This window comes from Ylistrum balloti, unplaced genomic scaffold (assembly GCF_031769215.1).
Source record: "Ylistrum balloti isolate Yb309-2 unplaced genomic scaffold, AGI_CSIRO_Ybal_v1 Utg370138, whole genome shotgun sequence".
Lineage (NCBI taxonomy): Eukaryota > Metazoa > Mollusca > Bivalvia > Pectinida > Pectinidae > Ylistrum > Ylistrum balloti.
This window is the reverse complement of record NW_026782146.1, coordinates 860,341-918,671: the sequence shown is the minus strand read 5'-3', so window position 1 is coordinate 918,671 and position 58,331 is coordinate 860,341. Positions and strand designations below refer to the sequence as shown.

General features: G+C 35.1%; 3 protein-coding genes across 3 annotated transcripts; all 3 read left to right on the top strand.

The window, feature by feature from the left end:
• The first annotated feature begins 1,052 nt into the window (after positions 1–1,052).
• LOC132550677 (uncharacterized) lies at positions 1,053–32,851 on the top strand. The gene is made up of 11 exons (XM_060214767.1): positions 1,053–1,182; positions 11,082–11,169; positions 20,060–20,086; positions 22,852–23,120; positions 25,063–25,190; positions 25,302–25,483; positions 25,857–25,967; positions 26,374–27,889; positions 28,921–28,944; positions 29,984–30,127; positions 32,789–32,851. The coding sequence occupies exons 1-11, from the start codon at positions 1,053–1,055 to the stop codon at positions 32,849–32,851; spliced, it is 2,682 nt and encodes an 893-aa protein (XP_060070750.1).
• A 7,086-nt stretch (positions 32,852–39,937) lies between these two features.
• On the top strand, positions 39,938–48,805 carry LOC132550669 (uncharacterized). The gene is made up of 6 exons (XM_060214761.1): positions 39,938–40,107; positions 45,319–45,424; positions 45,668–45,795; positions 46,831–46,915; positions 47,154–47,350; positions 48,610–48,805. Exons 1-6 carry the CDS (start codon positions 39,938–39,940, stop codon positions 48,803–48,805), a joined length of 882 nt encoding a protein of 293 aa, XP_060070744.1.
• Positions 48,806–51,102: 2,297 nt separating this feature from the next.
• Positions 51,103–56,685, top strand: LOC132550640 (uncharacterized). Its single transcript, XM_060214731.1, has 6 exons — positions 51,103–51,257; positions 52,083–52,197; positions 52,870–52,991; positions 53,264–53,348; positions 55,569–55,774; positions 56,535–56,685. The coding sequence occupies exons 1-6, from the start codon at positions 51,103–51,105 to the stop codon at positions 56,683–56,685; spliced, it is 834 nt and encodes a 277-aa protein (XP_060070714.1).
• Positions 56,686–58,331: the final 1,646 nt, after the last annotated feature.

Below are 58,331 nucleotides of genomic sequence, written 5' to 3'. Positions count from 1 at the left end.
ACAGGAATTCAAGTCCCTTCCATGTGTTTCCATGGATACCGCTATTTCTGGTGTTTGTTTATTAAAAAATGACCACAACATTGTATGAATTTGTAAATCAGCTGATGAAATGTAAGTGAGACTGGAATTTATCACTGTAGGACGCTCTAGATCTGAAGTCTATTGCAATATACTCATCATCATTGTCTTGTAATTTTTGCCAATAAGAAACAGAAACATAAGACATAGACTGAAGGATGAATACTTTAATTGGTGTTCGAGTATAACTCAGGTAGGTGTGACAATTGTAAGTGAATAACCATAACGTAGAGCTTTAAAACTTGTTTATAAAATTGAATGTTACCGCATGTGTATTGTATTTTGTCATAACATCGTAGATGCAATGCGATTTACAATATTTCCCGTTCGCTGGTTTTCTGTAAGAAAATTACACTGATATACCCCTTTCATAGTTTTGTATATTATACATTTGTAACATAGCTTATTGTGACGTCACTTTAGATAATGAAATGACGTTACACTTCACAGGTGACATTATGACGTAACAATGTAGACAACAGATACAGAGCGGAAATGACATCACGCATGATGGAGAAATATCCATGTTTTACCATAATTGTCTTAAAAATCGTCACGTGACGGATTCGTTTCCATGTGATATGTTATTTAAGAAACTCGTCACATATTTAACAGTTGAGCTCGCTGAAATGAAAAATTCTCAAGACCCGTTTCACACCTTCACATACCAGATAAAATCTAGCGGAAGTTCTATATTTATCTATATTTGGATAGTTTTAAATAACAGGTATGTTTGGTAAAGCAGAATGCGATTACCCTTAAACTGATAATGCTGACAAAGGGACTCCGTAAAATGTATTTCTTGCCACAAGTAACAATTTATCGGTACATTTTATCAATTTCTTTTTATTTTCCAGCAATATTGGTAACCGTTGGCAGACATGGATAATCCATTGTCGTCGGAAGTAGACAAGAAGACGGTGCTGTAAAGGGATCATTGTTTCTGGTGTGAATTCGAAACTACGGGATTCAAGATGGCCGCCATCGTAGATCAGGTGATCGGCATCATCACCAAGCCGGCGTATAAAAGAAATGAGATCGAAATTGAAGCCATCCTACCATGGCTGCGGAAACGGAGTCTGCTGCTTCAGAATCTGGACCGAGGTTTGTACTTCCCCCTTACCACAAAAGTACTCAATTATTGAACCAGTGTTTTTGATCCCAAAGCATTTGCATATCACTATTTTTGTGCTAGTGGAGTATCACATCAAATTATGTCATTATAACACGATAATCTCAGGTATGGCCCTTTCTTTAGCAAGTGTACTTTTAATTAAGACACTATTCTGTATTAAGTGTAATGTTTATGGTTGATTGTAATGAGCTAGATCCTATATAGAAGGGTAGACTCTCACCACTCGGTCTGTAGTCCACCTGTAAAAGATGTTCTGTCTCTTCGTTCTTGTTGGTGCTTACGTTTAGGTTGTATACTGTGAAAATACTGCTGGTTAGAACAACAAAATATTTATTTATGATGTGCATTTAACATGTAGATTACTCTTAATTTTAACATACTTGTCACACAGTGTGTGGGAAGATATATTATTGTGTGTAGTTTTCAACATTGAGAATCAACACTTAAACAGTGACGGACAAAGTTTAGTACTGGAGTCCATTAATCATCGACCTAGACAGGAGAGATGTGAGAAGATAAGGACACTGTGTTTCTACACCGTGTCGAGGAAGATAACGTTTTTCTGATCATGATAACACGACTGATCCTGATTATTACTACCTACATGTATATACTACAACGGATACCGTAATTAACAACCCGCTTAATTAACAAAGAACACCGAAGAAACACGGCGATTAAAACGTTACCAATATGATTGACATACTGTAGAACACATATTTCAAGCGCTGAAATTTCGGATTGTATTCAATTAGCGGACAGCGATCTGTTGTTGAATAATGACCTAAATTCATAATTGTCGAAAAAATAAGTAATTATAAGAACAAATACGGTACGTCGATTTTCCAGGTCTGCGAGTTCATTGTGTGGTGTGTGAATTACATATGGTTTATAAACGTGGTGTGTGTGTCTTTGTTATGAGAGCGCAGTCTATAAGTGAGGTGTCATACAACTTAATCATCAAGATTTGATACAGTTCCATTGATTTTATTGAATTTCATTAAATTAAAAATTTCAACGACGTGTCTACAGCTGACACACCATTTGACCTTTAAGGAATATCTGAAGGGAGCACGTATTTTCCCACAGGCAGTATCCAAACGCATCGCTACTCCTCCGTAGGTGACTGTAGAACTATATTATCAAATAAAGAAAAGTATCTTATTTAATAATATTCAAAAGGGCTCCCGAAATGGTGTATTTAAAAAACCGATGACGACAATTTTCAACAGTGTGTGGAGAGCATACAAATGTTTTGGATTTTAAGAGACATATAAACTGAACTATGTTTGTTCCCACAGGAAGGAAGCCAAATATACAGTAGTTGGGCATATATAACAATAGCTTGTTGTTCAATAGACACATAGGCTATCTTTACAAATTGGCTCCCGAAGTCTTAGTGTCGATAGAAGTCGAGTGAAGTCTTAGTGTCAATAGAAGTAGAGCGAAGTCTTAGTGTCGATAGAAGTCGAGCGAAGTCTTAGTGTCAATAGAAGTCGAGCGAAGTCTTAGTGTCAATAGAAGTAGAGCGAAGTCTTAGTGTCGATAGAAGTCGAGCGAAGTCTTAGTGTCGATAGAAGTCGAGCGAAGTCTTAGTGTCAATAGAAGTAGAGCGAAGTCTTAGTGTCGAGAGCGAAGTCTTAGTGTCGATAGAAGTCGAGCGAAGTCTTAGTGTCAATAGAAGTAGAGCGAAGTCTTAGTGTCGATAGAAGTCGAGCGAAGTCTTATTGTCGATAGAAGTAGAGCGAAGTCTTAGTGTCGATAGAAGTAGAGCGAAGTCTTAGTGTCGATAGAAGTCGAGCGAAGTCTTAGTGTCGATAGAAGTAGAGCGAAGTCTTAGTGTCGATAGAAGTCGAGCGAAGTCTTAGTGTCGATAGAAGTCGAGGGATATTCGTTTTATAAACTCATACATGGTAATGATGTAATAAAATCTACATGTTACGTAAAACGGTTTAATCATCCTGTATTTTAGACAATTAATATAAAAAATATTTCTCCCAGGAGTCGATGGTAGACATTCTCAATTAATTTAAATGCCATATAAGGCTATCTTTCATTTGTGAATATCACTGATACTATGTATAAATATAGGGTTACATTTCGGCCCCCCCTATAGTCTTGCTGAATAGACGCGAGTTATAAATTGGATGTAATGGTCACACAATGGACAACATGTTAGAACTGATACCGTTTAAACACTGTTAAGAATATAGAACTCGAGAAAATCTTTTTGATATTTTTTTGGATAATGGATGGTACATGTACTGTAGAGAAGTGTGATCTGGAGTATTGTGATCATACCTAGAGGGTTATATATTGTATAATACAGTAAAAATCAATCTTTATCTAATCATTTGTTTTCGTGTTCAGCATCGAAAATGAATCTAGCTTTCCTATAAATTCATAAGCAAAGTCCATTACCCGAATGGAAGTGAAGTAATTTTGTACAAAGGCCGGAATATAAGATTTATTATTAAAATTAAACAGAAACCTTCCTCGTACCTATAATGTTAACATCTTACTACATAATACCGATGATATCAGAAGTCACAGATATTAGTTCTGTCATAGTGTAGACAGAGAAGTGAATTAGAAGAACTGGGGACAGGTATTCCCTACAAAATATTATATCTGGTGATATTTTATATAAAACGTCAATTGTTATACTAAATTTTGATATTATTTTACTGTTGGTGAAGAAGAAAGATTACGTAAGGCATGATAACTCACGGTTATCTCCCTTCGTACACGTCTGCAGCATTTCAGGAGCTATAGAAGACATTGAAAAGTAATGTTTTAACAAAACATTGATCATTTCGTTGGTGTATTACTTACCGTACTAAATGGACATTTAATCATCTGTAAGTAAAAAGAAGGAGAACACAGAGAAAAGTACTATCTATGAACATTGGGCTAATACTTCATTAGCTTCCGATGTGTACATAAAACTTTCTCATTTTATGGGACGAATTATAAAGAATAGGATTTGTTTTTTAAAGTCGATGACACGAGTCTTAGTCAACTTTTACCAGCTGTTCTATATAAGAAGTTTTCTATATTGTCATGTTAATATTGTGTGGTTCATTATTGTTTAAAGCCTGCACTGTTGGCGTCAGTCTTATACAACGTGCATATTCTAGGCTAATTATCTTCCATAAAGATATTGGTTACCATATTACACAAACCTTTTATACATAGACAACAGACGCTTCGTCGGTTTACCTGTTTAGGGACTGTCTCGGACTACAATAGGCAGGTACAATGTTTAGGGACTGTCTTGGACTACAATAGACAGGTACAATGTTTAGGTACTGTCTCAAACTACAATGGACAGGTACAATGTATAGGGACTGTCTCGGACTACAATAGACAGGTATAATATTTAGGTACTGTCTCGGACTACAATAGACAGGTACAATGTTTAGGTACTGTCTCGGACTACAATAGACAGGTACAATGTTTAGGTACTGTCTCGGACTACGATAGACAGGTACAATGTTTAGGTACTGTCTCGGACTACAATAGACAGGTACAATGTTTAGGTACTGTCTCGGACTACAATAGACAGGTACAATGTTTAGGTACTGTCTCGGACTACAATAGACAGGTACAATGTTTAGGTACTGTCTCGGACTACGATAGACAGGTACAATGTTTAGGTACTGTCTCGGACTACAATAGACAGGTACAATGTTTAGGTACTGTCTCGGACTACAATAGACAGGTACAATGTTTAGGTACTGTCTCGGACTACGATAGACAGGTACAATGTTTAGGTACTGTCTCGGACTACGATAGACAGGTAAAATGTTTAGGTACTGTCTCGGACTACGATAGACAGGTACAATGTTTAGGTACTGTCTCGGACTACGATAGACAGGTACAATGTTTAGGTACTGTCTCGGACTACGATAGACAGGTACAATGTTTAGGTACTGTCTCGGACTACGATAGACAGGTACAATGTTTAGGTACTGTCTCGGACTACAATAGACAGGTACAATGTTTAGGTACTGTCTCGGACTACAATAGACAGGTACAATGTTTAGGTACTGTCTCGGACTACGATAGACAGGTACAATGTTTAGGTACTGTCTCGGACTACAATAGACAGGTACAATGTTTAGGTACTGTCTCGGACTACAATAGACAGGTACAATGTTTAGGTACTGTCTCGGACTACAATAGACAGGTAAAATGTTTAGGTACTGTCTCGGACTACAATAGACAGGTACAATGTTTAGGTACTGTCTCGGACTACGATAGACAGGTACAATGTTTAGGTACTGTCTCGGACTACGATAGACAGGTACAATGTTTAGGTACTGTCTCGGACTACGATAGACAGGTACAATGTTAACATATAAGTATAATAACCTGTATCTAACTAAGCTGTATTATCAAATGTTTTGTGAGTAAAGCTGATTAGAATAGCAAGAGTGTAGGTACACCAGAAAGTATCCAGACACATCAATAAATTTGTACCCTTGTACAACAATACCTCTTTCAAATAAGTTACGAGGGATGATTGATAAGTTGTGAGCCTCATATTTAAGGGTTTGACTCTTGGCAGACATGTTATATTATTTTTTACCATAATCCCCTTCAGTATCTATACACATTTGCCAGCAATGCTTAAGGGCCTCTATGCCACTTTTAAAGACCTTTTCTTAACAGTTTAGAAAGCCATCCACTGCATGTATGACGTCCTCATCTGATCGAAAGTTGATACCAGAAATGGCCTAGTTTCCAATTTTGGAAATATATGAATGTCTTATAGTGCGAGTAACTGAACCTACGAGAATAACGCCAACTACCTCCACTTTACTAGATGTTGTCTTAACAAATAATATTAGTATTATCCAGAACACTGTTGTTCATCCTCCAATTTGCAGTGACCACTCAGTCGTATCTTTTGATGTTCTTTATTCAATATTTAAGCAAAAATCTTACATTAGTGAAAAGTATATTTTTCATGAAGCTGATATTGAGAGTATGAATACTGGGTTGGCATCAATTGATTGGAATACATTATCTAGTACTTTATCTGTGGTTGAATTGAACCAATATCTTATTGATTGTATTAATGATTTGATTTCTTGTTTCGTTCCTGTAAAAAAAGATTACTATTCGTCCAAATGATAAACCCTGGATGAACAGGGAGATTAAATTGAAAATTAGACAGCGTAACCGTGTTCATAAAAAAGCTAGATCTGGCTCATCTCAACAACACTGGGAAAACTACAGACAAAAAAGAAATGAAGTAATTGATCTAATAAGAAAAGCAAAGAAAACATATTATGAAAATCTAGAGAAATGTCTAAGTGATAAAACCCTTCCCCCAAGTAAGTGGTGGAAGATTGCCAACTCAGTATTCAAAACTAATAATAAATCAGTCTCATTGCCACCTTTAAATGATAATGGTTCATATATTAGTTATCCCTTTGCAAAAGCTGAATGTTTGAATACTTACTTTACTTCTATTTCTACTTCCTCTGCAAATCTTGAGCCTTTACCACCAGTTATACCTAATACTCATCTCATTTTGGACAATATTATTATTTCTGAACAAGATGTTAAAGATCAACTCTCTGTTCTTAATGACAAGAAACCACCGGGTCCAGATAAGCTTTCTCCAAAAATTATTAAAATGCTTGCTCCCTCTATTTATCTTCCTCTTACTATACTATTTAACAAAACCCTTGAGACTGGTACTATCCCCTCTCTTTGGAAATCTGCCAATGTAAGTGCTATTTACAAAGGAAAGGGTACTGAAAATCATGTTTCTAATTACAGACCTATCTCTGTAACTTCATGTTTCAGTAAAATTTTAGAAAAAATCATTTTTAAATATCTTTTTAATCATCTTTATGAATCGGAATTCATATCAAAACACCAATCTGGTTTTATACCAAAAGATTCGACTGTTAATCAACTGCTTTTCATATATCACACAATAATAAGTAATTTAGATACTAACAAAGAATTAAGATTTATTTTTTGTGATATAAGTAAGGCGTTTGATAGGGTCTGGCATGAGGGTCTGTTGTATAAACTTGAATCATATGGTATAAAAGGTAATGTTATCAATTGGTTTAAAAACTATCTTTCAGACAGGAAACAAAGGGTTGTAGTTGATGGTTTTGCCTCTACTTTTAAACATGTTCATGCAGGAGTTCCTCAAGGATCAGTCCTAGGGCCTTTCCTTTTTCTTTTATACATAAATGATATCACTAGCTGTGTAACTAGCTGCATAAAATTATTTGCCGATGACACATCACTTTTTAGAATAGTTAATACTAACCCTATAGAAGAAGCAGAAATACTGAGTGATGATCTTAATGATATCAATAATTGGTCTAGACAATGGGATATTAAATTCAATGCAGCTAAAACAGAATCTGTAGTATTTTCTAGAAGGTCTGAACCAGATCATCCTGATATTTTTTTCAATAATGAGCTTGTTTCAGTGTCAACTTTTCATAAACACCTTGGTCTCTTTTTTAGTAGTGATGGCAAATGGAATAAACATATTGATTACATATACAAGAAGGCAAACCAAAAAATGAATATTTTACGGCTATTGAAGAATAAAATTGACAGAAAATCTCTTACAGTACTTTATATATCCCATATTAGACCAATTCTTGAATATGCTGATACTGTTTGGGATAACTGTCCAGAATATGCCAAGAACCTATTAGAATCAATCAATCTTGAGGCAGCAAGGATTATAACTGGGTTACGCAGAGGTACCTCCAATGAAAAACTGTATTCAGAGCTAGGCTGGGTATCCTTAGATGACAGAAGGAAAAAACATAAAATGACTTTGATGTACAAGATCTTAAACAAAGAATCGCCAGACTATCTATATGATATTGTACAACCCTATTTAAATATTCCTAATGAATCTAGATACCAACTCAGAAATAATAGAATTTTTAATGAACCTTTTTGTCGCACTCTTTGCTATAACAAAAGTTTTTTTCCGAATATGATCTGTGAATTCAATAAAATAAGTGACTCTCTGGTTGACATTCACTCCATTGGCCAATTCAAAAAATTCCTTGATAGGGTATTAAACTTATATGTAAATAATAATGCTGATGTCAGTGTTGTCTTTAAAGAATATGGACAAAGAAAATACAACATTATCCTCTGTCAGCTAAGGAACTCAGCTAGCTCTCTTAACTTTGATCTGCATAATGACCACTTACTAGATTACCCCATATGTGCTTGTGGTGCACCACTTGAAACAGTACAACACTTTTTCTTTGACTGTCCAAGATATATAAACTTTAGATCAGATTTGTATCATTGTCTATATCAACATGATCATCCACACTATGAATTAGAGATTATTCTTAATGGCTGTCATGATTGTGATACTAATACCAATAAATTAATATTACATTCTGTAACTACCTATATAATTGATACCAAAAGATTCTCCTAAATGCAGCCCACTAGCTCATGGCTTCCGTAATTATAACTTAAACCATTTATTGTTTTGCTAGAATATTGAAGAGTTCTGATAATCTGGTTTAATATCTCAAAACGATTCATAAAAAGGGATATAACTCACTAGTAATTCTAGAACAGAAAATCCTTTATATTTGGGAAAAATAATTCTATTCAACAATAATGCACATACAGGTATACTTGCCTCTCCATTGGACGGGAAGAGGGTCAACTTTACTACCATGGACTCTTATGACCCAAATCCTGTCTCTATGGAGGAACAAGTATACCAAATATGCATTTATTTAATTTAACAACTACTAAATTCTACAGATTGGATTATCTTATATTTTTTTTTACTAATTATGTCTAGTTACCAAAATGAATAAGAGTTATCTCCCTTACAGTCATTAATTACATAAAACTCAGTAGTTGTCTGTCTGTCTATCTGTCTGTCTGTCTCTGTCTATCTGTCTGTCTGTCTGCATGCATGCATGTATGTATGTATGTATGTATGTAGGTTGTATATGCTTTGTATGAAAGTGTGCTAAAGACTGATGTCTGTATACATGTTTATTCTATTCTATAACTGTCTGACCACCTGTGTTGTCTTCGGAGAGGACTTATATAGGCTTATGCCTGCTGTCCGATCCTATTAATGCAATTTGTTTTTGTATTAATAAAATATTTTGAAACTTAGTGCGAGATCAGGTGAATAAGGCAGATGTGCAATCAATTCAAAGCCACAATCGTTAATGGCAGCCATGGCAATGACATCATACTTGTGAATAGAGGCATCGTCCTGGTGGAACATCACACCTTTACTGAGCTTTTCGCTGTGCTTGAGTTTGATATTTTCTCTTATTTGTCTTAGAAGTGATGCATGATATGTGCCATTGATTGTTTGACCCTTTTGCAGATTATCTGATATAAGAATATCATCAGCATCCCATAAAACCTTTCCAGCTTTTCTTTGCCGTCTTTGTTGTTTGGCTTCTGGGGTGAAATGATGGACATGTTTCGTCCATAGTCACAAACCTCTGTTTCCTGCGACTTCCAAACTGTACTGGCTATATATCTCTGAATCCTGGAGATGGACCACTGACAGACCTTCCAGGACGGGCGTCATTCCAAAGGCTTGGCCTGCCACTCTTAAATTCCGCCACCACTTTTTCACTGTAGCATATGAAGGGGCATCATTTCTTAGTGTTGCTACCATATCTGTATAGTGCTAGACCTTTCTTATGCAAATTTTGAATTACTGCTTTTCAGCGATTTTGTTCAATTTGCAAAAGCCTTGTTTATTTTAGAGTGCTACCTCTCCAACATTAACTGACCAAATCACACCAGTCTACGGGTATACAGCCTTAAATAGTCAGGGAATAATAGAGTTGAAAAAGGACATCCCTGCTTAACCTCTTAAATACAATGATCACAACTTATCATTCAGTACTCGACTCTATTTTTTTTCTACACGAATGACTGATTTGGTTTTGTCTCGCATTGTCATGTGTTCATGTTGCTTTCCATTCCTACAGTGTTGATACTTTGTCTGCTGTATGTAAAACATCTCAGTGAAGAGCGACTTGTACATGAATCAGTTCCATGCTTGATGAAGTATTCAGTTGTATACGTCCTAGTTCTTTTTATCTGACTGTTGTCTTCATACAAGGACAATCGTCATTAGCCAGAAGCTTTTAAGAAACAATTGTTTCACTTTAATAGATTTAATTTATTTACAGACAAACAAATCCCGATTTATACCCCCAATCAACGAAGTATGTCCTTTTGTGTGAAAGCATCATGTCGTACTCGAACACATCGATATCCAGATGAAGCCAGCTCACCAAACCATTGAATTTGCTTGATATGAAATATTTTTTAAAATGTTACTAATTGTAATTTGTAGGTTGAGTTAGTTCTGTTCTGTTCGCTTTGTTCCACAAAAAACCGCATTATTTACTTTGGTAAACTACTGCTTGAACAGGTAAACAGACATTATTTGTTCGCCTGAAATTAATGGACGTTTTCATCATCGTTCTTCGATTTTAACCAATCACCATTGTGTCGTTGAATTGAATGCCACACGTCAAATCATTACTACAATATATTGGTTAGACTGACGAACTATTTAGAGTCGAAAACTTAATAGCGAGACATGATCATTAATATAAAAGCGACACCACTCGTATCGTATCAACAGTGAATTTTAGTTAAAGCCTTTATGGCAAATGTAACAATGAAATTGAATCACTTAAAAGATTGTGTAGAAAGGATTTAAATACCCGGGAAAGTCAATAACCCTAGTCAGCCTGAGATATCTATCACTGGTATTGTCGCTCGAGCTGTGTCAGACAATAGGCATGTTTTTAATCGTAAATATCAATATTGTCATGTGTTTTTACAGGAGTTTTACAAGATATCATGAAGAACTGTACCTACCAAGCTTGTGAGAGGGACGAAATAATCATTCGACAGGGAGAGAAGGGTGACAGGTGAGAGTTTTATTTATAGATATCATATAACATCTATCTATATAGGAGTAAATTGTGATAAAGGATGAGATCGTCTATAGACAAGTAATGATTTAGGCTTCAAATATTATGTCTTAATATATATTGAAACTCGATATATGCAAAGTCAAATCAGATCAAAAATAACATAAGTATAGAGAAAGTAATGTTTCAACTGATTAATACGTGTTTCTTTACTCCTCGAGTTCGGAATGTTTCACTGTAACATGTAGGAAGATGATATTTACACGGATGGCTATCTGACAACCTTTTATAGTCTGTTATACTATATATAATGCTACAGTCTTTTTCGTGTATCTCTATTGTCGTGGTTATAATATATTTATTCCAGAGCTTGTGCCTATTGCTATATTTGTTTTATAAATAATGTGCATTTTACTTGACTTATGGGTAAATTTCGTTCTGTATGTTTGATGGATACAACCAGGTGTGATTATTAGGTGATGTTACAGTAGGGTCAAAAGACACACGGTTTTAATTTCTAAAACAAAGGCAATGCTACATGTCTTTCCCTTGATCGTGGCCGAGTTCTGTAAACATGACATTCTGTGGTAATATCATGACACGTATAGCGTGTGGATCCACAGTGTTTAATATCTATGATACCATAAAAGCATGTTTAATATGAAGTACAACACAACAGTATATACTTTGAACACGTTTGTCTGTGAAACTGCATTCTGATCCCCAGAGTTACTTCCCTTCATTTCACTCAGTATAGTATAGCGTGATGGGGGCCGAGAATGGTGAAACTCAGAAATTTAGCTTATTAAAGTTTTAAATAAAATCATAGTTCTTCCTGTAAAACCGTAACACCGTGTGTAGTGTCTTAAATAAATACGTATGACGTGTATATTTATATTCACGGACACCTGTTTTAAATACCTATATCTGATTAATAATGTTGACTATCGAGTTTAGCATGAGGTTATTTCTACTAACATGTGTAAGTGTCACATCGGGTCAGGATTCATACATACAATAATACACGTGTCGGTATTGAATTATACACCAAGAAAGTAGACAAACTCCGAACAGTCTATCAAATTTAGAAGAATCTGTCCACGAATCTGTACGACACACTGGTAAATGTGAGAAGATAAAAAACTCCCATTACATTTAATACTTTATCATTACGATTTTGACGTGCCTTAGAAAGACTAAATGGTTGTATAATACAGTTTACGTCATTATCAGACCTTAGTATCATTGACGAGTTCTAGAAAGACGAAACAACCATGTGATATAGTTTAATTTATTATTAGACCTTAGCTTCTAGAAAGGCAAAAGAACTGCATAATACAGTTTGATTGATTAAAAAAGCATGTTTGTATTTGTCAGTATAGCTATGTCTTTTTTACTATAAAAAGTTTCTTGATAAACCAGCAAAAGACACATGTCTACCGTACAGTAGAAAGGTCAGTGACACGTATTTGTCATTAGGAAGATGAAATTTCCGAAGTGTTTAAATGGTTCTAGTTGTGATCTATGTGGTCATTACATTGGTGTGTGGTCCACTGCTCAACATTCAGTTGACGCCCTGTTTTAAATGTGAAATTTTAAAAATGTCTTCTCGAACCAAACGGATTCTAACCCTATGTCAGCGATCCTTCATTAATCACACTCTTTATAGCATTTTCTTTACCGACAATCGAGGCAGATAAACGCGTTTGTACAAAGCAGAAACGGAATGAATGTAGATTGAAGGAATTAATTTGAATTTCTGCTTAAAAACGTAAAGGTTTTTAACCATTCATATATCTAAATATCTTATTTGTTGTTGACAATGACTTCAGTTTAAATTCCATGTGATTACATTCCAATGTGAATATCGTGTCAGGTTTTAATCGATTTTGTAAAACATAGACCTACATCCACATGACATCGACAGGTCTAGATTTACAGGTAACTTTCCGTTGATAAATGCTTTGTATTAGATGATGTATGGAAATCTAAATCACACAGAAGGCAAACACTTTTAATTAGAATATTTTGAAGGAAACAAATTCGATCACAGACTTACACAGTTACAATCTAATACTGATAATTCTATATGTTTAATTTTGTGTGGATTCTCAGTGGGTCGTCTTATTTCTATCGAGGGTAAAGTAATGATAATTAAACACCTGCCACCGAGATCACGGGTATTTACACGCGTCCTTTACTTCTAAAATAGAGGTATACTGGTGTATTCGTTATCGATATTGTCAGGGTACTTAAACATTTAATCTCTGTATTGTTGAGGTTGTAAAATATCACATAATCAGTAAACTACAATATACTAAATTATCCACGATACCTTAATTTCATATTCGAGTTATTTCAGAAACTAAAATTGGAGAAATTATATGTGAATCGGAACTCAGCAGTGACATAGGGTATAAAATGGGAGTTATGAATCGAATGACTAAGTTACCTTCATAATTAATCTAACGCAATCTTTAGAGTACCTTTTTGACATTTTATTTCGGAGTAATTGAATAATACTGTAGGACATGTCACACATGTCGTTATAATGCTAGCTGTACTATGTAGTATTCATTGAGGGATATTCTGAAGATTTACGTCACATGTCGTTATAATGCTAGCTGTGCTATGTAGTATTCATTGAGGGATATTCTGTAGATTTACGTCACACGTCGTTATAATGCTAGCTGTGCTATGTAGTATTCATTGAGGGATATTCTGCAGATTTACGTCACATGTCGTTATAATGCTAGCTGTGCTATGTAGTATTCATTGAGGGATATTCTGTAGATTTACGTCACACGTCGTTATAATGCTAGCTGTACTATGTAGTATTCATTGAGGGATATTCTGCAGATTTACGTCACATGTCGTTATAATGCTAGCTGTGCTATGTAGTATTCATTGAGGGATATTCTGTAGATTTACGTCACACGTCGTTATAAGGCTAGCTGTACTATGTAGTATTCATTGAGGGATATTCTGCAGATTTACGTCACATGTCGTTATAATGCTTGCTGTGCTATGTAGTATTCATTGAGGGATATTCTGTAGATTTACGTCACATGTCGTTATAATGCTAGCTGTACTATGTAGTATTCATTGAGGGATATTCTGTAGATTTACGTCACACGTCGTTATAATGCTAGCTGTACTATGTAGTATTCATTGAGGGATATTCTGCAGATTTACGTCACATGTCGTTATAATGCTAGCTGTACTATGTAGTATTCATTGAGGGATATTCTGTAGATTTACGTCACACGTCGTTATAATGCTAGCTGTACTATGTAGTATTCATTGAGGGATATTCTGTAGATTTACGTCACACAGCTAGCTGTACTATGTAGTATTCATTGTCAATACAGTGACATTGATTGATCACTTTACATGGAAATCAACAATTCAGTGATATGTAATGCTAACGACGTAATCGTACCAAGGTAGTTTCATTATAAACATTATATTAGTATATATAAATATATTTGTAGACGGTGTGTTTATGTATTTTAACTCATACTTTATCATAAATCATAATTTGATAAAATATCCGTCAGTTTTAAGTTTGCTATGCAAACTCTCCCAAAACAGCAAGTTGTTTTTCTATAGAAGGCTAGTCTAAAGTAGATAGCTTCAAATTTAATTCAAATGATAAACATATAGCGGAGTGAATGTATATTCACAACTTAATAACAACACACAGTGTACACCCATACAAAGTATAGCGGTTGACGTCAACAGATAAGTACATAGGGTAGTCATTGTAAATCTGTGCGTTTCAAAAACGACTATAGACTGTCTCAAGGTATATTCTGTTGTGTCTAAAGTAAAAAAATATCATCAGTTCTAAATAATGTGTAAAACAAATTCTGTGAATATATATACATAGAGTGACCGACAAATAGGTAAAATCATTTCTAAGCAATGTCTAATGGAGAGTCCTATAAAGACGAAACAGATGTATGATGTAGCATCACTGACTAGTCTTAGAAGGAGGATTAACTTTTGATACAGCATCCCTGTAAAAATCAGATAATTTCTAAACAATTTGTAAAATAAATGTAAATATCTAGATAGAATGACGTGGTTGATAATACAGTCAAATAGATAAGCATATTCATTGTGTATATTTTGGTGAGATAGTTTAGAGACCTAAGTATGCGATGAATGATTACATCATTATACTTTAAACTCGCTGCATAAAAAATGATAAACAGTTCCAATATATACCAGATTACTTATTGTGTGAAACGGTGAGAGTTGTACGTAAATACTTGATTGACAGGTGTCAAATGCAATCAACTACTCAATATATATCCCTACAGGTGTTGTACATTGCACGTTAACCGAGTTTAGAGATATTTGTTTGGGTATAATATAGACATAAGGACAATATTCCATAAATTAATTGTAAAAGAATGTGTAGTTATTAATCATTTCTGACAGCAATTTTTTTATTCTTCTGCCGCCTGTTCTTGTATCATTGGCACTTATATTACAAACGTAATTGAAACAGCTCTATATATAGCTCTGCATGTGGTTTAAGATAATTCTAAGCCATGCTCCTTAGACAGATTAAGATTTTCAAATGTTTATATAAACGTTGGCAGTGACAGCTGACCTGGTCAAGTTCCAGATTAGCATAGCATTAAAAAACTAAATTATCAATGAACGGGTGTTTGATAATAACAAGTTACTTGCATGGCGATAAAATTAGTATGCATTGTTGAAATTGGAACCATTGACAATCCATGAAAATCCCTATATTATTTGAGTAAATTGTGTGAAACAAGATTCAATAACAAGTGTAAAATTAAAGTTTTTCTGTGAGAAATCTGTGTTGTAATGGACTCGATTCAGGAGGATTATTCTGTACGGCCTTCCTCTGACAAGGGATGCTCAATTAACTGGACTGAGGTTGATAAATAAACTGTGTGATAAAGTGCATTTCATTCAGTAGACTTCTTTATATTTATAACATATATAATGGTCTATATATCTAAGGCAGTGTAATGTTTGTTTGGAGACATATAGACATCAAAGTACACAAGCGGTATTCATTCTAAATTTGCTGTCGATATTTTCATAGCATACATAATGTTGGGGAAAGACATGAACGTCCTATGAAACAGGATTTGTGCCCTATTTCAAACAATGCTGACAACAGCAGACATATAAATACAAGGTGATTCTACTTTATTACTTAGTTGCGATGTCGAGGAAGACTGGTATGTATATATTGATGTGTTTGTGTGGAGCGAAAATAATGCTTTCAAATTCTTTTACGCTTTATTAGAGGGATGTCGCTGTGAACATGAACATACCCTAACAGTTTGAATAGATGGGCATATGGCATTAAAAGCTAATACAAATTTTCTTTCAGTTGGAGGAATTAATGGATGTCAAGTTCTAAATTAAATTCAATAATACAATGAAGGCTTACCTGGCTGCTAACCTGTTTTAAGCTTCCAATCAAGCGCTCTACTGAATATGACTTAGAATTGCTACAGACTAATATTAAAGTTTTCGTGTCTGCATTCAATAACTATCAAACTTTTTTCTTTTTAAGTTGTATGAATATCCTATTGCTTACGAATAACAAAATGTTTTCGGGACAATGGGATAGTTTTTTGCTATGTTTCTTTCATTTATCTAAGCTGAAAATGAAATTAAGACTTGGGTGCTATTTCTCACACTAGAGATGATTATTGTGATTTTTTTTCTTATATTACAAACATTTAGGAATATCAACATCTTTTACGATTGTTTGTATACTTTGAAAATAGATATAAGAAAGTCATGAAGTATATATATGTGTGTATGTTTCTATTTATTTGAAGAGTGTCAGTAATTTCTGTTGAATAATTCGTAAATGACTTCGTGTTTTATTTGCATCATACATTCATATACATTGGGGAGATAATTACATTTCGACATACGAAAATCTTATCACTTATGAACGGATCGCACATCATTATGATAGTTTGAAATCCATAATCATTTCATAACACATATTAATAATTATTATAACGCGATATCCTTAATTATTTCATCAAACATATTCATAATTATGATACTGTGAAATCCTTAATTAATTCATAAAACATTCATGATTATGGTAGTGTGAATTTTTTATTAATTGATCAATTATATTCATAATTATGGTAGTGTGAAATAGATAATGAATTGATCAAATATATTTATAATTTTGATACTGTGTGTTATATTATATAAGGTGTATTAATTGAACTCTTACACTGTTACAGTATATACATGTCTCTTCATAATAATCATTTTTGATTGACTCTATATTGAATGAAATGACGATTTGTTTTAATTCTGAAAGTTCAGTAAATAAATCATTTTAGAAATACCTTGCTCTTTGAAGATACTGACATCAGCATGTTACAAACACATTGCATATATATATATGGATATATTACGTGTTAAAATGCATGTAACACCTCACAACCAAAACTTAAAGATAAGATACAGTTTAGGTTGATAGGTTCTAAAGTTGTTAATCTCGATGTATATAAAATATCAATCAAGTGATGTGACGTCATTAAACGACTTCTGACTTGTATTCCGTAGATCTACTAGTTCTAAGTTATCTTTCGTATTTTAGATGTTATAGTCAAGCACGTGCGTGACAGACAAGGTATATTTCTGTATTTCATGCTGTTTGAGTTGCCTTTGTTGATTACAAAGACAGCTATATCAAAAGCACGTAGAACGACGAAACTCATTATGTACTTGTGTATTTCTTTTAAAGGGAAAACATACGATTGCGCCCTTTCAAAAACATGACCCAGAAGTGACATTTGGTGTTTTTGTTTGCCTGTCGACAACGTTACAACATCGTTAATGTGTACAGACTTAGTTCATATTGTACCCTGTATTCTTTGTTGTAGTATAACTGTGAAATTGTATCGTCTCACTATCAATAAATATCTTACCTAGCGTTTAGATTTTACGGAGGTACATTTAGGACATGCACAATATTATTTTTTGTATCAATTATCACGAGAGTTCGACTTTTTATAAGTAGAGTGCTCGGGAAAATAGGTCAAGTCGAGCTCTTGAGATAATTGATGTAAAAATAGTATTGTGCACGTCCTAAATGTACCTCCATAAGATTTCCAGTTATTTATCTATTTTTGTTAAAAATCAATGTTTAGACGTGTTTTATCAATAACTTGCTGTACGCTAAGTTGTTTGTAAATATTTTCGTAACATTTCCACATATTTTTTATATAAAACACGAACAAAGTGAACCTTTCTTCAAAGCAGGACGTAAATATCCAACAGCAAATATATAAAACCTCTTTCAGGACACCGACATGTTTATCTACATGTAAACTTTTGAAATGCATATTCTTTGCACCATGCCATTCTTTGATGTCTAACGTGTATCTTATATGTCGTCCAGCGCATTGAGGTATTGTTTATCTTCTGATAATAGGGACTGATATCAAGTACATTTCAGTTTTATGCGTCACTTTTGCGTGAATTTCAAGTATTATTATCGGGATAAAATGGGTTTCGTGTAAATGATACACTAAGTAATCATAAAATAATTGGTCCTTTTTCGAAAAATAAAAATCAAGGAATGTATTTATTCACTATAATAAATCCGTCTCATTGCTGTAAGTTAATGTTGAAAAGAATCAGTCAAGTTCACTTCAACGTAATGACAGATTTATAGTTTTATTCTTAACGATGTTTTTCATGTCAAATACTATATTCTAGTATATCAGAGTAAGTAAAAAACAACGTCTTATTTATCTTAAAGGTAGATCTATTTACTTCTTATACTCCAAAGACTTTCGCCCTCGGATCAGTCGATGTTTTACACAATATGTTTATATTAATGTGCGAAGACCCACCTTTACATTTTACATTTAAACATTTCAATCCTGGGACACACAGGTATCATTATACATATATAAAATGTTTACCCGTGCACACATCAGCGAGTGCTATTGACACAGATAATTGCCTTTCACTGAAAACAACCGATAGGTTTTCTAGTAGATTGGTATATTACAGATCGGTATGATATGATCTATTATCTCTGTCTCGCTGGTAGCGGGACATAGTACCAGGTATATTATGAAGGTTAATTATAGTGACTGTATAGTTTTGTGTGTAGGTAAAAGTATATGTCTAGTTAACGTCACCGAAGATATTTACCTGAGGAACTAATATGTATGTATAATTACTAATCACCTCAGGTGAGAATCAGGTACGTATCTTGATTTGCCTTGATTTTAAAGTATAAACATGGCTGATATGTTGGATTTCAATATCATCAGCGCTTTAGAAATTTGTGATTGAGATAGAGGTTTTTAAAAAATTATGCAAACTTTTTCACGAGGGAGGACACGTATTTTCATTTGATATCCTGGACGGGCCTATGTGAATTATTCTGAAGATCTGACCACAGGTGACTGTAATACTATCAATATATCCTGGTGGATTTGTTATGCATGTGTAGTTTGAGTGTTTAAGTGATTTTTAAAGTGCATTTGAAAGCATATTAAAACCACTACGAATACTGCTGTTGGGGATCTCTTGGATATAAATGGAATGTAGCACATGTAACAGTAGGGTTAACTGACTGTTGACCTGAATGGTAAACCGCGTGCAGTTAAATATTTACCTGTAGATTAAAGTTGTGTTTAACACTGTAGGTGGTCGGAAAGTATAGGAAAACGACCGCGTATTACATCTATCATACTCAAGGTATGCTAGTCTATCCCTATATTCAAACGAGAATTTTATCTTAAAAATACGTCACGTCTCTGAGGCAGGACTACCTACCTATACTTCAATTGTAAATATAGATGTGAAATATAAACTGTCTGAATTGGTCGTATAGGGAATCGACAGTGGATGTGGAACCGAGGTATGTATAGGATGTGTGTTTGGGAATTTGTTTTGCTGATTGTTTTAAAATGATTGCACCTTTGTTTGTGTTTAATTTGCTGGTAAGAATATGTTTTTCATGTTTTGTTTTGAAGCTTTCTGGAGGATTCAGCAATGTGAGCTGAAGTTCCGTGTAGGAGTTATACCGAAACCGTTTTGTCTGTTTTATAAACTCTCACACACCGAATCGCTTTGGATGTCCTCACGAATTGCTAGATCTCGTATATTTGCTTCACGATTTGTTTGTGTATTAACTGTATTTGTTATCAATGCTTTTTAAATTTTATTTTTTTATTGTTTTTAGAGCTGCGTGTTGGCCAGTGATTAATACACTTTTGTTCAGCATTGTTTTTCTTATGAAGTTGCATGAAGCACTCATTTTTTCGTAAAAACAAAGATGACTACTAATTATGTCAGACTGAAGTTAAAGGCCCAGGATATTCCATAGAACCGACAGTTGTCAGTGCAGTATTATATAAAATGACTACTAAATAGAACACTGAAATTTCAGGCACAGGATATTCCAAAGTACCGACAGGTGTTAGTTTATTTTATCTTATCTTTCCTAAATTTGGATCAAAACACTGTATCTACAACCTAAATGTTGATATATGTATACAAAGGCGATGTGGCGATTTGCGTTTGATCTGTGATTCTAATCAATGATATTCACTCATACTTTGTTAGGAATGTGTACGAGTCAAGTAAACTGGACTGTTTAATACCAACTGTCACTGTTATCGAAGTACTGATACTCTGTTGGCTACATTAAAGTGACATGAAAGGTCACTTACGATCATTCCTAATCCCTGTGCTAATACAGAATACCAAGGGCAAATCAATACACCGCCTCATCTTATCACCATCACATGACCCTAACACGTCATGGCCCTGTGGGAGTCGGGATAACAGCTACCTGCGATTTTCTCTCCCTTGGCCACAAATCATGTCAAGATTATATAATGCTTATCAAAAACTCTGCATAAAAGGGACGAAATGTACCTAGTCATATCTTTGTCTATTTTTAATCGGCAATTTTATCAACACCTGAGAAGCTTGAAAACAATTAAATTCTATTCCAAATCGTATTGGCAACATGGAACTAATTTGATTGAATAACCATTTATAGAGAGGGGAAATGACACTGTCCGTGTCTTCTATGTCACATTCTGAACATCATCAGATGGTCGAATCCAAATCATATCTATCTTAGCTTATGTCATTTTCAAACTGTTTAACTTTCTGAACAATTCAATAATAAGAATATTTGTTCTCTTTGAAGACTTTTAGCCATCCCTTTCAGCCCATGTGTACCCTCCCTTCCAAATAGCCTCTTCACCCAAAATTATTAGATACGATATTGAGTTACACTTGAGTAAGATCACCTAGAATTAATGTGTAAATCATTTCAGTTAAAGTGATTATACAGAGTATGACAGATCTATAGAAATAATACGAAGGCAACCTAGCCGGGACAAGGTGGGAAAAAGATATTGAACTTTAAACACTTAACTGTTCTGTTCGTACAAAAAATAATCTTCAAAGAGTAGAAAATATGTGAACTAAACATATTGTGCAGCGTCAGTTTACTGGATAATGTCATTTCAAACTTACGGTATGTATCATTATAACAAACATAAATACTTCAATGTGTGTAAAAGAGAGAGAATTTCACTATACCAAAGCTAACCATACGGAGGAATTCTAAACTAAAAAAGCAGTCATTGCCAGACCTTCGTTTCTGAATAATTATCTGTCAGAAATAATCTGCGAAATGGGAGGAGGTTTATACAATTTCTTCACCTTAATAAAGACCATGATGTGTTGTTATTGAAGGACTAACCCATTTGTGAGATATCAAATTTTGAAGAAGTGTAATAGGTTTGGTTTAATATAACGAGGTGATTTTAACCAGCGCGGGCCACTTACATTAGGTGTTACATATATATTAAGGGTAATAAACATCATTGAAATAGTCCATTATGACAAGACATTTTTAATTCCAGAAAATTTTTCCTTATTCATATCTGTTTGATGTGTCAGTTATTTGTAAGATATCGATCTTGTCGACGAAGAGCGTTTGGAATATGAAGATTGTATAAAAACAAACAAATGAAAACTTGAATTGTATTTACTTATTTCTTTGTAATATCTATACATTGAATTTAGCATTTGATGCATGTTATAATATCAAATATATTGATGTTTATGAGCAAGGATGTTCTTTCAAATTGCGTGAATGTATTAGTTCTGTGTAATTGAGTCGGTGTTTTACACCGCAGACTGATTTATATAACTGCAGTAAGTATATACTTATTTAATACATAAAGTACAACATATGATAATACTTATATTGATGTGTCGTCAGTAACTGACGACAACGGCATGGAAATATTTATGATAATAGTTTTATATTATCTATATTATCTTCTATCACTTATACAGCGACTCCTGATAAATGATAACTATAGCTTATCTCCATCTGTCCATTTTTGCTGCATATGTTTTAATGCACGTGTTTTACTCGCTGATGTAGATTATAAGAGAGTTTGCCCCCGTGGGTCAGATTCTCTCTTAGTTCTCACCTTCATCGCTGTGGAACCGTTATATCCATATTTAATTAGTTGATATTGTTTCAAACGATTTTGTGGTTACACATCTAGTGTAATCTATAGTTTCAGTAAGGTGATAACTTCCCGACACTTATTGACAGTTGTATTACCATTACCATCCATGCCTTTACAGTTTCTATGTTATCCTGAGTGGAAGTGCCTCCGTGTACATTGACCCGAGGATGACGGGGGAGGATGAAGGTGGTATCGTTAGGGAAAAGACTCCCCCTCCCAAGGTCGTCGAAAAACCCAAATCCGAGAACGGAGAAGAAGATGACCAAGAGGAAGAAACTAACGAGGAGGACGAAGAAGCGGAGAGAAAACGACTGGAACAACAGGAGCAGGAGAAAAAACTCGTGCCTCTTGACAGGAACAAGTTTGGCAAGTTCATCATGACATATGGTAAGATTTCATAATGGTAAAATATAGTACATTAGTTTTCCTTAGTCTCCATCGCAACATATTACGGTATATCGTAACGAAGGAAATGTTACTTAATAGGATATAGGAAAGCTAATGGTTCTTCTCTGTTCGAACCTACAGGGTAGTAGTGTTTTTTTTCATCATGAATCAAGGTACAAATATCGCCTGCTACAGTAGCAAGAAATAAGGGATAGTGGTTCATTACCTTTCTTCAATTTTGATGATGTTCTCAAATTGTTTCTATATGAAGATATAAAAACAATTCCTTCAAGTAATATTATTATCCAATGAAATGATTGCGTAAGGGCGATATATGTTTACAAATGTTACCTAGATCATTGATATTCTATCTGAGATCAATGTGCATGCGAACATCAGATTAGCTTAAATTAATGCAATGAAATAGATAAGGAATTAAATATTTATATCAGTGTAAGTGAATATAGATGTAATCGAAAATCTTACTGAATTGATGATTCATTAAGATTCACACTTCATGTGGTGAATTGATTTTGTAAGTAGCTCAATAACTCTGCACTGTTAAAATGCATTTAATTTATAATATTCCTGTAGTAAATGCTACCGTACGAATTCAGCAGGCTACCTTACATAAGAGGATTTTCCTTGTGTATTATCGTAAATGTCAAGGTCATATAATAGCTCAGGAAAAGATTGTTCTGTTTAGTATAGACTCATTAACACATTATTATTATTATTCTTGTTCAATCAGCATTATTGAAATTTTGAATTAATTGGTAAACTTTACGAAATTGGGAATTAATCCTTCAAGATTCTGAGGCTTACAGTAGACATACATTTATTAAGCTGATTCGGCATTAAGTTAAGTTTTGAGACCTTCCTTCAAATATTTTTAAAAGATACATTTTTTCTAATTACTAAACGTGTCATTCACTGCCAATTACCATACTGGACATACAACTAGAAAGAAGAAAACAGTCCGTTGTTGGAGACAAGAATTGAATCAGACATAAAGCAATATAAACACACCAGTAAATACAACACGATTAGAAAAAGGGGAAGCTGCCGAACGATTACATTATTACTATAAATGAGAAACAAAACCAGCTTCTCAAGCACTTGCTCCTACATTATTTATAGTGTTATATAATATATTAGTTATGAAAAACAATCAAAATTTCACCCTAAAAAGTAAACGTCGTATTACAATGTACATAGATTGTCGTTTATTGTACTAGTGTCTGTATATAGTATAGGGTCGTCCCATTAGCCGATTGATGCATATGTGATCATTACATAGCGCTGATTGTACAACATATTGACATATACAACAGAATAACATAGATATTAAATCTGAGATTAAGTTAAACGGTGTTCCAATACTAATTTTGTGAGGAAACGTCATCCTTTACGGAGAGCACGACATCCTCCGATTTAACAAGATTTTTATTGCACTCTTGCTTAGTAGTCTATTTGTGTATTATTTCTGCTAAAGCTGAGGAATCTATTTTGTAATATATATTATGTATATACACTATTAAAAGATTTTTAATATTGTGTTATTGTAAGAAGGCGTGAATTAAGACAGCGTCTTATTTCAATAGAAAGGGCTAAATTGAAATCATTGTGACCTTCATAAATATTCTGCTAAAAGTGATAGAAGTACCATGATGTTTATCACCCTTTAGATTTCACATATTATTACATGTTATTAAACCTTTTGTCCGAAATATCAGTATTTTGGCTTGAAGGTTTCTTCCTTTTGTAACTTACAGATAGATGAAGTGTACCGCGCAATGAAACCGACTATCTGAGAATTATGATATTTACTCTCTGATAAAGTTTTAAGATGAGATATAACCATTCAATTTTTAACTCATGTATTATAATCGTTTTTATTTTTTTCTGAATATAAAATGAATATTTCCTGTAAATATTTCAGAGCCTGGGAAAGCATTCGGTGAAGTGGCACTCGTAAAACGTGATGCTCTGAGGAATGCCTCCATCATAGCGGACGAGACGTGTGATCTGATGGTGATAGGCCAGGATTTGTACGAACGTTCCCTTAAAGTAAGTTTACCATCCATGTCGTTACATTTGTCACTGTGAGTATATATTATTGGGTAGCTTTTATCATCGAAATCGTGTGTTTTATTTTATGTTAAAATATGTTTATTCCAGGCTGACCAAGAAAAGGAGTTTGCTCAAATCACAGCGTTCATAGATTCCCATCCATTCTTCTCAAACATGTCTAGTAAATTCAAGAAGTTACTGGAGATGAGTCTACGGAAGGAAACGTACACATTTGACACTGTCATTATAAAGCAAGGAGAACCACTGATTGGCCTTCATTTCCTCATCAAGTAAGTGGCATGTAGAGATGCGAATGCTGAATGTTTTCACTTGTTAAACTTTTATACATTCTTCAAGATTGTAGTGACAAGATTTTGAAGTTGTCAACCGGTTGTTTTAATCTCTGCTAACCGATTGATTTTTTTGTTTATGTTGATTGTTCAAATTTTTGCGGTTCTACTTTAAACTTGAATCAAAATGGACATATTTGTCATGCAAGACATCTAAAGGACTATGAAATTACATTACATTTCATTTACAGTTGATCTATTTTTATCTTCGAATATACTTATAAACAGAACCCGCCAAAAATAAAACGTTTTACTAATATGACATTTAAATGACAAGTTTACTTAATAAATCATTTGTCGTTTTTACCTACAGGGGGCAAGCGAAGATAGTAGCCGAGCCTCACAAACATCCAAAGCAGTATCCACATCTATGGCCTTTCGAGGCTGGCATTGACATCATCTCGGTGGAATTTGCACATCTCAGGTAGATAACTACATTTTTACTTTTTTCCCATGTTGTTGGATTAGTAAGTCGGAGTGTACATTATTCAGTCGACAAGTGCGAGTCAATTTATATATTTTTCATTCCAATGTTCAAGGTAGATAATAACACTCTCGTTTGTGTCACATATCTCTTTTTTCGCATGGTTCATATTTTATACTTAAACACTGTTTTGTCTGGTATTTGATTGCATTGGTGGTAATCTCGAAGTCGGTAGCTAATGGAAATTCATGTGAAATGTCCATTACGAAATAAAATGTCTATACACAATCTTATTTTTATATTTTTCTTTGCAGTTGATATTGTTTGTTGTGAACCATCAGGTAACTACACGTTTCAGTTGAAGTATAAATACCGTTCTATAACAGGTGATTGTTTATATTTCCAGGGAAGCGAGGCGGGCTGCTATCCTTCGGAAATACGACGATCCTTCCGTTTGGGAGACTAAGACTGAGGATACGATCATCAGAAGGGAACAGGGTTATGCAGCTGTGGAAAAGTGGATGAAGGAGAAACACATAGAACTGTGTAGTGTGCAATCAGGGGAAGTCCTGGGAGACATAGAGACACTCATGAACTTTACTACGTATATGCAAACAGTAAAATGTACTGCCAACACGGAAGTGTACATACTTGATACAAAGAACTTCGAAAGACTAGTAGGCAAGCGAAATATAGCAACAATAGAAATCATGCGTGCCAAAGTGATAGAAAAACTCAAAACACGTGTGGATTCAAAACATGGCCATTTAGTGCCTCTTTTGAAATTTCTTCATTTCAAAATGAATGAGCAGAGTTTGCCTCCACCACGAGAATTACCGAAACTGAAAACTACAAAAGTGTTACCCGACAAAGATGTACAAAACTTGTTCTTGCTACAAGCATTTAAATCTGGGAAAGCTCCACTTGTCGAGCCTATAGTCCCTGGTACTCTGTACTACAAAGACCTGATGAAAGAAAAAGCGAAGTCGAGAGAAGAACAACGGAAAGCGGAAGGCAAGACAACTGTATCAGTTACATCCACGCTAAGGGCAAATAAACGCAACAAACCGAAGCGGCAGCCACGAAGTTTGATGGCAATTCGGGAATCTCTTCGGCAAATGATGGAAGCCGATGTTATCCAAGTAGACAATAAGACCGCTCGAAAAAAACTTGGATCCAAATATGGGTCGACCGTCTCTCTAGCACCTTCTAACCAATCACAGCAATTGTTTCCACCTGTCGTACCACCAATGGATTCTAAACCAAAGCTAGACAATGCAAAGAACTTTATGACAATGTTAAGCTCTAAATCTCAAGAAAATGAAAATCCAGTCCGAGAGGTGGATATTACCCCACGTGATCAAGAACAAAAGAAAGTTTCCCCGAGGAAACAAAAACCAGTGCTTATAACAGAAACTGTCACCCCTAAACGTGACGCCGACCTGCCAATGATTACGGAAGAGCGAACACAAGAAGAGATCGTGTTGCAAAAGAAACCAACAGGAAAGTATGATAAAAATGAGGATACTTTGGATGGTAGAGTGGCTTTACCAGCCATAAAAGTTACATCATCTGATAAGAAACAACCCCGTGTCAAACCACAACAAAGTGCTAATTCTGAAGACATAGTTTTCCCAAACAATATAACAGGTGAGCGGGTGGTCCTTCCACCTATCGAAGGAACGGATGACAACACTCCCCCTGGTCGGAAGGGAAAGTGGGGCAGCGCAATGAAATTTGTAAACACAGAAATACAGGAACGATTGGCCAATGAAATGGAGAATGGTACTTATCAACAGGAAGTCGACATCGATTTCCACAATAAAGCTATGGTCATGCTTGAAAACAAGATCGAATCTTTCAACGTTCAACATGGTGGGCCCGCAAAGGGTCTGCCAAAATTAGCGCGATTCAATGTCGAAGTAAGTATTACCATTATCAAGTAATTTGTCTTCGGGAAACAAGGGTTATTACGAAATATTATCCCAGCAATTTTCAAGCGATAAGCATATTGAGTTTTGCAGATGCGCTAATTCTCAATTTTCACTCAAAAGTTGGGATGAGTTATCGCTGATAATACAAACACTTATTTTAAAGACCGAAGTATCAGTGCCCTACGTCTTATTTATCGTCCGCTTACTATCGACTGAAATTTAGTATCATTTAACAATTTGCAGTTGCAAAGTATCATACTGTAAGCTATATAGGTGACCCAGTACCACGCGCTCAAAAGAGACTGAAATGTATCGCCCAGTTTTACTATTAGATGATTCAAGCATTATCAATAAAAGGCCCATTTTGATAGAATTAGAGTACAAACAAGTGGGGAATAGCCTACTTATAAAAGAAGGAAGGAAGTTATTATACGATCGACCTTGTTACACTGACTTGATAACATGATATTTAGCTTTCGAATCCCATAATGCTTTGCTCATAGCACATGTTATGATGAAAATAACATGACCGAAAGAAAACGCGCGTAGAGGAAACATACGACGGAATCCGCCACAAAGGAGAAAAAAATTTAGAATTGAATCGGCAATACCAATTAATTTTGTTTAATATAATAGTACCTTATGTCTACTGTGCATATTTATATTTTTAATCAAACATATCGGACTCCTTTGCGGGGTCCTCGTTTTGTTGATGCAGCCTCGTTTTCGATAATTTGTCGGTCGGCGGCGATGGTTTTATATTTGTAATATGTTCAGGTTTTACGTCTTTTCTGTACATTTGCTGTGGAATATAATATGTTAGTCATAATCTATTGACAAATAACGTTAACTTTTCTAGTTGATTAATATGCTTCTATAACAAGGCTTGAAATCGTTAGGATCATGGATAATTAAATTATATACTTAACCGTGTTAGTGTCATCACATTAACATTGTTTTCATAAGATACTGATATACGTCATGTTTACTTATATACTTGTAATATTATTTTGCTGTAGACCCGGAGATATCGACGACGTCAGGTATTAATAATAGTATTGTTTACCTGTAGTATTTTTATATCCTTTATATATTCCTTCTGTATGTACTTGCTATACATATCTACCTGTCACTAGGGTTCTCGTGTCCATGCAGATATTATCTGATCTAAGGTATTAGAATGTCCCCAAATTCATTGATGAAGTATCTCCTCTTCACACAAATCTACAGCCATATATATATATATTGTACTCGTTTAGAATTAACTTGTATTGTCATCATATACGTTCTCTAGAGTTATCGCCCTTTACTTTCCACCAACTGATTGGATCAATTTCAGCGATGTCTTTGATTCCAGTGAAGTCTGAATCTTTCTATCCTTCTTTCAAAACAGGGAGGATCTGTCTTCTTTTGGTTTGTTAGTTTAAACATTAATCATATACTCCTTAGCTGTACTCACTGTCATCAGTTGAATACCTCACCCTCTAGACTAGTCTACGCTTCCACAGTCAATGCTACAGTCAGTTGTTTAGTAAAGATGTCATGTTTGACTGCGATTGCTCTAGTTAAAAATACACGATAAAATGCCAATATAGTTTATCACAGGGAAAATGCTTACAAAACACGTCATTATTAGACAGCTTCATTAACAAATAAAAACATACGATTGGTCAGGACAAGGTTTACATACACAGTTTAAGCATGTGCACTCGTTAGCTATATCTAATAGTATTTATGGTGTGTTTTCAATTAGAGATAATCCATATTAATTGCACATGCTTTTTAGTATATATCATTATCAGATTTATATATACTTCTTGAAAGGTTTAAAAGTCTGCGCCACTATCTGTATAATGTAGTTCTGAAACAATTTTACTAATCTCAAATTCTCTAATACTTGATGTCCTATTAAATTTATTTCTATCGTCAGTGTATGCGTATATTATATTTACATAGTAGAGCAAATCCTCGTACAAAAACATTTTTGATATATATGTCATATGAATACATTTCAGACGTAATTGTAACAAATAAGTAATGGTAGATAATAATGCAGCATTGTAAACTTAAACTGTGTTACAGGAGGACGAAATTAACACTCCAAAGCCTGGCGGGAAAGTTTGGATCCGGAAGCGCATGTGCAGGTTTGCTGATAATAAAGTACAGGTCAAGGACCACCAGCACGTGCGGCACTACATTGTTAACGACCTCCCTCAGTTTGATCAGGTTGGCAAAACAAAAGATGTGATGAGGCTACTGATGCCTGCATCTAAACACTGATAATTGTATAAGTTGTATCCATGATATGTAGATATAGGTACACATTTAATCTGATCTGCCAAAAAACCTCTTTACATTTTTACATTTACATCTTTATTCTAAACTATTCACCTATATTCTTCTCATATTTGTTATTGTACTTATAATTTTAAATTGTTGGAAACAGAATATTGTTTAAACCTAAGCGTCCTTACATACTCTATGTACTTACACAAACGAATAACTCCAATTACCAATCCATTTTTTCTCAAAATAATGTTCAAGCTTCATCTATTTCACATAAAAGTTGGTTTGATTATCTACCTGTTAAATAACGTTTTATTGATATTTGTATAACAAATTAGTGTATAAACAAACACGGACTAATCTTACATACGACTATAGGTAATGATTTCAGGTACTGAATTGTTTTTAATTGCAGTTAATTTATCTAAGTTGATCACACAGGGTAGGCTGAATTGCTTTTAATTGCAGTTAATTTATCTACGTTGATCACGCAGGGTAGGCTGAATTGTTTTTAATTGCTATTAATTTATCTACGTTGATCACGCAGGGTAGGCTGAATTGCTTTTAATTGCAGTTAATTTATCTAAGTTGATCACGCAGGGTAGGCTGAATTGCTTTTAATTGCAGTTAATTTATCTACGTTGATCACGCAGTGTAGGCTGAATTGCTTTTAATTGCAGTTAATTTATCTAAGTTGATCACGCAGGGTAGGCTGAATTGTTTTTAATTGCAGTTAATTTATCTAAGTTGATCACGCAGGGTAGGCTGAATTGTTTTTAATTGCAGTTAATTTATCGAAGTTGAACACGCAGGGTAGGCTGAATTGTTTTTAATTGCAGTTAATTTATCTAAGTTGATCACGCAGGGTAGGCTGAATTGTTTTTAATTGCAGTTAATTTATCTAAGTCGATCACGCAGGGTAGGCGGAATTGTTTTTAATTGCAGTTAATTTATCTAAGTCGATCACGCAGGGTAGGCTGAATTGTTTTTAATTGCAGTTAATTTATCTAAGTTGATCACGCAGGGTAGGCTGAATTGTTTTTAATTGCAGTTAATTTATCTAAGTTGATCACGCAGGGTAGGCTGAATTGTTTTTAATTGCAGTTAATTTATCTACGTTCATCACGCAGGGTAGGCTGAATTGTTTTTAATTGCAGTTAATTTATCTAAGTCGATCACGCAGGGTAGGCTGAATTGTTTTTAATTGCAGTTAATTTATCTAAGTTGATCACGCAGGGTAGGCTGAATTGTTTTTAATTGCAGTTAATTTATCTAAGTTGATCACGCAGGGTAGGCTGAATTGTTTTTAATTGCTGTTAATTTATCTACGTTCATCACGCAGGGTAGGCTGAATTGTTTTTAATTGCAGTTAATTTATCTAAGTTGATCACGCAGGGTAGGCTGAATTGCTTTGAATTGCAGTTAATTTATCTAAGTTGATCACGCAGGGTAGGCTGAATTGCTTTTAATTGCAGTTAATTTATCTAAGTTGATCACGCAGGGTAGGCTGAATTGCTTTTAATTGCAGTTAATTTATCTAAGTTGATCACGCAGGGTAGGCTGAATTGTTTTTAATTGCAGTTAATTTATCTAAGTTGATCACGCAGGGTAGGCTGAATTGTTTTTAATTGCTGTTAATTTATCTACGTTCATCACGCAGGGTAGGCTGAATTGTTTTTAATTGCAGTTAATTTATCTAAGTTGATCACGCAGGGTAGGCTGAATTGCTTTTAATTGCAGTTAATTTATCTAAGTTGATCACGCAGGGTAGGCTGAATTGCTTTTAATTGCAGTTAATTTATCTAAGTTGATCACGCAGGGTAGGCTGAATTGCTTTTAATTGCAGTTAATTTATCTAAGTTGATCACGCAGGGTAGGCTGAATTGCTTTTAATTGCAGTTAATTTATCTAAGTTGATCACGCAGGGTAGGCTGAATTGCTTTTAATTGCAGTTAATTTATCTAAGTTGATCACGCAGGGTAGGCTGAATTGCTTTTAATTGCAGTTAATTTATCTAAGTTGATCACGCAGGGTAGGCTGAATTGCTTTTAATTGCAGTTAATTTATCTAAGTTGATCACGCAGGGTAGGCTGAATTGCTTTTAATTGCAGTTAATTTATCTAAGTTGATCACGCAGGGTAGGCTGAATTGTTTTTAATTGCAGTTAATTTATCTAAGTTGATCACACAGGGTAGGCTGAATTTTTCAAAACCCAAATCCAGTGCTTCTGATTGATAATGATAGAATAAAAAAGTCCAAAGTTATCAAGTTAATTGTTTAGAGGTATAAAAAGAGCAACACTTTTATCAAAGCTGAGTGAGCTCACATAAATAAAAAATCTGACATCAATAAGATGTCAATGATGGATATTCGAGTTAGTTAACTGCACAGAGGAGATACATAACACGTGGTATCTTAAGAGACAGAATCCTTGGATCTCAAAAACATATCAATGAAATATCAACAGAGACAATAAATCACTTGCATTATGTCTGAATCTAATACCATGATCTGTAGATGACTTTTACTAAGAAGGATTTTGTAATTTTGAAAAATGAAATATGATGTTGATACAAACCTAATATATATGCAATATTTCAGGTAACACACAAATCCGAGGATGAGTATGATAGTTATAGCTTGTTATCACAGGTAAAAACCTGATTTTGCTTGGAACCTCATCCTTCCCTCCTAATGCTCCTGCGATGTCACAATACTTTTCACGTGGATGTCAAGGTTCCTTTTGAACATCTGTGAGCACGTTCATGGCCACATGTTTTCATACAATTGATATACATCTATGTAATATAATTATATAACATGGCCAATTTATTTTGCTTTCCGACATATAACAAATTTTCCATGCGAGACTTTCCTTCATTTTACTAATTGTTACTACTGATTCCATTGTTTATCATTCATATTCAATGAAATCTTTTGATTTAATGGAATTTCAATTCAGACAGACACAAAATTGAAAAAGTGGCGAACCATTTTTTTTCCAACGAAAACATACTCTAATTTAAAACTAGCTTTGAATGGAAAAGATTGAAAACCATTTGACGAAGTGTTGTGCGTAGAGCTAGGACGTTTTATACCTGTAGATGTCCTATAGTTTTGATATATTATCAATCCCATCTATATAGCGTAACTAAATGATTATAAACAAACTATGTATAGCGATGTAGATATTTGGCTAGCCTTTTAATAAAAAAATCGGTTATATCAAAGTGAGTGTGTTGGTATTTTAGCAGATGAAATTAACTAAACATGGGTTTAATTACAGTTAACAAAACATTTTATGCGATAGATTCTAACGAGTCATTATTGAGAACTATTTCTATCTATTTTGTTTATGTCGAAGATTATAAACAATGAATTTCGGCGATCAGTGTGTGATTTACTTTCATCATTTTAGATAAGGCTTTAGATATCTATAACTTGATGTTCTATTTATACAAATATATCTCACTATGCACTTTTAAAACTGATTAATATTTCATTACATTATCAGTGTTTAATGCGAAATTGATTCACTGGCGAAAATTTATATTTATAGAAAACATACGTTGTTTCCTTTTGTAATCAATGTATATTTCTCTCGTTGTTAACTGTTTTTATGAAATACTGGTGTTATGTTATAGGGGTTTAATCAAATCAAGTATTAAATTTCCAATCCATTTTGCTTCCTGTTTATAATCATTTCTCGAGAAAAGTGACCAATTAAGAATTATAGGATTTATGTATCCTTTTCATTATCCGTACCTGTATTTTTCACAACGATACATATAACAAACATTTGGTATATATTCTATGCAATCCGTTCAGGGAATTGTCAGACAACTTTTTATTCACATCAGTGTCCTGTCTGTTGAACAATGTGCTAAACGTCCAATTCGTGAAAGATCGTGTTCCCAAAATTCCAATGATGAATACATGTTTATTGCATTTTGATGTGAAAGTGTCCTTAATATTCTTTGCGGATGAAATATAGATTTGTCAGCTCTGTTTCCGGTGACAGTGGGTATATTGTAAAGTTTATGCCATTACAGGGTATGATTCCTGAAAATTTCTATTTATTTTTGTCTAAAACTTTCATTAATTTGATAACCATAATCTAGTTTGCACCTGTGATTGTGATTTCTACAGAAATCTATCTCTGATACTAATTCGTTCGTAATGATTTTAGAAAGTTTTCTGGAAATGTTATGTTTATTGATATATATCTATATAACAGCTATCCTAATTGATTTACACTTAGAATTACTGAACAATCGTAGAAATTGCATTTTATGGATATTAAATATAAGAGATGATTTCATTTGATAAAGCTCAATGAAGACCACAAGATAACAAAACAATAAATACATTTGTATTTTAAGGATAGTTCTGAAAATGTTCACTGTGCTGGTTAGTTTGACAAGTTTATTCTACACGGCAGTTTTTACCATTTTTGTGTTATACGGGATACTTTTGACGCTGACTTTGCCCTTGCGTTTTGTTTTACAGTGATGCAGAATTAACATCTGGAATACTAAGAGCAAAAACGTAAATCCAATGCATAATATCTATTCACCCAAATAGGCAGCAGAAACAAGTCAACTTTTGTCAACATATTTCGTGTTTATATCACATTAAGCCTCGTTCAGCTACTGTATACTACAGAAACACTTTATCATAATCCTATTGATAGTGTGAATAATTTTGTCACTGATCAAAGCGAGTCAAACCCGACTTCCTCTTCGCATTATATATATGTTTCAATCTTAAATGAAAAACTACTTTCTATTAATGGATGTTTGATAAAAATAATGAGGAAGGTATTATTAATATATAGGTTTGTAACTATATTTGATAAGATAGGATCTTCATTAAAACGTACAATACATGTTTACTGTCCGAGTACTGTGATGAACAGCTATCTGTGATATTAGAACACTGTATATAATGATGTTTTGTTATTATTGTGTAACGTAATGGAATATTTTATACATTTGTTAACAAACATTAAGTAACCGTGTTAATTGATATGACTAGTCTTTAATATATTGTTTAACACAATAAACAATAACTGATAACAAATTAAAACTTGTCGTTTTTTATTAATTTACATGTAGTATTTTCTTCTTTTTTTGTGTTTGTGTATGGAGGTTGTTTGGGGGATGTGTGTGTGGAGGGTGGGGGGGAGGGGTGTTTAGGGTATGTGTGTAGGTGAGGGTGTGTGGGAGGGTTGGCGTGTTAGGGGATGTGTGTAGGGTGAGAGTGTCTGGAAGGCTAGTTGTGTTTGGGGGTATGTGTGTAGGGTGAGGGTGTGTTGGAGGCTGGGTGTGTTTGGGTTTGTGTGTATAGGGTGAGGGTGTGTTTGGGTGTGTGTGTAGATGAGGGTGTGTAGGGTCAGGGTGTGTTTTGGGATGTGTGTAGGCGAGGGTGTGTTGGGGGTTGGGTAGTTTGGGTTTGTGAGTGTAGGGTGAGGGTGTGTTTGGGTGTGTGCGTAGATTAGGGTGTGTGGGAGTCTGGGTATGTTTGGGGGGATGTGTGTAGGTGAGGATGTGTGGGAGGCTGGGTGTGTTTGGATGTGTGTGTAGGGTGAGGGTGTGTTTGGATGTGTGTGTTGGGTGAGGCTGTGTTTGGGGGATGTACGTAGATGAGGCTGTGTGGGAGGCTGGGTGTGTTTGGATGTGTGTGTAGGGTGAGGGTGTGTTTGGGTATGTGTGTAGATGAGGGTGTGTGGGAATCTGGGTGTGTTTGGGGGGATGTGTGTAGGTGAGGGTGTGTGTAAGGGTTGGTGTGTTTTTCATTGTTGAAATGACTTCGTTACATATCCATACAACTGTTAGTGGTATGCCAACACAAATGTTTTATCTTTTTACGTGTTTACCGTTTCGACTTAGCAACGCATGATAATCGAAATCCATTTGTAAACTAAATTGACTCCGACGTAGCGTCAAGGTTCTATTTTATCAAAGCCATATGGAGTGACGGAAATGTTAAACAACAATACTTGTAAATGTTCTTGTCACCGGTTTGTTTCAATTGGAGGCCAATCCACAAGCTGTATGAGAATGTTAAAGACTATCAAAATGCAGTAAGGAGGAAGTGGTCAAGGGAGGTAATTCAAAGAAGCAACCAAGGGTTTAGAATAGCAGATTTTAGTGGGACGTGTCGATGGCAACACTGTCAACTTTATTCGTTATCCGACAAATGACCAGTGTACCCTATGAATCACACTGCATTGTGCAATCGTTTAGTCCTTTAAAAACTTGTCAGTGATGCTAAGGGCCTGCATTTTGAAACTTAGGAAAGATGCCGATGGTAGAGGAATCGAAAGGATAAATTCTGATGCCTATGTATTACAAAGTTAAATAATTTTAAAAATATGACCTATTGAAATGTTTATGAATTACTTTTACAAGATACAAAATGTTTGTTATTTTGAATATTTCCAAATAATATTCATTCCATTCGTTGGTGATGCTACATCAGTATAGTACAGGTTATACTATTACATTATATAAACAAGGTTTCAGTTTTAAGTGACATGTATTTATCCAATAACGCCTTGGTTTTTCTTTGATCTTTTCCTGGTGATAAATCCCATACCATGCGATATTTCAGATATCACATATGTGATTTCTAAAATATCGCATGGTTCTCCCTGATTGGTCCACACCTCATTAGGGAGGTGGTGCCCATTTCCAAGTGGGCGAGACAGATAAACAAATACGTAGGAAAGATTTCGAACAAATCTTTAATACATGAAAAAAAATATTAGAAAAACATGAGAGATTTTGTTAAATTGATATTCGTCGTTTTGACACATTCAAACAGTTCTGTAAAAAAAAGTACAACGCGTTACTTACGTCAGAACAGAGATTAGCACATGAACACTGTATAGCCCTACATTGAATAAATTCATACTTGTCGACGGCCTGTGATAATGTTATATCATCGAGATAACACCGGAGTCAATGCTTCTAAAGTCTTTCCATACGATGTCCAGCTCCGACATCTCTGACATCTACTAATGAAATGAATTATTACTGTGACAGAAAATGGGATGGGTAAGAAAATAGCGGGAAAATCATAGACTTGACACTTGACGCTAATAGATTATAGCTCCGCCCCTTGGCACGTGGATGAGAAAACCTCGGTGGTCATTGGATAAAATAGATACATAATTGACACTCGTAATGTATCGGATATATCACACTCGTCCGATATAACCGATACATTACCCGTGCCCATTATGTATCTATTACATATCTACTTTGTTGCTGTTAGCGTTATCCTAGTTTTATGCCTTTTCCTGGTGGTGACTCCCTAAGATACCTATAAATATATGAACCAGACTGAGGTGGGGGAAATTTGAATATATTAAACGTATTGACAAAAACCCTGATATGATGTTCCTTAACTTTCACACCTCTTCACCCGGCTCAAGTCCAAAGTTTGACGTCGGACAAAACTCTGGTGGCTTCCCTGACAACTGTTTTGAATGCCATAGATCAACGTAAAATCATCATTTGCGCGTTTCGAAAGGTTATGTGACAAGATTTTATCAGTGTTTACTGATATCACAATATCAACAAGTATCCCAACAACATTACGGTAATTAAAAAGTGAAAGTACAAAATGTAACAAGACGGTTGGTGACTCAAAATTAATCTTCTGCAATATATAACATCTAGTTCCAAGATAATATTACAAATAACAAAGCGGAATTACAATGAAACACTTTATTATTGGACACAAATGTAATTTTCAAGGATCGTTAACTGGTATAAGCCATTTACAGAGGTATTACTGGGGTACCGCAATGCACTCTGGGAGATATCGGAAGTAGACGTCTCCATTCGAGCTCTCCAGGAGCACTAACTTACACCCTGAGTGATGCCGGTGCATATGAACCAAAAAGGTTACTGGGGTACCGCAATGCACTCTGGGAGATATCGGAAGTAGACGTCTCCATTCGAGCTCTCCAGGAGCTAACTTACACTCTGAGTGATGCCGGTGCAGATGAACCAAAAAGGTTACTGGGGTACCGCAATGCACTCTGGGAGATATCGGAAGTAGACGTCTCCATTCGAGCTCTCCAGGAGCAAGTCTACTAACTTACACTCTGAGTGATGCCGGTGCAGATGAACCAAAAAGGTTACTGGGGTACCGCAATGCACTCTGGGAGATATCGGAAGTAGACGTCTCCATTCGAGCTCTCCAGGAGCACTAGCTTACACTCTGAGTGATGCCGGTGCAGATGAACCAAAAATGTTACTGGGGTACCGCAATGCACTCTGGGAGATATCGGAAGTAGGCGTCTCCATTCGAGCTCTCCAGGAGCTAACTTACACTCTGAGTGATGCCGGTGCAGATGAACCAAAAAGGTTACTGGGGTACCGCAATGCACTCTGGGAGATATCGGAAGTAGACGTCTCCATTCGAGCTCTCCAGGAGCAAGTCTACTAACTTACACTCTGAGTGATGCCGGTGCAGATGAACCAAAAAGGTTACTGGGGTACCGCAATGCACTCTGGGAGATATCGGAAGTAGACGTCTCCATTCGAGTTCTCCAGGAGCACTAGCTTACACTCTGAGTGATGCCGGTGCAGATGAACCAAAAAGGTTACTGGGGTACCGCAATGCACTCTGGGAGATATCGGAAGTCGACGTCTCCATTCGAGCTCTCCAGGAGCACTAGCTTACACTCTGAGTGATGCCGGTGCAGATGAACCAAAAAGGTTACTGGGGTACCGCAATGCACTCTGGGAGATATCGGAAGTAGACGTCTCCATTCGAGCTCTCCAGGAGCACTAACTTATACTCTGAGTGATGCCGGTGCAGAAGAACCAAAAAGGTTACTGGGGTACCGCAATGCACTCTGGGAGATATCGGAAGTAGACGTCTCCATTCGTGCTCTCCAGGAGCACTAACTTACACTGTGAGTGATGCCGGTGCAGAAGAACCAAAAAGGTTACTGGGGTACCGCAATGCACTCTGGGAGATATCGGAAGTAGACGTCTCCATTCGAGCTCTCCAGGAGCACTCACTTACACTGTGAGTGATGCCGGTGCAGAAGAACCAAAAAGGTTACTGGGGTACCGCAATGCACTCTGGGAGATATCGGAAGTAGACGTCTCCATTCGAGCTCTCCAGGAGCACTCACTTACACTCTGAGTGATGCCGGTGCAGATGAACCAAAAAGGAAACTGGTTCATTTACTGAATTCACATAAAAACAAAATTCTGAAGCGAGCTTCCAAAATATATCCCAGGTATACAAAATGCAAATAATATTGACCTTGCGGCGAAAACAAAGTTCGCCTTTACCTATTTCTTTTACGTTCTTGTTTTATCCTCCAATTTCTCATCTTTGTTGGTTACTCCGTCACAAATTCAATCAATTTGTCTCGTTAATGGAAATTTGATTCATGATTCACGGACAGCATTGTCTCTGCTGTATCCAAATATAGGTAGTTAGAGAAAAGTACGAATTCCTTCTACAGAATGAAGATTAATGGGAAGCAACTCTTCCTTGACAAGTAGGTTGGACAATCCGGTGAAGTTGTACGCTAAACCATTAATCTGTGACTGATAGTACACCTGGTTTATACACGATATACCGACAGGTATCAATACGTTTTATCTGTCTGGTCTAAATAGGATCATGGAAATTAGATTACACAACCTACAGCCAGGGTAGATATAACAACAATGATAACACAGAGATGTGCTATATCCTGAGATCCACAACACAATGAAATCAATATTTTACCTGAGTTTGACTGTTTCTACACTATTAGTGATATCGAGTAAGAAGCTACACATCCCGGTCACATGTCAGAAGATTTCCCCTTGTGTCTGTAAGGACGAAACCGGTAAATATGTCGACCTCCGGCCTTTAGCGAAGAAAGATGGAACACCTAAGTAAGTACTGAGGATTTTCACATAAGGCTAAAGTTATGTATACAGTGAAATTATGAAATTATGCACCCATGCTTTATTTCTTTGAAAATAACAATTTTTTCTCCTGTTGTGAAATTTATCAAATTACCTCCCATTGTAAAAATATCAACATCTCTATCTTAAAAACTGTCATCAATTTAATATTCTACTAGATTATACAAAATACAAGTGAATAGCAAAATAGTGTTAGATACAGTAGAGACAAACAATGAATGAATGTCACATAACACAGCTGTTTCGTCCTTCTAGGACTCGTCTGTGATGTCACATCAGACAGCTGTTTCGTCCTCTAGGACTTGTCAGTGATGCTAAGGGCCTACATGTTGAAACTTAGGAGATGGACGACAGAAGGAATTACATTGTAATTGAAAGAAATGTGAACACTTATATGGGGAGGTGCAGTAATCCAAAATTAGTTAAATTTCGTTTTTTTATAATTATCTTTTAACAACATAAATACACAACAAGTACGTGTATATATTCATCACGCGCGAACCCTAACATCGCTGACGAGTCCTAGATGGTATGAACAACAATTTAATCTAATTCTTGGCAATGATGTATTTTAAAAAAAATGTCATTAAGTATTCAAGGAATCACGTGACTTTGTTGATTAAACATTTATATGAAGAATAAAAGCCTCTACTGGTGTATATCGTAACCAAATGACCCCATTTAACAAATGAGATTTTTTTTATAAATGATGGCTGTGTGATTTATACTATGTATTGTTGTTGCAGCCAAACTGACTAAAGATAGGTCACGTTTTATAATACTGACTACAGATAGGTCACGTTTTATAATACTGACTACAGATAGGTCACGTTTTATAACAATTTACAGTGGCGTAGCAAATGTTTTTTAAGAGTGTATGCTTTCAAGAGGAAGCCCAGGGGTAAAGCTCCAATGGGTGTGTGCGTGGTGGGTGTGAAGGGAGAGCCCCCTGGAGCCGTCGGGTTTTAGCTTATCAGAAATATCTATTCTAATTACATCAACGCATTTTTTATTCAACAAAAACAACAAAATGCAGTAATTATTTTTGCTAAAAATACATAATCTCTGTTTCATCAACTATATGTCAAACTTAGATACAGTGTGCCAGTCTCTTGCCCGATTTCGCGTTAGCAAAGGTTTCCACTGCCCTGCAAATATCTACTTCCTGCTCTCTATGAATATTCAACGTTGACAGTGATGCTAATCTCTCCGTTGTCATTATCGACCGAAGGTAGGTCTTTACCCTCTTCATACTACTGAACGACCTTTCTGCAGTGGCAGTTGTCACAGGCATCGCCAGCAGAAGTGATAGTATGTTTGTAATATTTGGATATAGCTGAGGGTCAGTGTGATTTAGACAAGTGATGATGTCTGCTGGCCTTTCGTCAGTTGGCACCATTGACCATCGAATCTTTCAACGTTCGATTTCTTGCCGGAAAGTGTCAGGATCGGTCAGATCGGCATCGTAGGTGTTGGCATCGTATATTGTTTGAATCATTTCTGCATTAAGATGCGTATCAAGCTTTTCAGGAAGAAGGGCTTCACCTTTGAACCTGCCCTCACTGTCAACCAGTCTTATTTCCAGTTCGGTTATCAGGTGATCCAGGAAGGCAAGGTACAGTGTTACTTTCCAATAGTCCTTTGTGTTGTTCGCAACTGGATTAGCGCGTTGACGTTGTATTCCAGCCCTTCGTGGCGTTGATGGTGTAATATCAAACTCGGCGGCAATTGTAACTGCTTCATCATATAGTGCGTCCCAGACCGTATCATCTGCGCGTTCATTACGTAACAACTGGATGATAACTTTACTTTCTTTCAATGCCTGCAATAGATTGCACTTCGGTGTCTGGAGATGATTTGACAGAGACACAGTACTGCTTAGGATATGTTCTGCCACCACCAATCCGATAATGAATTCAAACCGCAGAATTGCACAGAGGCGGCCGCCAGCCTTGTCATCACCATCATCCTTTAGATGGTCAAGGCTGCTTACAACAACTGATAAGGATGCTTTGAACGTTTTGAGGGCATCTGCCCTGCTCGACCATCTAGGTTCGCAGAGAGTCCTTAATTTAGTCCTTTTTTCCATTTCGTGCCGTGCGATTTCGTTCGTAGCAAGATCGTTCTTGAATTGGAGAAGTCGTTTTGCAGAATAGTCGAAAGAAAACGCGACATCTTGGACAGTTGCCATCACATTCCGTACACAAGCCAAAGAGGAAGAATGTACGAGAGCTAAGTTCAATTGGTGAGACTTGCAATGAACGTAGGTCGCGTAAGGTGCTGTTTCTTCGATTATTGCTTGGACACCTCTGAACTTTCCCGACATGTTTGCAGCACCGTTATAGCCCTGGGCCCGAAGTTTGTTAATATCAAAGCCGTTCTGCTGCAACACGTCTAAAATGAGCACAGCGATGGTTTGGCCTTTCGTGTTTTCAGCTGTAACAAAACAGAGGAAGTCCTCTCGGACTGATACCAAAGGACCTTCATAGACAAGATATCTTATACAGATCGAGAGCTGTTCCTTTGTGGCGGTATCGGTACATTCGTCGGCTAAAACAGAAAAGTAGCGCGATCGTTGAATAGATTCTGATATTTTTCTGACTATCTGAGCAGCGCAAATATCAAGTAGTTCGTTTTGAATATCTGGAGATGTATATTCATATACTACATTCGGGTTCTTCAAGTGGTTTTCTAAAATGACGTCCCCTTTACTCAACATGGTCAAAATGGCTATGAAGTTACTCTTTTCCTCAGTATGACCACGAATGGCAATATTTTGTCTGCCACATAGTAACAGTACCTCGATAATACGGCCAATGATATGCCTGGTATTCTTAACATCACTTTTGTGTGACGATGAAAGTTTCGAAATGATTGAATCTTTATTGCCGGTAACAACATCCGTAAAATTTTCTGCACGTGTTTTGCAGTTATTGTGAATTTCGGAACACTCATGGCGTTTCACTAACATGGATAAGTTCACCCAGTCTGATACTCCTGGCTTTACGAAGAGACGAGTTTTATCAGCCTTATCTCCAAACAATAAACAACAAGCACAGAACACAGAGTCATCCGATACTGAGTCTCTGAAAGCCTTGTTCTAACGCATTTTGTAATAATTCGGCAAAATGTAATGTTGCAATTTGCGTTAAAGCAAACAATGCAAATTGTAATACAACGCATTATGTAATAATTCGGCAAAATGTAATGCGTTGTAACAAAGCCTTCTATACGTCTTCTTACTAAATAACACCAACTCAGAATTGGGAATAACTCCAAAACCAATTTACCACCGAGTATACCTGTCAGACATGTGACCAATCAACAATACACGTATTCATGTACATGTACTGTATTTGTGCAATTTATAGAGCTCTAAATATGCTACACGACAGTCGTCTGTACTACGTATACGTCATGTGCTCTTGTATATAGCAATGTTTTTTTTTTTATAAAATTGGTATTCTAATTTCAATGCTTTCGATATGCACTTTATTTCAAAATTCTCAGTGGGGACTAAATAGGGTCGGCAACATGCAATATGTACGTAAGCAATGTTTCATACCAGTTAATGTAAAAAATAACAGAACCAATACTTGTATTTACATTTATTGTCGCCATACGAATTTTCAAAAACTTCAATTTTGTCGAGTCTTACAATTACCATGACAAGATACAAGAACCTTTATTTAACGTCGTGTTTACAACAATATAACTTTAGTTCAGTAGAGCTATTCTTACGACGAAAGCTGGATTCATTTTTATTACGGAAAAAAAATATTATCCGTTCCTTGAATTCACCTTACATGACAGTATTACTCCCTTTCCGTTTATGTGGGTCCGGTCGGCAGGAGTGGTGAGTGATTGGGGCCGAGGGTTTGGTGTACTAATTTAGTGATTCATCGATGGAAAGCTAATCATGTTTTGAGTTCTTCTATCTTTTCCAAGTTTTATTTCCCCTTGTTGAAGAAAAAAATATTTCCGAGCATTGCATCCGCATTACAGTGCATGGATATATTTGCTACGCGATTTTCATGCTAATAGTTATTTTTTGCATTTAACTTAAACTGAGTCTGTGCGAATCACAAAGAATTGGTTTTAGAGACATACAAATAACAGTATATTAGGTATTGTTTAATAAAATCATCAACTTGTTTACCTGACTGGAAAATTGAATTTGTTAGCAGTATCCCACTTTGTCGCCAAAAGAGAACGGCGAACACTGTCATCCTTCAGTTCGTTTTCTGACATGACGTTGATATCAGAATAAGGAGGTTTATACTCGGAAGGCTGAGAGTTGTCTTGAGATGTGTCACTAGACATAATTTCAGAAAGGCTGGTCTTCTTGTTTTCACTTCCTAAATTGTCTTGTGATACCACAGATCCACATGTCCGGTTTACGTTAAAAAGTTCGTTAATTTTACGCTGTGCCATTTTTTAAGTTTAGCGGGTACAAACTATATAACCCGGAAATAGAATTGTTACAACAATAACCAGAACCAAATATATTGAAGGGCTAAATATTCCGTATCGTAATGTATATATATATAGATATACTGCATACGGTCGGAAAAGAAAAAATGATAGTTTGATGCTATATATATATATATATTTTTGTTTTTTCGTACTTTTATTTTAAACTTTTATTTTAACGTAAAAATAAAAGTAAGAAAAAATTTCTCAAGCGAATTTGAGTGTAAGCTCAAGCATACAAGCATACATTATTGCTACGCCACTGGCTACCATGAATATTTTGATGATGTAAGGAAAATTTACAATTTGAAATGACCATGATATAGTTGATATCATCAGCGTTACAAAACACGACGTCATCAGTGGAAGTTGATTAAGACAATTGAAATAAGGACTACGTTCTATAGATATATATTTACTTATAGAATAGATAACAGGTACAGAAGTCCGCACCAGGAGGTCTTACATACACATACTGTAGGCTTCATTTTAGTGTGTTGTATTTATAATAAAAAAAACTAATCGGTTTATATGATAATTCATGTTTACAATACATCTGATACAAAAAAATCAGACAGGGGAGATAACAACTGCAAGGACAACAACAAGTATTATAAAAAAATAAAGTACTACGGCATCAATAAAAAATAAGATAAAATGATGTTAATGAATGCTACGTGTTTACATTGTTTCCGATCTCTATAGATTTTTGGATCATCACACGGCTGGGACCGACAGTAACCTATACTCATTCAATCCCTGTTACGGCTTCAACGAAGGCAAGAAAAACAGCTCGTGTCAGAATGTAGCGGTATGTACAAGGCCGGGAACAGGTTGCCCGTATGTAAACAATTATCACGTGACTTTGGGATTTATATAGGAATAGTTACATAAGATCAAGGCTTGCATACAATGCCAACTATTACACACTAAAACTTGTTCATTCAAACCCTTGATATCCCAACATCTTGTTTTATACCCATACTTTATCCGAGATTCGTGTTGGGTAAAATGATTTCATATCAATCATGTTTTGGAAAATTTATTTGTACAGGCGTGCCAGGCGAACAAAGACAGGACACAGTTTATTGGAATAGGTGTACAGAGCACTGCACAATTTGGACACGGAGACAATGGGAACCTGTCGTTAACATTTGGATCATCTCTGGACCGTTATAGAATGTAACTACTGTTTATAATCTGTTATAGTAAAAGCGCGACGATTGTTTTTTTTTTTTTTTGGACCGTGCTGACAAAAATTTGACTTCTTTACAACGCGACTGTTGGTTTGTACTGTGATAACGAAGATTTTATTATTTTCAGCACGACTGTTGGTTTGTACTGTTATAACAAAGATTTTATTATTTTCAGCACGACTGTTGGTTTGTACTGTGATAACAAAGATTTTACTATTTTCAGCACGACTGTTGGTTTGTACTGTGATAACAAAGATTTTACTATTTTCAGCACGACTGTTGTTGTTTTGTACTGTGTTGACAAAGATTTTACTATTTTCAGCACGACTGTTGCTGTTTTGTACTGTGATGACAAAGATTTTACTATGTTCAGCACGACTGTTGGTTTGTACTGTGATAACAAAGATTTTACTATTTTCAGCACGACTGTTGTTGTTTTGTACTGTGATAACAAAGATTTTACAATTTTCAGCACGACTGTTGTTGTTTTGTACTGTGTTGACAAAGATTTTACTATTTTCAGCACGACTGTTGTTGTTTTGTACTGTATTGACAAAGATTTTACTATTTTCGGCACGACTGTTGGTTTGTACTGTGATAACATAGATTTTACTATTTTCAGCACGACTGTTGTTGTTTTGTACTGTGATAACAAAGATTTTACTATTTTCAGCACGACTGTTGGTTTGTACTGTGATAACAAAGATTTTACTATTTTCAGCACGACTGTTGTTGTTTTGTACTGTGATAACAAAGATTTTACTATTTTCAGCACGACTGTTGTTGTTTTGTACTGTGATAACAAAGATTTTACTATTTTCAGCACGACTGTTGGTTTGTACTGTGATAACAAAGATTTTACTATTTTCAGCACGACTGTTGTTGTTTTGTACTGTGATAACAAAGATTTTACTATTTTCAGCACGACTGTTGGTTTGTACTGTGATAACAAAGATTTTACTATTTTCAGCACGACTGTTGTTGTTTTGTACTGTGATAACAAAGATTTTACTATTTTCAGCACGACTGTTGTTGTTTTGTACTGTGCTGAAGATGTGGAGGACGGTTATTTCAGAGTTATAGGAGATATCGGTAACCATAATTACGTGAGTTCAAAACCCTGGATTATTGGATAATTACATAAAACCAAAGATATCTTACAATGAAGTATGAACCATATAGTAACATTTATTGGGGCTACAAGATATCTTTTAACCAAAATAAATATAGATACATTTAACATTTGTTGGGGCTACAAGATATATTTGACAAAGAAAAATATCTATTTCTTAGATCTCAACCAACACGATATTTGTTATGTTTACAAGGTTATTTATTTTCTAGTGGCTCCAACTGAGAAGTAAACACTGTTGTCCGAAGAATGAGAGTGAAATTGCTCACTTAGACGAACTTTTAGGAATCAATGGTTCCGGACCAGTGACCTACCTTCCTAGGTCTACCAATCACACCGTAACAATGATCACTCAGCCAGATAAGCTAACATCTAGTGACGTCATCATCGTCGTCCTCTTCTGCACACTGTAAGTTCATCTATATCCTATTACAGCCGATTGTGTGGGGAAATGGTTTATCTGATAAATAAACATGTTTACCTCATGGCAAAGAAAACATTTGACGTTGTTATGATGGGTTGATACTGGATGACGTGTTGTTGTGTATTCAGACTAAATTAATATGTTGATACTGGATGACGTGTGTTGTTGTGTATTCAGACTAAATTAATATGTTGATACTGGATGACGTGTTCTTGTGTATTCAGACTAAATTAATATGTTGATACTGGGTGACGTGTTGTTGTGTATTCAGGCTAAATTAATATGTTGATACTGGATGACGTGTTGTTGTGTATTCAGACTAAATTAATATGTTGATACTGGATGACGTGTTGTTGTGTATTCAGACTAAATTAATATGTTGATACTGGATGACGTGTTGTTGTGTATTCAGACTAAATTAATATGTTGATACTGGATGACGTGTTGTTGTGTATTCAGACTAAATTAATATGTTGATACTGGATGACGTGTTGTTGTGTATTCAGACTAAATTAATATGTTGATACTGGATGACGTGTTGTTGTGTATTCAGACTAAATTAATATGTTGATACTGGATGACGTGTTGTTGTGTATTCAGACTAAATTAATATGTTGATACTGGATGACGTGTTGTTGTGTATTCAGACTAAATTAATATGTTGATACTGGATGACGTGTTGTTGTGTATTCAGACTAAATTAATATGTTGATACTGGATGACGTGTGTTGTGTATTCAGACTAAATTCATGTGTTGGTACTGGATGACGTGTGTTGTGTATTCAGACTAAATTCATGTGTTGGTACTGGATGACGTGTTGTTGTGTATTCAGACTAAATTAATGTGTTGATATGCTTGTTATTAATCACCTTGTCGTGCGTTTAACCTCGTTAAATCTCATTAACAGTTGTAAACCTGTTAATAATATGCCATGTTATTATTTAAACCATTTAACTTTAATTCCGATTATGTTAATACCTTCTTTGATAAGTCAGCTATAGCGAAAGAATTCAATCTAGTTAAGCTGAAACGTTTACCTAGCTGACACAATCTATTGTCGTTGTACAACAGAACCAGATTTTAACCTAGTTAAGACTTGGAATTCTTTTAACCGAGTTTTGTTGTTACAGATTTGTCGCTATCCTGATCCTGGCGAGTCTGGCTGTAGCAGTACTGTACTACAGAACCAGATTTTAACCTAGTTAAGACTTGGAATTCTTTTAACTGAGTTTTGTTGTTACAGATTTGTCGCTATCCTGATCCTGGCGGGTCTGGCTGGAGCAGTGCTGTACTACAGAACCAGACACCCTATGTTTGGCAGAAATGTGTATTACCAGCCCGTGGTCAATGATGATGAGGATAACATCGTTCACTTTATTAACACGGGCATGGAAAAGGGAGATATGTTGAGGAATGACGTATACGGTCAAACGACGTGATAAATGACGCAATCGTCAATTATCCCACAGACAATAAAACAAAAACAAACAAAAAATGAAAAAAAAATAATAATAAATAAATGCAAGTTCTGATTTACATTGCCATCTTGATATTTATATTTCATTTATCAAAAATATAAGTAGTGTACTCCTATTTTTATCATACACATTTATTCTACAAGAACACAATGGTGTCAGATAGGCAACGTATAAGTGGCTAATTCTAAAATGGAGCTGGACACTTACTTAGATTGTTTTTTTTTTTATCTGATTCAGCTTGAGATAATAAACGAAACATGCGTAAACTTACAAAGGGAGGAACAACTTCAGTTATCATTGATCATGCTGTGTTTGTAATCATATTTTTCAATTTCTACTCAAGCTGGACTCAATGAAACCATCCTGTTTCATTTGTCGATGAAATTGGTCAGATAGACATCGATCTGGACGTATGAATACATCCTTTACATATTATGTTAGGGGAGAGAACTCTTACAAAGGTAATCAAATTTGCTCCAGATTTGCAGAATATTTAAGCATTGAATCTTGCGTTTGTCGAATCTATAGGTGATGGACTGAGTTTAAAAGTTTGATCAAAGTACTAAGAATGGATGTCAGTTACTTCAATCTACGTTTTAAATTACATGTACACTGTAGTTGACGTTATCTTTGTTGATAAGATGATGTTTATGACATAAAGACCAGGAACAACCTCTAGGACTATCAGGCCCCTTCTACGCTTTCTCTCGCTATGAATGATTGTTATCTCCTCTGTTTATTTATATTGTGCTGGAAACTTGGACATTTGAACTGAAATGACAACTTTATAATCACTTTTTCTCTAGGAGTAGTAGTAGGGTTGTAACCGGTTCGCCCTATCATCACTCAAAAACACGGGAAGCGCCTCGTTGTATGAACCCAATTTTACCAGATCTTAAATGTGGTCTCATGTAATCGCTGACGATGACGTCAATTGCGATAGAATTGAACAAAGTACACAATAAAGTATATATAAATATCCCTAATTGAATACTATATTCCACTGATTTCCAAGAAATGTCTTATAATATAACTAATGAAGGAAATTCTTGTCCAATCGAACTTGTCAGTCTGACTAGATAACATGTAAATTAGGCAGCTATATCTATCCTTAGGCTCCCATAATGCCTTGTGATATTTACGATAAAACAGTCCTATATTTTGGCACCCACGTGTTGTTGATGTAGCCTCGTTTTCGATACACGTCGTCACTTTCTTGAGATCATGCTACTTTAAGGAAAGTATTTTCATGGTCAGGTTGGACACCCGATCGAGAAAGCAGGAATGGACATCTGCGACAGCGAGCAATGCTTCTTCATGTGGTGGAACTGGAAGTTCGCCTATATGCATTCAACATTAACATTTGAAATGTGTCAAACCAATACATATTCCTCGAACATTTCAGTTGGCATATTAACTCTATGTGTAAAAGGATTAAGACAACACAGTAGTATAAATAGAGTTCCACATGTATAACGGCTATTCTATAGTTATTTCATTTCTTAAAACAATTCCTAGAAGTCACGTAGTACACACAACATTATTGGTAGCATTGATCCTCTCCAAGTACATTTCTTACTGAACGGTTGACAAGGATCACATATCAGCATTACTCAAACATCAACAAAAATATTAACATGTTAATAGAACCACAATCCAAAATCCAGACAATTCAATAAAACTAGAGCAAAGTACGAATAAAAGAAAGAATTACCCGGAGAACCCTGAAAAAGTAGACGGAAAATAAGACGAGATATTCCGGAAGTAATGTCACGTTCTCAGATGAGAACGAAAAGTAGACGGAAAATAAGACGAGATATTCCGGAAGTAATGTCACGTTCTCAAATGAGAACGAAAAGTAGACGGAAAATAAGACCAGATATTCCGGAAGTAATGTCACGTTCTCAAATGAGAACGAGGAAAACAACGACGAAACCAGAAGACAAAATAACGAGTGTGTAACTATAATATGTACCTTGTTGTGAAAAAGGAATCAAAGTGATGTAGTTTTAACAATTACATCAATAAAAATGCATTTAACTTTAAAGAAATAAACGTTCCGATGGTTCATATTCCACCAGTTTGATGTCCTTGTGTAAAGTAGCATCAGTTAATCGTTATCTGTTAATACCCACGTATAAACATCGCGTTAAACATTAACTGATATCTATCTATCAGCCTGTGGCTGATAATTCCCTATATATCACACATTTGTTGTATAAAGCTATTTAATTGTAACAAACATCAGATCGGTTACTATGGCACTGATACTAATACTTGTCCTGGGAAGTATTGGGGTCTCGCTGGCTCAGATCCCTATCACGTGTAAAAGGATTTCTCCGTGTATTTGTCGGGATCAGAACGGGCGATTTGTAGACCTCAGACCTTTGGCCAGAAACGACGGAACTGCCAGGTATAATATTACTGATACAATCTCCGTGTTGTCACATACACAACTAGATAACGATGTGAATGGTTATGGTCACCACATGGTGACTTGTTATGTATTTTTACAATCATATTGATACTTTATCAAATAGTGACAAGATGTAAACTACTGCATGATATTTTTCATATTAAAAGTACACACACACACAAACGAAAAACCACTATTCGCTTCAAATACGCCGATCACCACAATAAGTCTAGATACGAAAAATCATCACAGATTTCTCTATACTATATTGAACATATCTGATGTTATACCAAATTACTCATGCAACAAAATAAACTAGCTACTTCATATCGTCACATTCAATATACATACCTCAAAGACAACCAACAAGTTAAAACTACCATACCAGTGTTAAATAATTTACAGTATAACAAAACTCCATGTAAATAGTAAAGCATTCACTTAGTGTATTTTCTCTATCAGTAAGTCATCTTTTTTGTTCAGTCAGGGTGTTTTTGATTTATGAGAGAATTGGAGAAGAGAAAATCACTAAAATATCCAGCTTTTAAACAAAAAATAAAGATCAAACAAAGGTGGACGCCTAGATCCTGCTGTATCTCTTGTTGGTAACTACCTCCTAGTAATCTCTTGTTGGTAACTACCTCCTAGTAATCTCTTGTTGGTAACTACCTCCTAGTAATAGCGTTCGCTTTTGCGGAGGTTATACAAATACTATTCGAAATTAGGAAAATTAACGCTTAATGATATATGTAACACAGGAAATCAATTCGCACGGGTTGTCTAGATATCTCGTCTGGTATATGTACGTCTGTTGTTAATTAGATATCCTGACGTACCAATATATGGCGGAACTGAACCATCTAAAACCGTCTTCTCCTTCAATCCCTGCTATGGATTCAGTGAGGGACCTTCCGATAGCGCGTGTAAAGACGTGGCAGTAAGTTTAAACAGGATATGTTTAAGTCAATAAGTCAGGAAGAAGTTCATTTGTGAAATAATCGGACATGGTGTCGATTTAGTAAGATCATCTCACTTATACGACTTCCACAGAGAAACAATATCCACAGTTTTGGACATACATGTTACCGTCACGTGTACAAACAACGCAAAACCAGCCGAGCTAAACGCCCTCAAATAGAGAATACATTTCACAAAAATCCTAAAGTAATTAAGAACGTATTTAAAGAATTCATACTATATGATCAGCTTTTGAGTTTCGCACCAATCATCATCCGTCATAGATATAAAGTGAACATGGACTTTCACAGACAATATTGGAGAGCCAAGCTGAAGAAGTAGGGGGACTGTTAAAATAAAAACGGTACCACCTTTAATATCAGTTGAATACGCAGTTTGTCAGACATAATATACTTATTTATAATAAATTTATGTTTGATATATTATAATGTTAAATTTCAAAAAATAAAAGTAGTATAGCCAATTTTTAACCATTAATCTTGTGCTTCCAGTTTCAAACCCTGACTAGCACTCTAAGTTAAAATAGACTGTTATCCATATTTCAAACTCTTAATTTACATCCTTACCTACAATAGAATGGCTAAAATATGCACAAGTCATGTTATTCAAATACTTTCATTTTTCCTGACAGGTCTGTCAGAGCTTGAATGGAACATCAGACTTCCTCGATCTCGGAGATCAAAGATCAGCAAGATTCAGCCATTTTGACAATGGGAACTTGTCCATCGTTTACACTTCTAAAGACAAATTTCAGTGCGATTTAATCTTGATTGATAAAATACATGTTTTTTTCATTTTAAGATGTAATTTAATATCCTTATATTTTATGGTTGTTCAATATTTTGTGTTCTGTAATTTTGACGCTTTTCCGACAGGAGTTTGCTATATGACACAGCCCTCTGATTATCGTCCCTTGGAGGTACCCTCCAACTTGTAAATATATTAAGAGAAGACCTAGATCTTGCATTACGTCACATCCGAATGTTTACCTAATGGTCTAAATTATCTATTGTTGCCTTTTGTAGCTATACTGTACTTAGTCTGTACTGTGCGGAGGAAAAAGGAGATCGGGAGTTTTATGTACAAGGAGATCTGGGAAACAATATGACTGTAAGTCGGATGTTTATCTTAGATATAAAATAGTGTACAAAAAATATTTAAACCATTTTAATATTCGGTGTATTCTACTATTTTGATTCAGTGGAATGATTATTATACACTTGTTATCGGTAATGTTAAAATGACATAATATTTCAGTTAACATTGACCCCTGCTTGTGATGAATTGCAATATTGTGATACAGGTAATCTGGTAATATCTTAATCATTTTTCATTCATTAACTGCTCAACGTTCAAGAGCGTCACGAACTTGTAAAATAGTAAAATTATGTCATGTTTCATTTCATAAGACTTTTAATATTAGGGAAAAAATAAAAAGAAGCACACGAGAATAATATCTACCTGTCAACACCAATTAAAAACAGGGCAGTAAAGTCTTTTGAATTAAAATGCATTACACAGGCCGAAATTGTTGCAACCTAAGGGACTAGAGAAGATCTAAACTTAACCGAATAAATGACAAAAACCAGATGGAAAAGTCGTATTACACAAAAATTCCATCAGTTTTTTTTAATATATTTTGATATAGACGGCATGAAAGAACATCTAGTTCACACGTACTTCCTGAACCGTGCCTCTATTCGAATGGACAAAAACGTGGCAGGTTCAGGCAAAGTTCGAGAAAAAGTTCACTATTGTCTGCCACCTGTAATCCTAAACGTAGCACAAAATTTCGAGGAAAAGTTCAATAGTGAATCCACATCCCCGGTTACATTGTTATTATATATTATATTCCCCCTTTCGTCTACTAGTCACTGATAAGTCACATAAACATTAAAACAGCTGTATGACTAGTCACTGATAAGTCACATAAACATTAAAACAGCTGTATGACTAGTCACTGATAAGTCACATAAACATTAAAACAGCTGTATGACTAGTCACTGATAAGTCACATAAACATTAAAACAGCTGTATGACTAGTCACTGATACGTCACATAAACATTAAAACAGCTGTATGACTAGTCACCGATAAGTCACATAAACATTAAAACAGCTGTATGACTAGTCACCGATAAGTCACATAAACATTAAAACAGCTGTATGACTAGTCACCGATAAGTCACATAAACATTAAAACAGCTGTATGACTAGTCACCGATAAGTCACATAAACATTAAAACAGCTGTATGACTAGTCACCGATAAGTCACATAAACATTAAAACAGCTGTATGACTAGTCACCGATAAGTCACATAAACATTAAAACAGCTGTATGACTAGTCACTGATAAGTCACATAAACATTAAAACAGCTGTATGACTAGTCACTGATAAGTCACATAAACATTAAAACAGCTGTATGACTAGTCACTGATACGTCACATAAACATTAAAACAGCTGTATGACTAGTCACCGATAAGTCACATAAACATTAAAACAGCTGTATGACTAGTCACCGATAAGTCACATAAACATTAAAACAGCTGTATGACTAGTCACCGATAAGTCACATAAACATTAAAACAGCTGTATGACTAGTCACTGATAAGTCACATAAACATTAAAACAGCTGTATGACTAGTCACTGATACGTCACATAAACATTAAAACAGCTGTATGACTAGTCACTGATAAGTCACATAAACATTAAAACAGCTGTATGACTAGTCACTGATAAGTCACATAAACATTAAAACAGCTGTATGACTAGTCACTGATAAGTCACATAAACATTAAAACAGCTGTATGACTAGTCACTGATAAGTCACATAAACATTAAAACTGCTGTATGATGCGATTTCACTATTTATAAACTACATCGAATTATTAATTTGTATGAAAAGGTTTTATTCACGTTTTTGTTAATATTATTTTTTCTTGGGGGAAAGGGCAAAAGAAAACAGATATTTGACATTTATTTTTCCTACGATTTAACATTTAACTGTTAGATAGAAATTAGAAATACGTAAACAAAAATCGCTTTAGTACGTGTTTCTCTCGCAGTTTTCTATATCAATTCGTTTTGAATTTGTTACAACCTGGTGCAAAAATATCAATATTGACAAATGCTTAAATCCAAACAGATGTAAATTTTTACTTCACTTTTTTATTAACGTATAGCTACAACCTACTCAGACATTTTTAGAAATCAATAGTACAAGTATATAGAACCAGGGATAAAGCATGATGATAGAGAATAATACAATTTGTAAATCTGATGGCCTTGAAGAATTCGTTTACAATAATTGCTCTTTATATTTCACTAGTGGTTACAGCTGTGGACAAAATACGCATGCCCGAGAAATGAAAGTGAAATTGATAAATATGAGATTGGCAACACTATTTCGGAGACAACAGCCAAATCACAACCGGAAACGGAACTTTTCACTGCACCTCCGGCACCACATGTGGTGACAATGACAGCGCCTCCTTCGACAGTCAGCCTCATCGTCCTTCTCCTTCTCGCCATTCTGTAAGCTGATTAACATATGACACCTGTATAACGTTATCTGCCGCCTCCATATTTATATAACTATTAGACACGATAACCAGTCACGTCTTTCTCCTTTGTCTACAAAACTCAGTTTATAAGCACTGGAAATCCTCTATTTATAAACCTGTAGCGAAAAGGTATTTATGATTTTTGTCTTATATATGTAAGCATTTGAACATCACAAATATGTGCAATTTCTGTAAGGAAACCAGAACCGTAGACTGAAACGGAACAACCTGTGGTAATGTTGGTAAAATATGTATCAAAATATCATTTATTTTTTCTCATTTTTTACTTTTTTATATTCATCTAAAGTTTTCGTCTGATTTCAAATGTTACATTTCGGGTAAACATTCAGTCCTAGTGGATTTATCTTGGATAAATGTTCGACGAATAAGAATCGATCATAAACTCCTAAAATTATAACGACTCTAACATTTGGAAGTAGGAAGCAAATTAATTGTGAAAACATATTAATATTCTTATACTTAAAAGTATGTGATTCGTGAATCATATTCCAAACTCAAATTCAATAAAACTAAAGCAAAATTTGAACGAAAGAAAGAGTTAGACGGAGACTCCTGAAAAAAAGTGCAAGGATCAAGTGTTCTAGAAGAGTACGACGTGCCTTCTGCTAAAGAAATCACTTAGAAGATCAATTGTAACACAGTAATGTAATTTGGGTAGCCACATATTTTTACAGTATGTTTACCATAAATAATATGTATCCTTCATTCAGGGTGTGTGTTGCCTTGATACTTGCTGTACTGATGGGCTCTGTAATGATCCGCACAACGAGGAGGAGGTTGTTTAGGAACACTATTGTGTACCAGCCAGTGCCTACAGAACCCCAGGCCTATTACGATAAAAGTCTTGGTATCATTCTGTAAAGGAGTTTCAGTAGACTTTTAAGTACATACCGAATAAAATAAAAGATACACAAGTTTGTATGTTATTTGTATGTTTCAGTTACATTAATAAAGCATATATATGGATATCACGTGATTGATTTATAATCGTAGCTACAGGAGTTTATAGGTCAGGAATTTGGTTCAAGCGTTTTATCACAAAAAGTGAGCCAAACATTAAAAGAAAACTCCGACTGACTTGTTTCTCGACGTTCCGATAATTACACTTCCGGACATTATCGCCAAAACGATTTCTCACTCATTTTTCTTTCAGATATTTGCAATAATGTTAGAAAATTGACACTAAAATTTATTATTACATAGATGGTATGGACGAAATAACTAAGCATATGAAAGTACAGAAAAATATAATATAAGCCTGCTAGGTTTGAAAGTTTAGGCCCTTCGCATCACTAGCGTGTTAGGACATGTGGATAGTGATGTTTAATCCAGTATTTGGCTCTACTTGATCTAGTTCTGAATATATATTGAAAGATGTTATTTACTTGTGTATACTATCTTTGTCTCTATTCAGAAAAAACCTATATTATCTGTATTGACATGATAAACAGTAAGTTTTGTGAAAGTAATAAATATTATCTATATATCGTACAGTGCTGACCACAACCCTAGCGTCATAATGATCGTGAAAATATCGATCGATTTTTTTTATTTATATTGCTAAACATTGAAATAACAGCCGTGGTGTTGAAATATCGGATCAGAACATTGGTATAAGCAGTTTTTATTGTTTTACCCGAAATCGTTGTTTTTAATATATGTTTACAGACGTCAGGAAACACAACATAACAGTTCGTGATAGATTTATTAAACAGAAATATCATAAATATTACACCATACGTAACATCACTCAAATCAATAAATAATCCTGTCATTTATGTACAAACTGGTATGAGTACAAGTAAGAATGCTCGCAATGTTACAATATATCTACTTTATTCTTGTAAACCAATGTTTAATAAGGACGTCTCCATTGCTATTTTACTAAACCAAACTCAAATACATTGATAAATAAATATTGCAATATTGCATTTAGAGGACATGAAAGATCAATGTGCTGCTTTAACTACAGCCAATCACAAGTTTTCCTACAAGAAGACAGACTTAGAGACGTGTGTTCCACTAATGTCGATAGTCTCTGTATTTTACAATGAACATTAAATTACTTTTGCTTTTAAATTTCATTAAATCTCCGAATATGTGAACCAGGAAACATTTAAATCGAAACATTTTACAAAAATCAGCATATTGTGTAATGTTAACAGCTACGTTAACATAAAGAACACTGACGCATTATTTGTTTCTTCCTTTTTTCTTCTGAGATTGACGTTCTAAAATACCTCAAGGTCATTTAAGACGGTGTTACCATCACATAGTTCATATCCTAGCTGAATGTGAACACCTAGACACGGATCCATGACGCAGCAGTCAAACAGGAAACAGAATCAATCAAACGAACCAGGACATATTCTATTCAGTGACTTTATCGTTCGAATCATTGAAGTAAGTCGTATTTGTCTTCTGTCGTGAATATGGATCATCCCAAAACTCACAGAGATGGGTGTGATATTTACATTTGAATATGTACATTAATCATCACTTTTATA

Excerpts from the sequence above, each read along its gene's own strand:
- LOC132550677 (XM_060214767.1), top strand. The coding sequence starts at position 1,053 with ATGGCCGCCATCGTAGATCAGGTGATCGGCATCATCACCAAGCCGGCG. Across the intron at positions 1,183-11,081 it reads GCTTCAGAATCTGGACCGAG|GAGTTTTACAAGATATCATG; the intron begins GTTTGTACTTCC and ends GTGTTTTTACAG. Across the intron at positions 27,890-28,920 it reads TAGCGCGATTCAATGTCGAA|ACCCGGAGATATCGACGACG; the intron begins GTAAGTATTACC and ends ATTTTGCTGTAG.
- LOC132550669 (XM_060214761.1), top strand. The coding sequence starts at position 39,938 with ATGAAATCAATATTTTACCTGAGTTTGACTGTTTCTACACTATTAGTG. Across the intron at positions 40,108-45,318 it reads AAGAAAGATGGAACACCTAA|ATTTTTGGATCATCACACGG; the intron begins GTAAGTACTGAG and ends CGATCTCTATAG. Across the intron at positions 45,425-45,667 it reads GCTCGTGTCAGAATGTAGCG|GCGTGCCAGGCGAACAAAGA; the intron begins GTATGTACAAGG and ends TTATTTGTACAG.
- LOC132550640 (XM_060214731.1), top strand. The coding sequence starts at position 51,103 with ATGGCACTGATACTAATACTTGTCCTGGGAAGTATTGGGGTCTCGCTG. Across the intron at positions 51,258-52,082 it reads AGAAACGACGGAACTGCCAG|ATATCCTGACGTACCAATAT; the intron begins GTATAATATTAC and ends GTTGTTAATTAG. Across the intron at positions 52,992-53,263 it reads ACTTCTAAAGACAAATTTCA|CTATACTGTACTTAGTCTGT; the intron begins GTGCGATTTAAT and ends TGCCTTTTGTAG.